At 32.7% G+C, this 72089-nt stretch overlaps 1 protein-coding gene across 1 annotated transcript; it reads left to right on the top strand.

The window, feature by feature from the left end:
• The first annotated feature begins 26999 nt into the window (after positions 1–26999).
• On the top strand, positions 27000–38804 carry LOC137923377 (odorant receptor 46a-like). The gene is made up of 9 exons (XM_068766618.1): positions 27000–27241; positions 31384–31595; positions 32751–32860; positions 33457–33532; positions 34216–34360; positions 35011–35110; positions 36183–36296; positions 37506–37661; positions 38751–38804. Exons 1-9 carry the CDS (start codon positions 27000–27002, stop codon positions 38802–38804), a joined length of 1209 nt encoding a protein of 402 aa, XP_068622719.1.
• Positions 38805–72089: the final 33285 nt, after the last annotated feature.

The raw sequence follows: 72089 nt of genomic DNA on the forward strand, positions 1-72089 counted from the left end.
TGTTAAATAATTACCTATTTTTATTAAAAAAAATAAAAAGTACCTACCAGACCAATAACTATACCTTTACTTCATTCTTTTCTTTCTTTGTTTTTTTTATTCTTTCTTGGACAAGTGCGATCCAAGTCTGTTTAGTAATTTTATTTACTATTATGGTATATTCTTTATACATATGCATATTTTGTCTATGTGGACACATTTGTAGTCCGTTATTTATTTCTCTTCTGTTTTTATACCATGGTTGCCTGGAAAAAATTGCCTAGACCGCCTATTGTACTTTTATCTTTACTAGTATACAACTATGTATGCATCTATTTGCCAGCGTGTACAATAAAGAATATTAAATTAAATTAATTTTGTGTGATTCTGGGGTGGTCAGCATTTTTTTAAAATCCGGAAACTAATTGGCCATTAGTATTAATTTAAAAAATACTAGATACCTTGCTACATGAAATATTCATCAAAAGCGTATAACTTTTGATAGATTTTTCATTAATTATGTCCATTGTAAAATACTTGGCCGAATTGGTGCGCCTTTGATCGTCATTTCTGGTTACTCGATGCATATCGTTGTGGTAAATACTCAATCCGGCCTCAAAATGTCGCATATTCATTTTATTTTAACATAAAAAAGCGAAACGAACATATGGAAAATACGTGAAAAGAACACGTAAATATGTTTAAAAATAAATAGCTAAAATAGCCTTTTCAAAATAACGTTTTTTATTTTGTAGCAACTGATAAACTTAGCCGGTTAAGATAAGTAAGATTTAATAGTTTATACCAGAAAAAAGGCTCTACTCACTTTAACTTAGTCCATTTATTATCTAAGTAATAAAGTGCAGTTAAATATTAAGATTAAACTTTTTAGAGAATCTAGTAATCTGAAAAACAGCTGTTTATCCACCTAAAATTTACTCACTTCCTTCGCCTAGTTCCTCAAATATCACAGTTCCGGGTTATTATCACATTTATCCACCTCAGTTTATGTTTATTTTACGCTTTTTTACATTTTTCAATTTAATATGCTTATTTATTATACACTGTCATGCTTTATTACAGTTACAATCTTTATTATATAGATAACATTATTATATCTTTCTTATTATTTCTCTCTAGTTAGTTTTTATTCAAGTTTTAATTCAGTTTTTATATCTCTTGTTTTTGATTACTTATTCGACGTGTACCAGTTCATTAATTTTTACAAACACAGTATGTCTGCTGAGTATATAATCAACAAATTATGATTTCAACTCACTCTCTTAAACGTCTTTTTTGGTTTCGGAGAGAAATCCTCAGGATATACCTGTGCTCTATAGCCGTCAACGTTTTGTGATGTTCTTACTTACACTGTAGTCGTCCTTTTTCTCCTATTTCTCCCATTCAGTATAGCTACCCACGACTGCCATGAATGTGGTGCTGTTTCTTATCGCAATGGATAAGGTAGTCTTTTTAGAAAGAAAATTTCGGAGGTGCTTTTTTCTAGATACGCACAAGGTATAATTGTATTTATATTTTAATGACCCTTGTTTTTGGTGACATCTTGTAACCCTGCCCTGTGTGGAGCAAGGACGTTACATGTTCACGTAAATATATTTGCAGTAAAAAACAAATATTTCTCAATCTCGTTTTATTCTAGAAAAATTCTATCGTTCCTTCCTTTCGTCCTTCACAATATATGTTTTTCCATGGCTTACATATCATCTGTCTTTCATCAGCTTCCTTCCCTTATCTTTACTCTTAGATCAAAACTTGAGGAGGCTTGGTAACATTACCACCCACTAAGACTCTTTGAGTTTTCGTTCTACTTACCTTTAAAAGGACGCATCTTCTTTAAACGCGCCGGTGTCTCACAGTATCACAAAGACACATCTCACCCACACCGCATCATACAACTTCTTAACCAATTTTTTTTTTTTTTGGTTTAGTGGGTGGGGAATTTTCTATACATTAAGCAACACAAGGTTATGAGTCATTTCTACTCTCGGTGTGTGGACAATTTTCGCCCTAAGCCTCACCGCCGAGTCCTGTGCGTCTATGCTAAGTCTATGTAAAAGCAGAGACATACACCCCCACCACCCCTTAATAAGCCATCAACTCGAATCTGCAGTAATCTCATTCAGCTCACTCCGAGCTAGGACATGGTGGGATCTAGTTCGAGATGTAAGGATTTATCCCATTACTATTCCAAGGACTCCAGACTGAAGGATTGCACAATTATTAAGCTAGACAACTTATAACCTTTTTTTTATTTGACTTACACTGTTCCCCATGTGGCATTTGTAGATTCCACGGGTGATAGGGCAAGGCACGGTAAGTTAGCCCAAAACCTTTTTTAAGGTAACGGGACTCGAGAGCTTCCTGAGAAACCTCGGCACAGGTCACTATTTAAATTTCATCGGGTTAGGAGACCACCGAGACCTCAGATTGCTTTGGCGGGTATTTCATGGATTGACTAGGGTCAAGGGCCCCCGCAAAGGAATTTCGTTTTTAGTATCCTCTTTATTATATCGACAGGGGGGGGGGGGTCGAGAGAGCGGACCTCGCTTTAAGTTGAAGGATGATATTATAAGGAAGCTCAAGCATCTTACTTCTATCAAGTAAAGATCCTCAGGAATTTTACTCATGACATACACTGTAAATGTTCCCATATTGAGAATAATATAAAATATCACATTCTAGTAAGTCAAATAATAAGCCACTTTATGACAAATGACTGTGATAATATATTCAATAGCACTCCGTACTTTCGTAAAATATTAATTTAAACCACCCCCAACATTTACACTTTAAGCAACTCGAAACTTTACACAATAAATCATTTACATAGGTTCTACTCGGCACTGGGGCAGAAAATTAGTTTTAGATTGAATATCTATATTCACAGAATATATACTACATATGCACATATACGTATATTCCTGTTAATGAAACAACGTATTTTTTATTTATACTTAAAACTTTATTGTAAGCCATAGATAATAATTAAAAACATACAAATATAAGTAGGACTGGAAAATAACATCGTTTCTGCGTATGTCGATATTTTATTATCATTTGGTAGTTCATTACATACTTGGAAGACTTTGTATACTAGATGGCAAAATGTTGTTAATAACGAAGGTGAAAGAAATAAAAACTTGTTAAAAATGTAGCCGTGTGAATTTGAAATTAAGAAAGCGACATTACTTTCCGGTTCCCATAATACATACAGTACTATACACACATGCATTATTATATATAAAATACTTAAATATACATATGTAAACATGTACTTATAAATATATATTAGCATGAAAAATGTTTCACATAAATAGGAATAAATAACTACATATAATACAATAAATAATGGTACACAATATCCTATTTAAGAGGCAAAGTGCTCTTTTACCATCTTTTTCAATGATGACAGCGATTTCTTTACTATTTTCATGGACTCTGGAAGCGCTTTTAAAAATAGAATGTTAATAATATCACTGCGATGTAAGTATTGAAAGTTCTTTAACTTTATCTAAAGTCGTTAGAATTAAATTAGTTTGAACTTGTTCTTAATATTTATAAAATTATTTTATGATATTTTAGTCGATTATTAAACTTTAGTTAACGGCACTTAAAGGCACTTTAACAACAAGAGAAATTTTAATTTCTAATTGTAATCTTCCGGAACTATTATTATAATTAATAGAACAATCTGTGAATACACAAACCTAGTACACAGTATTTCGGTAAAATTTTAAACAATTTTCCTACGCAATTCAAAGTTTTCTCTTTACACTGAAACGTTGGCAACACTGGAACAAGTTTAACCGTTGCATGGCAAATAAATAGTTTAGTACCAAAATGAAAACTAATGTAACGTATTTAAAAGTTTCTTCTTAACTGAAATGTTCATGTTGAATAATGTTACGAATTGTTATACAGAAATACTATTTTATGTTCCGTTTAATACTTGATGTTATTGACTTACTTTTATAAATGTTAGTTTCTGAAACTCATTGGCGAGCTCATGTGGTATGATAAGAGCAATGCTCAGAATATCAGGTTAAATCAGAAACAGGAATATCCGTCGATGAACAAAAGTGAACGACATCGGCAGATTGATCAGATGAAGTAACAGAGATCAAGCCGAATAGCGCAGCCGATGGAATGTACTTCTATTCAGCACGATCGTATGCAAACATATGGTATTTTGTAGCAACAGCATTCCTCCTACACATGGTGGGCACATCCAACAAGATGGGCAATTACGTCGTGCCAATTAAAAAAAAAAAACAACTAAGAAAATGAAAAATAGAATCAGGCGTTAAAGGCGAATAGGCGTTGCGGAAGTCCATCCTAAGTAAGAAAAGGACCAATATTAATATTTAAACACAGAATCTGTGTTTGACACTAATCGGTGTAACATAACTCCTGAAGATGCCCCGTGGAGGGGTGAAACACGTGTTGAGTGGTTTAATGGTGGCAGTTTTGTAATTCGCATTGTTTGCCGAATACGCATTTATTAGCGGGCTGGCGGACGGTGCACTTTGTTGCACGAATACCGCTGCATGTGCGGAAGTGGCTAAATATTGGTCCTTTTCTTACTGAAAATGAAAAAAAATTTATATATAGTACATAAGTAAACCAGCTTTGGGACCGAAAAGTTATCGTGGCGACCACAAGCCAATAGCCGCAGCGTGGGAAGACCCCCCACTAGGTGGAGCCACGACATAAAGGTTGTGGAGGTGATCTTCGGGGGAGGCTTTGCAGTCGGCGTCCTTTGGATGAAAGGCAGAAGAAAAAATCACGTGTTTTATTTAAATAAACATATATCATTGATATATCCCATCTAAACGTACACAACTCTCGAATTAAGACATGAAATTATGTTGGAACAAAGTTGCTGGCACTCTCGTAGTATAGCGAAAATGTTTTCGCAAGTATTATTTTTTATGTGACCAATCGTCGTAGATTTATTGACGTAAATTCAGCTCTTGAGGTACCTCCAGAAAAAAATCTAGCGGCGTGAATTCTGTTCTTTAGGGAGAACACGAAATGACCACTTGAGACGCTACCAGTTTTGCATTAAACATTTCGTTACTGCTAAAGACTCATTTAATGGATATCATCGCCTTCCAAATGAAGGACAAAGAGTTTGGGCACATCTTTTTGAGGTAGTACCGAATAATTATAAAGGAGGTGATAAGTAAAAATATTGATATTTACAAGGGAAAAAAAATATAATAAAAGTGGAAGAGGCCTGAAATTAAACAGAACTATATAAGAAATAAATAAAAATCTAAATTGAAACTGTACTGTGATATACTGAAAGTATATGGCGAAGGAAGAGAGGCGTGATGGGATTGGACTATAAATAAATGGTAATAGAATGAAAGAAAAATGTGAAGATTTGAAAAGGAGAGTGAAAATACAAACTGAAAAAAATATTTAAAATTAAGAGGTCCCTGTCTTCAATGTTATAGGGAGCAGATGCCCAAAAACAGGGCGATGATTAGGCTTGAAATTTATGCACATGTAGAAAAAATGTTACGTAACGTTGCTATATTGGATTTTGAAATAAAGAAACACACCTTTCTGGTCCAACGGTTATATTCGTTTAGTGAGAACGTGCAACGTCCAATTCGTCTTGTAATTTTTAGACGATAAAAAGTAAAAGCTCTGCATTATTTAACAGCTTAAATGCTTTTAAAATAAAAGCGATAAAAAATAAAGTTGTTTTAGTAATCCATTGGGTGTCGTGTTGTTTCCCCCGCGAGAATATTGCTTCCACGATAATAAGTGTGAAGTAAAAAGTTCAGAAAGTTATAAAAGGTAGAACTTTTTAATTGTTTAGGTAACTTAAAGTGCTTTCTAGAATTTTCGTTTCCGTTCGACTACAAGACAGTTTGGGTAAATAAGTTTATCTATTATCATTTAAATATTTTGCTAAGAGATGTTATGGGACTAAATTAAAATCCGTATTTAATAAAGGATTTATTTAAATTGAGAGTAAAATATATTTGAAACTGAACAACCACGTAAAATAAGGTGGAATTCCTTCTTATTTTCTCCATAATTATATTTTATTTGTAATAACTGTCCAACCTTCCTCTTTCAAATACAATAAGACGTTGTTAACCTTTTACAAGTATTCTTTATTTTATGTATTTTATTAAATTAAAGTTATAGTCGAAAGAGATTGCGATAGTTGATTAGAATATATCTATCATTATCATATGAGATGATAGAAGCCCACTCCAAGGTATAGGCCTCCAACAAAAGATTCATATGATGACCTGTCTTAGGCTGTGAACTATGATAATTGGTAAGTTAATTGTCATTTTCCCCTGTAATAAAACTTTTAGGTCTGTGTAAATATTTAAAGCCTCTATTTTCAAGACTTTAAGGTTAATTTTATATTCTACTTATTATATTATGTTTATATTAGTCCATTGATTTGATATCTGAAAAGTTTTTTTTTAATAATTTTTAATTTACATATCTCATGGGTCTTCGTTGACAGGTCTTCAAATTTTCGATAATTATTTGTATTTCAGGTTCCAGATGTCAAGTCGTAGAGAGCTCAAAGTTCAAATGCTTCAGGGGAATCCTCGGCTGGGGCTTTTATATCATATAAAAGCGAATTATTTGACATAGTTAAGCTATGACATGGTATACAATGCTACATGCTTTCCTAGAAGAAACCTATTCACTCTTTTCTTGAAGATCTTTTAGTTATAGTTGGCATGAAACAATGAGGCCAGTAGGTTGTTCTACAACTTGGCTGTTCGCACTATAAAATGATGTCGTGAATCCGTGCATCTTGTTGTCCGATGGAAGTAATGAGATGGGGGAATTATTTGGTACAGTTCCGACCCACTCTCTCTCTCTTTCAAATGTAGTCTGTAGTATTCTGATTGTGAGGCAATTTTTCATCGATGCTCCAAGATTTCAAGTTTAGCGCTCTCCTAAGTATTTTCCAATCTGCTTCTCAGTTCATCTTTGTATGGAGTCTGAAACTTCAAGCCGGCACTTCGCCGACTGGCTTCATTCCAGGCTGCTACTGTATTAGAGTCAAAGTAATTTTCGTGAATTCTGAAACACAGTATTGTCGATAAATATATGATGTTTGTTCTTTAAGGTAACTTAAAAAGAAAACATAACATTCAAGGGTTAACATAATAAGCTGAAAAACAAATGAAGATTAAACACAAATCAAATCAAAGATTTTATTTATATTTGTTTTAAAAACGCCGGCAGCTATGAGTTTTAAAAATGAATAATTATAACGCAATTCATATAACTCGGCTAGATCGCAATAGACATGAGAAATACATTAAGTTTTATTGAAAATAACTTTTAACAACGGAACGTTGAACTTTATAACATAACTAGTGCTAAGCAAGGGTAACTTTAATTTGAGAACTTCCTACAGTATTATCTACTGTAGAACTAGTTGCTTTTGAATTCAATACGCGTGAATAGCTGGCTTTAGATTACGAAAGACATTACTAGAGCTTTACTATGGAAAACAAGTTGACGATAACTGAATACAAATTTCTAAAATCCTTTTATTATTATGAAAATTGAGTTAATTTATTTGCTTGGTAGATATTTTCATGTCCAAATGTAGATTTTTATTTAATTATAGATCTTTTACTAATAGGCCATCTAAATACAGTAACTTGATGACCGTCGGATCTATTTTTCATTCATAAATAAGAACTCGGATTCTTTCGAACTCATCACTGTTTACGATAAGACAGCCGTTTGTACTTGTTTTGCCTATTTCATTTTATATGTTCTCTATTCCTGAATCGTCATATGCAATGAATAGTCAAATGAATAAACATTAAAAATTTAAATGTATAATAAGGGATATTTAATCAATAATAACAACGTGTATGTTATAAGTAATAATAATATATAATATATTAATAGTGTATGTCCGATAACTATACTTAAACATAAAAATTATAACATATAATGTAAGTTTGAAGATTGTGTTTATGCAAAAAACGTGGTTTCTTTTGTAAAAATTGCAATAACATTCCATTTTTCTCAAATTTGGAATTATAAAGTTATGTTGTTTTTAAAATAAGAAACATATCTTTGTGCACATGTAATAACTGCTAATTATAAATTTTAAGTGCAAATGAACGAATTTGAAATGCAAAAAGACTTATTTAATAGACTAATTTAATTTAAATAAAAAGACATATGCTTGACGTTGCAAAGTAGATACACATTGTTTGATATTTCAAATTTTTTAATGGCCCTGCTACAGGGGACCCCTGTTTTTGTGGGAACAGGGATTTAACATTTCTTTTATTATTTTTTTATCACCATACTCTTCTTCCATGCATCATTATCTATCTTTCCGTTCTTTCACTCTACAATTCTACTTTTCTCTTCTATTCTATCCCATTCATCCATCCTAATACCTGCAGTTTGGTCTTTTTTATTACAGTTTATCACAGATTTTTGTTTATTTATTTTCTTATAGATATATTTATCACAGTTGTTTTAATTACATTTTAATTTATTCCTAATACAATTATTATTTATTTTCATTTTTGTTTATATTATACAATGCTTACATTATTTGTTTGCCTGTTTACATTTCACATTACAGGTCGTCGATAGACGCAATATGCTGGCCACTTTCAACCTGTTCTTTTGGAAATCTGTGGGGGTGGGGTATTGTTCAGCTGTGGACGTTCTTAAGCTGAAACAATAAGGAATTCTCACAAACACTGCAAGTACACATCATATGCAAATGGCATGCAGTACCTGGTGATGAATAATTTATTTAAAATAATAATAATAATTCTAATTCTCAGTTACTTCCATTTCACTATCTGTGCTCTCAAAGAGGTCAGGTTTTATTATAATGTCTCATTTTAACAATTGGTATAATGGTGTTTATTATGTGTATTTATAACTTTTCCTAAATAATTAAATACGTAAATATAATATGAACATTTTTTTTTATTTTCTTTTACCCATACCTAAAGCCATCACTTATAGAAAAATTATTGTATTTTATACAAAGAAAAAAAAATAATCATCAAAAGAAGCAAATGATACTTGTTGTAACAGCTCCTAATAGTTACCGGACTGTTTATATTTCGTGCGACAGAGATAACGCTCTACAAATCCGAAATTAGCCAATTGTCTCTTACCAAAGGTCGATGGGCAACATTTGTCGCCGCGTATTGTAATTCTATAATTCAAAACAATTGTTATATCACAAGTTTTTATTTCTTATCAACAATATATTCACCTTTGTTATCAACAACCTTTTGTCATCTAGTTTACGAATTCTCAATTCCGGAGAGATAAAAATCGATCGGTTTTTCTGTGAAAGATGTCGACAGAAACGACATTAACTTTCCGGTGCTCCTTATATTTACTTATCAGCACTCCATGTCAATCCCAGCAGATTACTTCCGATGTCCCCTCTTTCATTATTCCAACTGTCCCATTACAAATCTAAAAAGAATTCTTTAATGTTAATTTTTTACAAAAAGTCCTTCGTGATTTCCTTCTAAAGTATAAGTGCATAAAGATGCCTGAACACTTTCACTGAATTCATAAAGACTACAACGGCTCCTGTACGTAAGGAGAGGATAAAACAAAGGAAACCTTTGAAGGCATGCACGTGTACTGGAGGAATGCGTGCTTGCAGCGTAGCATATCCTGCATTTTAATGCACCCGTGCACTTTTATGTTTGTTGCTCGTTATATTTTTTTTTAAGGAAATGAATTTCTTTATATTAACATGACCTGCTTTCATAGTTTTATAAAAGTTTTTTTATATCAAAACATATACGACTCGTCTATTTCGTTTAAATTTCTATTGAATGCAAAGATATTAATTTATTTAATGACATAAGTTTGTAAAAAAACAAGAAGATAATCTAGTCGTTTAAAAAACACATTTAATTATATTATTTTAGTTATTTCAGAAATTACCGGTAGTGTACATAATATTGCGACCATTTGTGTTAAATATACAATATATCAGTGTCAGTGTTTTTTTAGCAAAGCGTGTTCAATAGAATAAATATTTATTTCATAGTTTAAGCCTAAATAGAGATATAACAAGCTTATTTTTATTTATAATGTTAACCATATGTACATCATTGTTTCTTTAATTTATTAACATACTTCTGAATATAGACCAGATACCTTTGTTTTTCTGCCGATGAACAACCACTGCAAGGCACACGCCTCTCTGAAAGTTCGCCTGAAAGTCCACTGCCCACATCCAGCGACTTCCACAACCTTCACTATATCATCAGTCCACCTCATGTTTGATGGTTAATTTTGAGATCGTCATTGTTTTAGCCCATAGACGCCTGGTAATGAATAGGTGTATCCAAAAGATATCTATATAAGGGGATTTATCATAATCACCACGCTTGGCAAAAGTGCTGGCAATCGCAGTGTGGTGTTAAGATACACAGAGAATGCTGCTGCCTATCCTCTCCTTATCCTTACGTTTATGGAATTATGTAAGTAAGAAAAGGACCAATATTTAGCCACTTCCGCACATATTGGTCCTTTTCTTACTTAGGATGGACTTCCGCGAGGTAACGCCTGATTCCATTAAACATTAAAGAAATTATGTAATTCATTTGAAAATATAAACTTTTATATTTATACTAGCTAACCCCGCAAACGTTGTTTTGGAAAAAAATAAATATTCAATTAACAAATAAAAAATAAGGCATGATCGTAGAGGGGTGAAAATTAAGGGTTGTATATTTTTGTAAGCTGTATCATAAAAAAATAAAAAAATTGTCTAAAAAATAAAAAATATTTTAGTAGTGGGTCACCCTTAACATTTACGAGTAGAGGGATGAAAAATAGATGTCCGATTCTCCGCCTTGGTCGATATGCAGGCAAAGATTCACGAAAATCGGTCGAGCCGTTTCGGAGGAGTTCAATTACGCACACCGTGACACAAGAATTTTATATATTTGAAGATATACTGCTTTTTTATTTTAAATGATTAGTTTTTCTTCGTTATTTCAGCCCATAGACACTGTTTTATTTTTAATGGTCTCTGTCATTTGGGACTTCTCGTTCTCCTATTTTATTTTTGGAACAGGGATTTTTTTTTCCTTCACAATTTCCAACACCCACTATATGGTGTAAGCCTCCGTCAAAGATATTTATCGTACAATATACCAATAATCAACTTTGGCACGCGGGTTGGTACGCAGAGGATACTGCACTCCATCCTCTGGAAATTTGTTGATGAACAGTGGCAATCCTATATGCACAAAGTTTTAAGCATATAAGATTGTATCCCAGGATCGAACCTGATACCTACAATCGCAAGACTTGGTTCTCTATTGCTAGGCTACCCCTGCCCAGTGCTTTCATTCACACACACATTCACACAACCATGTGTTGTTCATCGCATCCATCACAATCGGCTCATATATCGAAATTTCTGATACAAAAGTGTTTTCCACAGTAATCCAACACTTAAATTTTGGCAAATATTTACCAGAATATCCAATTTCCGATTATCAACAATTAATATAACGCTGTATTAACTTGAAATGTATCGGTCAACATAATTGAGGAAGATATTTCGATATAAATTCCTTTTAGACTATCTGATTAGATTATCTAGTTCTACTATGCAATACTATCTTTGATGAATATATTTGGTTTGTGCTAATTTATTTCGTGTCTTTAAAATAATTATTATCTCTATATAGAAAAAAAACCCTTCATTTCTTTTAAAGATTCGCTCTTTCGCAACATTTCTCGCTCGCCTGTTTATTTTTATTGCTGTCTACTCCTTCACGTCTTTATGACATACGATACACACTCTCAATTTATTTCGTTTATTTTTTGACTTTATTAGGTGTTGTATCTTACTTATTCTAATTTTACAAAATTTTTAAATTGAAATATTGACTTTTTTAACATGAAAAAGATGAATAACCTCTATATGACTACTTATTAAGTTTGTTTATGACTTTATTATTAGAGTCAATGATTTTTTTTTTAAATCTAAAGGTTTAAAAACTTAACTTTCTAACATACATATGAGACAACTCCCTCTACGTTTATTTAATAACTAGTTTTAATTTCATATTATAACCACATATTTTTTTATTTGAAATTTCTAAATTTGTAAATAGAAGAAGTTTATCATGCACTCTTTTAACCATAAAAATAGGGACGTTCTCTTGTTGAAGGTGGCTGGAAAACACTTGAGACCGCTTACAATTGCCCCTAGGAGTAATCTATAGGTGAGGCCTTTGTCCAACAGTGAACACCCTGTGGCTGGAATGATGGTGGGTAAAGACTCCCTTTCCTGTTATTCGTGATTTGGTTGTTATTGCTTTATTAAAGTACGTAAAAATTTTTAATTGTAATTATAAAGTTGAAATTTCGAAACGCGTATAGTCTAATACAACTACACTATATAGGCTTTCTCTTCACAGTTTAAAATCTTAACTTAAAAGTTTATTATTGAATAAATCTTATTACAGCATTAAAAAAATTATGTTGACTGAAATGTATGGAAATTATTTCGTTAATTCATTACTAGTGTTGATATTATAATGTATACGTACATGATTAAATTTCATTTAAAAAAGCGTTGAGTTTCTGGTTGGTTCTTCTCAACATATCAACATTCTGAGCTTGTGGAAGCTTATTCAAGATCTGAAAACACTTTTCATGATGTTAAAAATAATGAATCAAATTTGAAAATGCCTATTCGAATAAAGGTATTTTTAATCTGTATTTCAATGTAGACACTGTTAATTACATCGATGTGTTTCACTTTTCATTTCGTATTAAAATAATATTTCAATAAGTTGTTTTCTGAATATAAGCAGCTTCACCTTTTTTTGGTTTACGTGATATTTTAATATATTAAAATAGTTATAAATAACGAAGTGTTCAACTGTTTTTAATCAGTAGCACAAAAGGAGCCTAATTTCGAAATTAGAATCAAATGAACTATTGGCATCTTTCATGCTAAAGCTACGGGGTTCCAAACGCGTTCTAATTTGGGAAGCGGTTACAAAAAAATCATGACAGATGTTTTTTGTTCAATTTTACAACATCCTTTATACAGTTGAAGAGCACTTCATTAACAAAATATGGTAAAACTTGAAGTTCCTTTACACTATAATAGTTTTAATACAAAGTTTTTATCAAATGAATTTAAATTTATAATACAGTTTAACGACACTATATTGAATTGTAACTTTTTGTTTGTATCGGAGTATCGTAATTTTGTTTGTAGTTTTTCAAATAAAGAACACTAGATTTTATCATAATTGAGTATACATAAAACCACTGTGTTCTATTTTTAAAAAGATGTTCAGTAGTCAGCTATTATATCATTTGATTCTCTGAATCTCTATTTTACTCATATGATATCAGTGTTAAAATTTGTTATTTTAGGAGGGTACTTTGCGTCAATTGAAGCAAGCCTTCTGGGAAATATTAAATTGAATTGCGACGTGTCGCTTGAAGGTTAACGAGATCGTATTTCATGCGTTTGCGGTGAGAAAGGCTTTTATCTCCTGATTATAATATCCATTTCATATTTTTGATACCATTTTTCATTCTCAACCGGCATTAACTTTGACTTTTAGTAAGTAGCAATAAATTATTTTTATACGAAGCCTGAATGTTAAGCAATTGAAGTATTATTTTGTTCCGAGCATATTTCAATTTCTTTTACATATTTTTCTAACTAATTAATTTACATTTATTTTTAATATCATACAATATTTTATGATATTACTTATGATAATAGACAAAAACACACTTTATTAGGTCCTTATTAAAAATACAGTTAGAGTAATATACATATATATCTCAGATATCTACAGAATGATTTTTGGATTATAAACGTTAAAACTTTAAATGGGTGAATGTATGTATCATTTCAAATTAATGTATTATATATCCTATAAAAAATCAATAGCTTCAGAAAATATAAGTAACATATGCTAATAAAATATAAATATAAAGCTCAACGAATCCGCTGGCTTGGTCACTTGGAGCGAATGGGATCGGATCGGAGCGTGAAGGTAGCGTACCTGGAAAAACCGAGGGGTCGAAGACCAGGGGGTAGACCCAGGTATCGCTGGATCGATCGCGTTGAGGCAGACTTGCGCGAATTGAATGGCAGCCAATGGCAGACGATAGCGCAAGATAGAGGAAAGTGGAAGTCTCTCGCTTCGGAGGCCAAGACCCACTTTGAGTCACTGAGCTAGCGGAGTAGTAGTAGTAGTAGTATATGCTAATATAATAACAACAAGCATCATAAAATTCATGTTAATATATATTGAAATTAATTAATTTTTCCTATCCGTTCTTGCAAACTGTGTATTGCCAAAAGCTATCAGTCGCATTATAATAGAAAAAGTTAAGTGCTAACATGTTTCAGAGTGATCAACTTATACTAGGTGCTAGCTTAACACTTATTAAAATATTTTTATGTTTACTGTATCTCTCTTTAGGCTTTATACAACAAAAAGTTATGTCTGTGAAAAAAAAATAATTATTGAAAAATATTTCAGTGTGATTACTTAGGATCTGAAATAGGTGTAAAATCCTTAAAGATTTTTGGTGGCAGATGAGCTATATATTCACTCATTTTAAACTTTGTCATCAAAAATCATCTTGTGTAAATAAAAAATAAAAAAAAATTACAGGAAAAAGGATTACGATGGTATGGCCACATTCAACGGAAACCAGATAACCACGTGGTAAAAACTGCCTTAAGCCTCCCAGAATTCCCAAGAGGGAGAGGGCGTCCAAAAGCTACGTGGTGGTCCAATATCAGAAAGGAACTGGAAACCCTTCAACTTGATGCAGGGACAACCCAGGATAGAGTGGCCTGGCGCAAATTGATAAGCAGACCCGACCCCAAATAAAGGGAAAAGGGAAGGAAGAAGAAGAAGAAAAGTACAAGAATTCGACATCACAATGCTGTGAAGAATATGTCTTTATAAGGCTATATTTTCAGTTCATAAGGACAAGCCGAGTGACGAATTTATCTCTGTCGCAGAAAGCTTTCTGAAACTTTCATAATAGCGAATGCGTCTCACGAGCGAAGCAATTTTAGCTGTCTTGTTTTCGTTGAAGCACTCAACGTACAAGTTAAAAGTTATTTTTTTTTTTCACGTCTTACCTTTTGGATGAAACTTTTATATATATACTAGCTGATCCCGCAAACGTTGTTTTGCAAACAAAAACTAAAGTTTTTAATTAACACATTAAAAATAAGGGTTGATCGTGGAGGGGTAAAAATTTATGGTTGTGTGTATTTTTGTATGGTGTATCATAAAAAAATAAAAACAAAAAATTTTGTCCAAAAATTTAAAAAAAAAGTTAGGGGTGGACCACCCTTGTCACTAAGGGGTATGGAAAATAGATAGTAGCCGATTCTCAGACCTACTGAATACGCATATGAAATTTGGTAAAAAGCGGTCAAGCCGTTTCGGAGTTCAAGTTGGAACACCGTGACACGAGAATTTTATATATTAGATATATATACATATATATATATTTATATATATATATATATGTACATATGTACTAGTTGTCCTTCGTCTGCTTCAATGACATAATGAACATACTATTAACCCTCCCTGCGGATGGAATTTCGAAAAATCTATTCTTAAATTATATCTATTTAGGGAAATGAATAATACTACCAAATTTAAAATCCCTAAACTTTATCTCAAGAGATATAGCGATGTGTCAATATATAAGTAAAAATTTCATGTAACATGAAAAAAATATTATTTATTATCTGTTGACATTGTACTGCCAGTATTTACTGGCTTGTCTTGTTCCTATAGACAAAGTAATTAATAATATATATTTTAGAGTGTTGTGAATTCAAATATCAGTGTTTTCTTGCGAATAAGATCGCTTAGAAAGTTTAAGGACAAAATATGTTTGAAATTAAAAAATAACTGTTCCAAATTTAAATCTATCTTAATATTACTTATTATCCTCTGGCACATATTTTTAGCGACAGCCTATGCCATGCGGTGAGCTTCTATTGTTTGATAATTTATGTTATTTATTTATTAAACTTACAACTAATACACGTTATACCTTAAGTGGTGGTCTAAATAATAAACATCAAAAAATATGTGGTACTCATTAGTCAGCTATCGCGAAAGAAAATGCGCCTCAGGTCAATAAAGGGAACTAATTCTTTGCGCTTTTATTTATGAACGTGTAGACAATTTTTTAATATGTGTACAGATAATAAACATAAATAAGTACATATAATATAGTAAAAACTACATTTAAAATATACTTTACTAAACCAATTTACATTGTCTTACATATAGTACAATATAGTATCGCATATTGTACAATATGGTTAAAATACAATTCAATACATGTCTTTAAACTGTCTTATAAATTTTAATTAATTTTACAAAAACTTTAAATTAAAACTATTATAGTGTGAAGGAACTTCAAGTTTTACCATATTTTGTCAATGAAGTGCTCTTCTACTGTATAAAGGATGTTGTAAAAGTGAACAAAAAACATCTCTCATGAATTTTTTGTAACCGCTTCCCAAATTAGAACGAGTTTGGAACCCCGTAGCTTTAACATGAAAGATGCCAATAGTTCATCTGATTCGAATTTTGAAATCAGGCTCCTTTTGTGTTCTTTCCATGACGTAAACAAGTAGTTTCTATAAATGATTTTATGTGAATAATTATCTTATAATAAATCTAATTAATATATTAGTATTAAATTCGCTGTTATACAAAAATGAATAAAAAAATCTTCGATAAATTAATATGAATGAATGAGACACTATTTTAAATATCGAATTTCTATAAAATCTTGAAAGGTATATCTATATATATATATATATATATAAAACAAACACGGGTTTGTTACAACACTTAGAACTCGAGATCTGCTGAACCAATTTTCACGGTTATTGATTCGTTGAATTTGTCTCCACCCCGAATAGCAGAATACATCTTAAAAGCAATGAAAACTCGATATGTGTAATGAATATTTAATAATTTCAATAAATGCTCATTTGTTCATTACATGTCAAACATTTGTTGTCCAATCCTGTCAAATACTGTAACAACTATTCATGTGTGCGTTCTGAAATTTATTTTGTGTAAAAAGTCTCGAAAGTTCAGGTACTGTTATATTTGTTTGTATTAGACATTATTTTGTGTAAATTATTTATTTATTTATTTTTAATTTCCGAAAATAATACCTAAGATTTATTCTACAGGTTAAAAAAAGTGTAAATGTCTTTTTATAGGTTGTCTATGATTTTTCTTAGTAAGCTATTGTCTATGTCTCGAAAGTTCAGACACTGTTATTATATTTGGTTGTTTTATGTTGTTTTGTGCGAGTGCATATTCAGTATTACTATTAATAACAATGCCGCGTCCTAGAAGATCTAATCTTTCCCAGCGGAGCCGTAATGTAATTAGGCAACGGAATATCGCGAGTCAATTATCTGACGAAGGACAAAAAATTGCACGTGAAGAGCGCCGCGTTAGTATGGAGCAAAGAAGGGCCTTAATTCGTGCTTTTCAAACAAAAGAGCAAAGGGAGGCAGCCCGTGAAACGGCTAGGTTAGAAACGAGAAATCGCCGTGACGCCGATCAAATCTATCGACTGTGTAACAAACGAAGAAGAAGCCACTAATTATCCAACTGAATTTTTAAACTCCTTGGATGTGCGTGGTTTACCACCGCACAATTCACAACTGAAGGTTGGCTCCGTAGTCATCATGCTTAGAAATTTAAACTAACCAAAACTGTGCAATGAAACACTTTGGTGATAAGAAAACTGACGAGCAATGCAATTCACGTGTCGATACTTAAAGGAAAATTTAAAGATGAGGAAGTTCTTATTCCAAGGAGTCCGATGATCCCAACAGATATGCCCTTTGAGTTTAAACGAATTTAATTCACGATTCGTCTTGCCTTCGCCATGACGATCAACAAATCACAGGGCCAATCCTTAACTATTTGTGGCTTCAATCTAGAAAATGCATGTTTTTCTCATGGTCAATTATACGTGGCTTGCTCACGTGTCAGCAAACCATCCGCTTTATTTTTTCTTGCGCCTGATGAAAAAACAAAAAATGTTGTTTACCACAAGGTGCTTGAGTGAAAATCCGATTAATGAATTAATCCGAATGTATCCCAATCAGCACAACATAGTTTTCGTTATTATAATTTTTTTAATTTTTATTCTCATTCTGTATGTATTCATCATCATTCATCACAATAAAATACTTTTATATTTCTATCTATATTAATATTATTTTGTATCATTGTATTACGTTCATCAAAGCCTAAATTAGTTCAGCTAAAAGGTAACATAACATTCATAGACTGTTAAGCGGTACGAAGTTCGCCGGGTCAGCTTGTATATATATATATATATATATATATATATAGACATATTCCTTATCGTTAAGCATGTATGTACGGCACCAAGCAAGCTCTCAGTGACCCGATAACGTATGATTGGACTGAATCAAAGAACGCCATACCTAATTGTATAAAACAACGCTTTGTTCCAGTCGATGCGTGAGGAGAAAGGAAATTCCAATTAGTGAATCAGACGTTTCCTTTCAAAGGGAATTCATTTTATAAATTCTTCTCTACGATATCTATTATTAGATGATTTATTCTTATGTAATTATTTAGATCAGAGTTCCCCAAACTTTTTTGTGTCTTAGACCCCTTGCCATGTTTTTCCGTGTTGGGTAGACCTCCTACTTACCTGATATTGATTTCCTGTAAATTTCTAACTGTAGTGAAGTTTAGTATTAAAAATTTAAAGTAAAAACACGTGTTAATTTATACATTTATTAATTGAATTTAAATTAAAATTACTCAAAATAAAATTTTGTATCTGTTATGTAAAATATAAGTAACATTAAATAAACATAAAATAATCTAGAAGACGTAGACGCAGACATAGACCCCTTGCCGGTTGTCGCAGACCCCTAGGGGTCGATATAGACCACTTTGGGAATCACTGATTTAGACCCTAAAAGTTCCCTTAGTTTCTTATAAATTTTAAATATATACAAGTTAATTGTTTATAGATGTAAAAGCATTAAAATAAATGTATAGCTCAATTGTCAGCAATAGCTTTAATGTTGATTCATATTTTTCACTCTGGAATAAATAACATCAATTTATTATTTCTATAGTTACGCAACGGAACAAGAAATTTTAATAGTGCAAAGTCTGTGTATCATTGTCTACATATCAGACTCAATAAGCCCACAAGGTGGACAAGGAACCTTGTGAAAGTGGGCAGAAGATGGTGAATACAGGCGTACCGGCTTCCAACCTGTCTTATTGGAAAAATATGAGAGTGACTTATTCCAGCAGTGGGTATCATCTGTAACGGTGATCATGACGAACAGTTTACTGTTTTACAATATACACAAACTAAACTGAGTTGCCTTGCAGTTAAAATTAGGTAACACTCGAGGTCCTTCCATAAAAAATAAAAAAAAATTATAAAAGAGACTTAAAAACTTATTTCTTTCATTTAAATTGAGACTATTCCATGACTTTTAAAATACGAATTATAAAGACTGCCAGTATGAAATCTTTGATCTTTTATTTAATATTAAAAAGATAAAAATAATCAAAGTATTTTTGAATAGACTATCTCGCCTATTAAAGAGCATTTTAACCAATAGAAAAATAATTAAAATTCATCAAAGTCGAGTCACTTCTGAAGTCTCTCTTTAACTTTAAGAGAGTTACTTTAATAAGCTAAACGGGACTGAATAAATTATATGAAAACCTTTTGAAATTATGTCTTTAGGGATGTTTTAGATTTAACGACAATAGTTGAAATGGCTAAAATAGATCATACTTTTACAAGTTATATATATATATATCCATTTATTTTTGCTTTTAACACATCGGAATATTTATAGTGACCGCTGTAATAGCATCCTTCACCTAAAAACATGAGTATAAATAACGTGATCTAATCTGAAAAAGTCCACAACAAACTCGGACCGGTTTTTAGTGTTCACTATTACAATATATCCAATAATATGGAAACAGAGTGATAAATAAAAGGCAGTTAACGTGTACATATAGACAAAACTTACATATGCTAACATACGTATTAAATAATGTATGATATATAATTAAAAACACATTCATAAATAAAACATCAAAACAACTTGAATCGCACTTGTCTCAGAAGCGAAAATAAAAGAAATTTTTTTATTACCTTCCTTTAGCCTTCATTTAGTTTACTAACTTCTTTTGAAGTCAAGTGTATGGTTTTCCAATACAAGCTCATACAAAGTTTATTAAGGATTTTTTAAGAAATAACGAAGCTTGGGGATTAATTGTTTTACTAATATGTTAATGATTTTGTTCATTGTCTCCAAAATCAATAATAAAACCACTAATATCTGTAGTGCACTCTTTTCAGATAAGCGTGCGTTTGGAATATTTGAATCTTCAAATTAAAGGAAAACAAAATTAAAAAATTATATTGCGAATAAAATATGAGCAACAACAAAATATGATTTTAACAAAATTAAATCGAGCAGTTCTAGCCTGGCGCAGATTCGAGTACCGAGATACAATCTTAAATAATATTTGCATTAATTATATAGGATTACTATACTCACAAACAAGTTTTCAGAGGGTAGGCAGCGGTGTTCTCTGCGTATCAGCCCGCCTGCCAAGGTTAAAGATTATGGCACGTCCTTCCATAGATATCTCAGACGGACGCTAAAACCTTACAGAGGATATCTGAAGTCCAAGAGCTGAAACGATGACAGCTACGTATCATTTTAAACAATAAAAGCTTACACGTGTAACGTATAAGTTTATATTTTGAAATTAATTACATAATTGCATTAAAAAAATTGTAACGTGTTTATTTGTTATAATTTTCATTAAACTTAAAGTTTAATTTGGAAAATACTCGCGTTGTAAGAGGTGAACATAGTTAATACAAGAGACATGAAATCATGCAATTTGAAAATGAGTTATTAAAAATATCGTGTTATAGGAGGGATTATTATAATAGAAAAGAATGAGAATTAAAATTAACATCTGAACGAAAGGAACATCCGCAAAAATTAGTCGAGTATTTTCTATTGTTGACAGCGCAAACTAATAAATCAACGAATAAATCCAACTATTTTCTTACATTACTAGCGATTCGCGTATATCTTCGTCGGAATTGATTTCCTTTTTGGTAACTTATGGAATTTTTGCGGTATAAAGAACGCTTCTGTGTTACTTTTTAAAATATTTTTATTTTATTCAATTCAACATCTGTTCATACCAACTTAGGTCTTAATTGTCCCAACTGGTCTCGACATTTTTGGTACATCACTGTACGGACTCCTAAAAAGAAACATTGTCACATTTGCTTGGAATTTACTTTATTTTATTCTCTACCAAAATTACAATAAAAATTGAAATTTAGAAGGATATGTACTAAAAAATATAGATAATATGCAAAAATTAAATAATTTATACAGAGCTGATACAACAGGCTGTCTTATCGCTTAGGGCGATCTCAACTCGACAACCTTTTTTGAGAGATATGGAAGGAAAGGGTAATGTAGGGCTTACATAATAAAAATAAATTATACACGTAGTACATATGTACTACTACTTACATATTTATACCCATAAACATAGATGCAAATACATATTTATTACATTATTCGTAATTATGAAATAAATAATGTTCTATTTAATACCCTATTTTAAAGGTCAAAGCAGTGCTAATTTGGAATGAGAACAAAGACGAAACTAATCGACATAGCACAACAAATAAGCAAGTTTTACTAACAATAGCCAGAACAAATATCACGCGGATCAGATAATCACTGAGCACTTAAGATTCTGGAACGAAGTTCACGGCAACCGTAGGTAAACAGACGATTTTCTTAAGGTAGATGAAAGCCGCTGAATAAAGGCAGATTCAAACCAGTCATATTTTAAACATCTAGGACTCACCTGATCACTGGCTGTCCTGAAATTGGGGCATTGGTTGAATGCTAGTTTTGATTGAAGAAGAAAAAGAAAGGTAAGAAAAGGACCAATATTTAGCCACTTCCGCACATGCATCCGCTTTATCAGCGGGCTGGCGGGCGGTGCACTTTGTTGCACGACTACCACTGCATGTGCGGAAGTGGTTAAATATTGATCCTTTTCTTGCTTAGGATGAACTTCCGCACAATAACGCCTGATTCCATTAAATATGAAAAAGAAAGGAACATCGCCTGATTGATATGTAAAGAAGCAGCCGCCAGAGCTTCTTGGATGACTGCCAGAAGGTAGTAAATAAAGTAATAAAAGATTGTAAAAGTCAGTGGTCATTGAAAACAAAAAAGGTAACAAAATGTGATAAAAATATAAAATGATAATACTGTAATATATATATACCTTTAATAAGTTCTCGCTGTTTTTTTTTTTTTCAAAAAAAAATTATTTAAAATACAATACTTACAATGACATTACTCAAAGTATTGTTCATCATTAGAGACCACTTTCTCTCATCTCTCTGGTAACAATTGAATCTCCCGTCGGAAAAATGACTCATCTTTCGAGGCAATCCATGAATCAAGCCATTTTTCGGCTTTTTCAAAAAAATGGAAGCGCTGCTCGCTTAAACCGTGCGCCATCGACCGAAACAAGTGGTAATCGGAGGGGGCTATGTCCGGTAAATACGGCGGGTGGGGTAGAACTTCCCATTGAAGTGTTTCCAGGTAAGTTTCGACTGGTTTTGCCACATATGGCCGAGCATTATCATGTAATAAAATCACTTTGTTGTGTCTCTGCTCGTATAGTGGCCGCTTTTCTTTCAGAGGGCGACTCAAACGCATCAACTGAAGTCTATAGCGAGCTCCCGTGATAGTTTCATTAGGTTTAAGCAGCTCATAATAAATTACGCTCCGCTGATCCCACCAAATGCAGAGAAGAAGCTTAGAACCATGGATATTTGGTTTAGGCGACGATATTGATGCGTGACCCGGCATACCCCACAATTTTTTTCGCGTAGTGAATCCACTTTTCATCCCCAGTGACGATACGGTGCAGAAAACCTTTTCTCTTTTGTCGTTGAAGTAACAATTCACACATGAGAAAACGTCGCTCTACGTCTCTCGGCTTCAACTCATACGGCACCCAATGTCCTTGCTTTTGGATCATTCCTAACGCTTTTAAACGTTTTGAAACTGTTGACGCATCTACTTGTAACGTTTTCCCAAGCTCTACTAACGTCTGACATGGATCTTCTTCAAGCAATGCCTCCAATTCTTTGTCTTCAAATTTTGTCGGTGCTCCAGAACGCTCTTTGTCTTCAAGGTCAAAATCATTTATTTTGAAGCGCCTAAACAATCTCTGCACGTTGTATTCGACAAAGCATTGTCACCATATGTCTCAACCAGAATTCTGTGTGCTTCTGCTGCAGATTTTTTCTGAATAAAGCAGTGCAATAAAATTCCCCGCAAAAACACTTTATTCGGCACAAAAGTACACATTTACACAAAAGGCAAATAAATATGTAGTTGACACTGTGGTAAACTCTATTATACTATAATTTGAGGTTACATATAGCACTACTTTGGTGATTTGTTACCGTACGAAATTCCAGGCACAGAGTGCCGCAACGCCATATTTCAAAAAACAGCGAGAACTTATTCAAGGTCCAATATATATATATAAATATATATATATATATATATATATATATATATAAAATTAAATTAATAAAAGTGAGAAATTAAAATATAACAGAAATTTGAGATAAAATAAATAAATGAATCGAAATTGTAAAGTAACTATTCAGGAGAAACGGTGAAGGATAAGACGCAAGGTATTAAAAGTAAATAAATGGATAGCAATGGACAAAAAGTGACGGTATTATCCGTCGCAGAATGAGTGGGAGATGTTAAGAAGAACGTAAGAAGAGTGTCAAAAAATAAAAAAAAAGAATGTGAATAAAGCGTTAAGAAAAACTGTCTTCGTGAATCCAACACAGGGAAGGATATTTAAGGATATTTCAGAAAAGAGGCTAAGGGAGTGAGGCAATCAATAAGCGGTAGTAGGTAAGAAAAGCAAAGATAGATATTGTAGAATGTAAGTAGAAGAAATATAGATCATGTGAAGCATGATAGAAAGGCGCAGAAATAAAAATAGAAAATAAAGTTAAAAAATAATTAAAAGATAAAAAACGTCCCTGTCTCATAAATAAGTTAGGGGAACGAGAGATACTTAATAGCGGAGGCTATAAAAAAAACTTTCAGACTGGTCTACGTCGGGCATTATACAGCTAATATAATGATGATGAAACGTTTTTCATCATCGTTACGAATAATGATGATGGTAGTCATATAAACGTTTTACGTATTTTTCTGTAACATGTATAATTTTCATACACGAAAAAGATCAAAATACTTTTTATATTCCAGTACATTTCATCGCAAACAATATCAACATCAAACATTTACGAAGTGCTTAAGTTGTAAATTATATAAACGTCTATGGGAGCGTATATCAAAGAAATATATTCAAATTTTTTTAAAAGAACAAAGACAATCTACTTACTTCAATCATTTTTATCTCATATAAGTCAATGATATGTAATATATGCCTCTACAATAGTAATTTAAAATACAGGATGTTTAGAAATGGGTAGTAAAAGTTGGTAACGAAAAAAAGTTGAATGAGCTACAAAGCTCGCATTGAAGCCCTATAAAGCTATATATTATATATATACATATTTATGTATATACTGTCCCTCTCTCTCTATATATATATATAAATATATATATATATATATATATATATATATATATACAAATAACTCAAAATTAGTAATTTTTTAATAGTAGTTTTCATAATTTTGTACTAAGGTTATACAGACCCCTCAGGTAAAAAGCCAAAGCTTTCCATTTTTCTCTATATTTACCAAATTGGAGCCACCCGTGATCTATCATTTACATAAGTTATATATCTATATATATATATAGTAAGTAACTTAAAAATCCTTACACTATAATATGATTTTAAAGGTTTTTTAATAAATCATTACCGCCGATAAAATCCCGTAACAGAATGTCTAACGCTGGAGAAATTTCAATTGTTCCAATTTTCCTTACCGCTGTTAATTAAAAACTTCCAATTAAATACGAAATAACGGCTGCGCTATTACAGGCTGTAGATTAATTGAAACGCTTTCCTTTGGGGCAATTCTTCCGGTGGCACGGAACTTGGATTTTTTGTGGTACCTCCTAAAGTCACTCGTCCAAATTTTGAGGCCAGAATTATTTCTCTTTTGTTTAATATTGAGTGTAAATTCAGGTTACTAACCTAACAGGTTTAAATGACGTCATTTTTAAAAACTGAACGTAACCGAAATAATATTTTGAATAAATATTTACACGACCGCATTACAAACAAACGCACACGCGCACGCACATATTAACTCTTATCATCATTTGATAATATACAATAAATATAAAAAAGCATAACATTAAACTAATCTATTTAATTTTTCTTTGATCTGAGTTTGGGCAGCGTTGTTTATTAACAAAAACCAATCAAAAACTAATTTAATATTAAAGCTCTCAATAATTTTATTATATCAGCTGATAAAAGCTCAATTCAAAAAATAGACAACTCCGAAAGATCGCCTGATCGCTGCTTTGATTTATATATATATATATATATATATATATATATATATATATATATATATATACATATATATATATATATATATATATATATATATATATATAATATTGTTCAAAGGACTCTGCTTTGTTAGCCATTCACTTATACCAACGTTGATTCAACCATTGAAAGCACTTGTGAAACGTTTCTTCCTGAAGGACCTGCAGCTGCTCTGTAGTATCTCTCTCAATGTCGGGAATGGTGTTGAAGTGGGATATATAACATATGTATGTACATGTATATTATAATATACGTAATACATATATGTATGATTCTCATCATCTTCAAACTTTCAACTATAAGACATTCGCTTTTGGACATAGGTCCGTTTGGAAGCGACCTGCATCTAGTGTCATCTGACGTAGTCGTCGTTTAGGCCCATAGACACACTGCAAGGCGTAAGCCTCCCCCAAATATATCAATCTATGGGGGATACCATAATCGCCACGCTGGTAGGCGGGTTGGCGATTGCTGTGTGGTATTTTGGTACGCAAGGGACGCTGCTACTCTCTAGAAACTTTCTTGTATGCATTAATGCACAAAGTGTGAGACACAAAATTACACACCGGGAATCGAACTCAAAAAGCCTTTGTTCTTATGATTTAATCTTATTTATTTTCATAAAGTTAATCTATAGTAGATATATAGAAAAACTTCATCGATAGTTTTATTCAATGAAATCAGTTGCAAATAAAATTATAAAAAAAAATTAAAAGAATCGAAATGTGATCACGTGGACATTTGTTCAATACTATATTTCACTTGACATTGCTTAATAACCCTTGTTTTTAGTACAGTAAAAAGATAATGGATTCTCTATGGTTGGTCTATTCTCTTCTATGCTTAATCTTGAAATTGTTTCATACTTTCTTGCCAATAAAACAAATAATATTTAATATATTGCTGCTATATACATCAGAAGAAATATTCCTCTTAATAAACCAATGTAAATAATTAAGGTAAGTAGCAATTGTGACGACTAAATATTTATAAGAACAACAATCATCCTCGCCAATAACGGCGATAATTAAATGTAATTGCTCGAATTATCTACCGACAATTATAATTAATGAGCTTAATGGAAAAAAATGCTATAATTTCTTGTCCGATCACTTGGTACAACGTATCTGTATCACAGAAATTAATTTTTAAAATTAAATAATAATAAATATTTTATTTAGGCCTTAAAATTAATTATTAACTATATTAATTAACTGATATACGAAAAACAATTATTTTTCTTTTTCGTAAGAAAAAATGAAAGTCGAGAAGAAATTAAATTTATTTGAATTCATATCATGGCAAATCGGAGCGTTAAGATATCTAGGGTTTTGGTTTTATAAATCCTACCCTACTATGTCCGTCAATTACGTACTTGCAATTTTAATCAGAATATGTACTGGACTTTTCGTCTTTATCATTCCACCTGGAGGCGAATTAATTTATTTATTCCGTCATATTGCATCCGGGAAAGCGGAAATACAGGAAATAGCTGGGATGTAAGTAATTATTGAATTTCATTATAGTTTTCTTCAGCAAATTTAAATAAAGAAAAGGTTTTACAGTACCCGGCGATAAATATTTGCACATCCACACATATACCTTTGAAAAGAGATAATCGGCTAATTTCGACTTCGTAGAGCATTATCTCTTTCCCAGACTAGCTATGAGACGTTTTGTCGGCTATGCGACAGAGATAACGCTCTACGAAGCCGAAATTAGCCGATTGTCTCTTTCCAAAGTTCGAGGTGCAATATTTATCGCCGGGTATTGTACTAAGCATTTGTACCTCAACATTTTAATGTATATATCGTTTGGTGTGCCACAAAGATTAATTGATGTTCCGCTTCTTTATTCATTTTATCGACGCTCGTAAATATTATTAAAATGCCTGTAACATTATTTAAAATATTTAAAATTTTATTTTGACTATAACATGATGTCAAGAATTTATCTTCGTTGCTAAAGGATGCTCTCTTCCCGGGAAGCCTTAGTGGACGAGTTTTCTGAATGTTTGAGCTATCTTGCGGCCCATCACCACCCGCTCAGTCAACATCTGGTTGGTGATCGACTTCAGGGTCTCTTTCTGTTCACTTTGCACACGACAACTATCTCATCGAGACACTCTGGTTACCTCCGAACTATGTAGCAGAAGTAGCCCAAAATCCTCTTATAGCAAATAGTGGAGCACCTAGACTTTATACGGAGCTGATCAAAAACAATTCTGTTAGTCGCATTACAATAGCATCTATTTTGACACTTTTTACATTCAGTCTTAAAATATTTCAAAAATTTTGATTATGAAAGAATGTAATTTTACAAATATTTACACAATTCATATACCTTATGTTGTTGGTATAATTTTACTTTACCGTAATATTTTGACTTACACTCTAAAGAGTTATAAGTACGTATAAAAAATTAAAAATTAACTAACGGTAAGTATTATTTATATTTTAAATATATTCATTTATACAGGTTGATTGGTTAGATGTAAAAGCTGTAGAGTGAGTGAAAGTAAAGCTGATATGTTATCAAAAATGTTTAAAACTGTTACATATATTTCCATTCACCTTGTATGTAGTAATCACTCTGAATTCCAAATTCTGCATGGACAAATTGCAAGCCTCAATTCATTTTAACACGTACTAATCAGATTTTTTTTAAATATTTATGGAACAATTGGTTATATGAATTTACAATAAATACTCTATACATTCAACTATATAAATCTTTTGCACCAAAACCAAACACCCTATGTAGATCTTTATAACGACGAAATAAATGTGTTCTCATTTTAAATCCATTTTTATTAAATGTAATGGCACTCATAAAAATATCATGTTTAAAAAACATATAATTCAAGTTAATATAAGCGGAGTTATTCCAAACATAAATGAAAACAAAAGATACGCCCTCTTAACATTCTTGATCCGTTTTCAAGCTTAAACATCGTCGTCGAAAGCCTTGCCGTGCGCTACATTTTACATCATATCTTTATTAATTACGTTTTTTTTTTCGTATACTTGAGTTTTTACAGTTAAAAATTAAAATCTCTTGATGGAATTAACATTTTTTTTATTTCGTTCGGATGTTTTGTAACTTTAAATGTATATTAAAACACTTTTCTTGAATTTATAATTAACTGTTCTCTAGATATTTCCTTAAAAAAATTGAAACATAATTTACTTTTTTTAAGTAATACATTGGTATTTACATACTATTTTTGTTAATTGTTGACCCAATGACCTTTACGTACATTTTACGTGATGTATACTCTACCATCTTTTGTCTATCTCTCAACATAAAGTCAACTACCCATTTTTAGTATTTCTACGTTTTCCATACTATGGTTGTCTTTCAGAGATTGGCTTGTGTGATAAGACCGCCTTTTGTACTTGTTTGTATATTATTGTGAAACTATTTAAATTTATTCTAACATGTACAATAAAGAATATAAAATAAATAAATAATATACAATTTATTCTCAAACATAACTGTATTCTCGTTTCAAATCAACGTAGCATTGTATTTTAAATTAGCAAAAGAAATGATACATAAAAAGTGTTTATGACATTAGTGGCCAGTGTGCAAATTATAAGATATTTTCACATCTAAACGCTATCTTTGCAATAGATTGGATTATAGACTAAAGTAAATACACATAAAATAATCCAGGTGCACTGGCAATTACATGATCGAGTTAGTAAATAAAAAAATGGTTTGGTACTCCCACTCGATGACTCAAAAAAGTAAAATTTAGTGAAACGATGTTTATATAATCGTGCGTATATAGATGCCATTTACGATACATGTATGTCGCAGCTACACTTGGTCCCTTGCCCACGGTGACTTTTGAAGTGATGTTTTCGCTAGTAACGCTCGATAGTCCTATTTGCAACGAGCTACGGAGGTTACTGTTTCGTGCTTCCATCACGACAGAAGCGCGACAGTATATCCTATAAACGAAGTCGCTACAGGAAGTCGCCGTGTTCGAGAGCCCTTAGGTAATGTTCGCGGTACTTGGGACCAAGTCAATCTCACAACCGAATGCAGATACGGGGCTAGCTTTCTTTATGACTCTACAGACACCCACATCTATTCCTTATACAAAAGAATCCCATAACAGTTGCATTCATAATACCATGCTTTGCAATTTTTTATTTAATGGAATCAGGCGTTACCTTGCGGAAGTCCTTCCTAAGTAAGAAAAGAACCAATATTTAGCCACTTCCGCACATGCAGTAGTAGTTGTGCAACAAAGTGCACCGCCTGCCAGACCGATGATAAATGCATATGCGGCAAACAATGCGAATCACACAACCGCCACCGCCTTTCACTGATCTCTGACTCACTAGACTCTGTGTTTGGCACTAATCGGTGTAACATAACTCTTGAAGATGCCCCGTTGAGGGGTGAAACACGTGTTGAGTTGTTTGGGGGTGGCGGTTGTGTAATTCGCATTGTTTGCCGCATACGCATTTATCACCGGGCTGGCGGGCGGTGCACTTTGTTGCACGACTACCACTGCATGTGCGGAGGTGGCTAAATATTCTTCTTTTTCTTGCTTGCAATATTTATTTATTTTGCTGTGGTATCGTCCTTTTGTAATTATAGGGGTACACACCATGGCGCACCATGTCCATCGCTTACCATAGTGGCAGCCTTACCTCCTTGATGATGGACGCGAGATACTGCCATACTTATTGCAATATGCAATAATTTCGACAAATGCTTTTAAAGACAAATCAAAGAATATTTATAAAAATGAAACAAAATGTAAAATAAGAAAGAAGATAGAATGCCGAATATTGTGGCGGACGGTGGAATAAAATAAAAAAAACTATACTGAAAAATTTAATGAAATCAAAGTCAATGTCCAAAAAAATTATTGGAAAATGGGACGTCATCAAAACAGGTGCCATAAAAAACTAAAGGGCTTAATTATAGGTATCAAATCTTTAAAGGGATAAATATATATGTTTTACTGATACATAATGTACAGTAGATCCTATCTAAAAATCGATTATAAAAAATTATCATTTACTATTTATCCCGGCAAACTTTTTACAGTCGGGATTTATGCGCCTTTCGTATTACTATAGAAAAAAATAGTTAACCATATTTCAAAGTGATCCATTATTATCAAATTATTGGAAATTGGTGCTAAATTCTTTAATATTTAATGGAATCAGGCGTTACCTCGCGGAAGTCCATGCTAAGTAAGAAAAGGACCCATATTTAGCCACTTCCGCACATACAGTGGTAGTCGAGCAATAAAGTGCACCGCCCATCGATTAGTGCCAAACACAGAGACACTGTGTTTGACACTAATCGGTGTAACATAACTCCTAAAGATGCCCCGTGGAGGGGTGAAACACGTGTTAAGTAATTTGGTGGTGGCGGTTGTGTGATTCGCATTGTTTGCCGCATACGCATTTACCAGCGGGCTGGCGGGCGGTGCACTTTATTGCACGACTACCACTGCAAGTGCGGAAGTGGCTAAATATTGGTCCTTTTTTTACTAAATTCTTTAAACTTTTTATTTCAAATGACGTATACATTTTACACTTAAAACCAATCAACTTGTATACGTTTGAGATGAAAGTTGTAAGACCTTATAAAAGTTTTCTTTTTACAGGATAAATTTAATATTGACAGAGCTGTTGGTTGTGATGATGCTTTTGAATTTATGTTCGCACGGTGCGCAACTTAAAAAATTGACTGATCAAATATTAAGCGTAGAGTTTTATAAGTTTTCCATGGTTCATATAAAAAGCGTGACGGCGGCGTTAAAACTTTCTAAGTGGTTGTACATCTACTTGTTGGTTAGTTGCGTCTCTGATATCGCTGGTGAGTCGGTTTTATTTGTCTCTGATTTCATTGTAATTACTTCAATCAGGTTAATTTTAACTCACATTCTACCAAGCATCATTATTATTGTTTCAACCATTAGATGTCCACAGCTGGACATAAGAATCCCACTTAACTTTTAAATGGGATAAGCGGCCTACGTCAAATACCTTCCGTAGTTATTAAAAACCTGCTGTGCACTTGTCGATAAGCCTTTACTTCATAATCTTAAGGCTCCAGTAGATGCTGAGCAAGTTCGTTTTTCCACCCTAACACGACGGATGGACGGATAAGTTTGTCAATACGCTTTCTCCTAAGTACAAATAAAGTTTCACACACAATTAAAAGCCTAAAATTAAAATTATTATAAGGTATACTAGAATAGGCTTAGAATAGAATATAATTGCAATAATAATTAATATTTTATTTACCTAATTGAAAATGAGCTATCGTTAAATATTGTCTGAAGCAAAATTTTCGTGTCAAGTACTGTAGGTTGTAATCAATTGATATATATTTTTTTTATTATTTATACTTATTGGATACTACAATATAAAAAATAAATACAAATATATGTGATATTTATAGGTATATATATACATGTGTGCGTGTGTGTGTGTGCGTGTGCGTGTGCGTGCGCGAGTGCGTGTGCGAGTGCGTGTGCGCATGCGCTTGCGTGTGCGCGTGCGTGTACGCATGCGTGTGCACATGTGTGTGCGCGTGAATGTGCGTATGTGTATCTTCTATAAACTTGTTTGTACATCGGCAATCCCATGTAATTAATGTGAAATAAGAATAAGATTGTATCCTGCGTATCGAACCCGCGACTTACGATCGCAATCTCAGCGCTCAACCGTTGGACTATTACTCAATAAACAAATGTGTTATAAATATTATATTTAAATATTATACATACATACTCTTTATTACTATAAAAATTCCTTCTTTTTATTTCTTTTCCTTTGTAGTATTTATTTATTTAACTTAATCGATGTATAAATGTTTAAGAATGCTTTATTAACAAATAAAAATGTTATTAGTCTACAGTTATTTTTATTTATTTAAATATACTTTTTTATGATATTCTATAACTGTAAGATACTTTGAAATAAATTATTTCTTCTCTCTAAACTTTCAAAATAACCTTTTTTTCAGTTCACGTGATCATTGTACCGGGTATAAATGGATTTCAAACATTACCGTTGAAAATGGATCTCATCTATATAGATATTGATAAATACTTTAGCATAACATTCGCCTATCAGGTACTGTATTATTTATGTCGTTTTGTTTTATATTTAATAGTTTCTACGAAATAAATTTAAACTTTACATGTATTCTAAAAGTGGCTTTACCTGGAAAGAGTCAACGAGATTTTTTATCACATGTTACAGTTGAGCTCAATTCAATTCTTTAAAAATGTACGCTTTTTAAATGGCAATTAAAATTCTGTTTATGCGATGTTAACACCGTGCAATCTGTTAAGGGAACTGGAAAGTAATGTCGTTACTCTCGACATTTTTTACAGAAAAACCGATTGCAAATGCCTAGATGGCAAACAAATTCGTTGTGGATAACGAAGGTGAATATATTGTTAATTAGAAATAAAAACTTGTTAAAAGTTACTTTTCAGTCCCCCTAATATTTTGTCGAATCAAAGTTAAGTCTAACCTCCAAAATGTTTTTTTTTTAAATATTTTAATAGCGTTGTAATGGTCACAAAGAAGTTGAAATATGTAAACCATTTTAAAATCCTGGATTAAAAATAAAGATTATAAAATTAACAATTTTTCAGTTACAGTTATTGATTCGTAGAAAGTGAATGTATATAAAATAATACAATCGATAAATATATTTTCAGGTTCTGTATAAGCCTTTCATAGTGTTAACATTCGTAACCCTTAAATCTTTTCCGTGGTCTTGTCTGATCTTTGCAAGTAAGTTACTAATATTTTGTTTTACTTCAACAAGTAGTTTTTACATTATTTAATTACCTATACATAACTCATCTCTCGCAGACAGTGAAAATTTCCTCTCAGAAGTCAATGATTACAACTTCTTTATTCGATAAGACTAGGAAGAAAAATATTTGAAACTTAAGCCAAAACAAACTATTTAGAACTTCATTCCTTTACTGCGCGGGTACCAGGTCCATCTCATAGAAAAGAGGAGACCAGGTTACGGTATTTGAACTTATCGACCTGCAGGTTTAAAAATGCATTAATGTTTACCTAGCTTAACACACCTTCACACATAACAAAAATTAAAGTAGGGTCATTGCCTACTATTGCTCCTTTAAAAATATGTTCCAGGAACTCTATTGTACACTCCAATAATGTTCGCTCTTGACAGGAGTGTCTTCCTTCTTTCTATACTTCACCATGTTACTGGAAGAATTCTAAGGCTTTTGAGGATTAATTGCTAGTTCTTTCATTGAGAAGGTTATAGTACATATCCACCTTCGTTGTGAAGTATATTTATTTCCCGAGGTACGAAAAGTAGGTTCTGATACAAAACGTTATAACGTTTAAATCGATCTAGAAGGCTTCACTGCCGTATCTTCAGATGTTTTACTGTACAGTAGCTACAAATTTTACAATATATTTAATAATTCTTTCAGCAAATCAACTCGATAACCTGTATAAAACGATTGAAAATCTAAAACATACTGTCAAAATATTTATGGATGAGAAAGATTGTGACGAAAATACAGCATTTGAGAAATTATTTAGAGAATGTGTTCAACACCATAACTACATATTGAGGTAAGTCATAAGACTTTATTTGTGGAATTATTTCCTTTGAATTCTGAATAAATTACAATGTAAAAGTTCTCAAATGTTTTTAAATATTTATCGGCCATTCTTTTTTCATTTTTTAAATTAATTACATTCTAGATTTTGGATCTATTCACTGTTGTCACAATATAATATAATAACATGAAGCGCTATAAAGTTCACACTTTTATTAAGAATAAGTTGCACAGCCATAAGCATAAAAAAAACATAAAAATACAATACAAAATAAAAATATTGTAAAAATTTAAAATATGATGATTTAATTATAACATAAAGGTTGATTAGTGCAGTGAAGGTATAGCTCATTTGTAAGCGAAAAGCTTTAAGGCTTTTGCATCGACTTATCAACCTATATAAAGTGATCACTCTCAGGGACGTGTACCAATATTAAATGACAACAAAAGCTTTATAGTATTTCCTGTAAGAACTCCTGAAAGCATCCAATCATTCTGTATATGGGGTAGGCCTGTGTCCGATAGTAGGCGTTATTAGGTACATTATTCATATACGTTTCTGCCTTTTTTAATTGCTAACATTAAAACTAAATGTAGCTTTTGAATCTACAGGTTGAGTGTGAAAATAATGTCTAATATGCATATTTTTTATTATTGTTTAAGTTTTGTAGATTCTGTACAGGCAGTATTTGGTGGACAATTCGCACTGACTCTTATTTTTAATGCTTGTATAATATGTACGACTTCCGTTCAATTCGTTTCGGTAAGTTTTTCTAATGTAATATATGTTTTATTCACATTAAAATATATATGTACAAATATACATTCGTGAATAAAATTTACATACATAAATAGATATACATAGCTTTGATGCTTGATATTCAATCTAAATTATCTGTATTAATCTAATCTAAATGATAAAAATAATAAAATAAATATAAAAAATTAAAACATTATGTTGGATATTGAAAAAAGAAATTTGAGTATAAATAACATTTAAATTAAAGTTCAAAATGGATGTACACAAACGTAAAGCCTTAAAAATGCGTAGTTATTTTGAATAATTATGGAGCACCCACAGGTTCATTGAACTATTTTAATTGAAATAAATAGTCTATTTGCGTAATAAAATAAAAGGGAATGTGAAGACGCTTTTTACTATTAGAGAGACTGGAAAGTAATGTCGTTTCTGTCGACATGTTTTACAGAAAAAACGATTGATTTTTACCGTTCCAGCATTGATTTGTATACTAGATGGCAAAAGGTTGTTGATACCGAATGCGATTATATTGTAGATTAGAAATAAAAACTTGTTAAAAATGCATTCGTGTGAATTTAACTTAAGAAAGCGACATTACTTTCCAGTGCCCCTGATAAAAGAGTTGTAATCGATTTTTATCTTTTATTATAATTGTAGGCTAACTTAATCGGCAAGTGAGAATTGAATTTACTCAAAGTACATAAAATATGTTTTTACATTATGACGTCACAGCTCATAGAGAAAGAATGGAAAGAAATCTGACATATACATTTGTCACAGTCTTAAGAATAAACATAAGTGTTGTGTGTTAAAATAAACACAGAAATGTATAAATATTTCTCTAATATTTAATGGAATCAGGCGTTACCTTGCGGAAGTCCATCCTAAGTAAGAAAAGGATCAATATTTAGCCACTTCCGCACATGCAGTGGTAGTCATGCAACAAAGTGCACCGCCCGCTAAACAATGCGAATTCGAGTTGTGTAATTGCGGAAGTGGCTAAATATTGGTCCTTTTCTTACTTATTTCTCTAATGTTACAATTGTATTGTTAGATCGCATGTTTAAATTCACAGATACAATCGCCATCTGAGAACATTTCCGAACTGACTTGGGTTTTTGCTTTTATGTTCATATTAGCGGTGATACTTTTCGTTGACTGTTATTATGGTGACTCAGTTACGACTAAGGTAATTGAAATCGTTCTACCGCACTTTTAGTACACAAAATATAGTAACTTTATGAGCTGCCAGTAATCTAGTATTATAAACTGATCATCCTATAGTTCGAAATTTGAAAAAGTTAAAAATATATATTGACATTATATATACCTAATATCATACATAAATATTGGTATATATATAAACTAATTCAAAATATAGTAAATAATCTATACTTAAATAAATTAATTTCTATTTTCCTTAGTCACGATGATTTTATGGTCAAAATTACAGAATATATGATGTCTTTTGATATTATTCGCATTTATCAGTAAACTGTCATTTTGACAGCTTTCGATTTGACGTTTGCCCTTTTGACAGTTCACGCGATGTTAATTTATATAGTCAATTAATAGCTGTATTCATTACTACATAAGTTATAAAATGTATCACTCTATTTCAAATTTATTCAATAAATGAAGTGATCACTCTGAAATATTTCAGATTAATGAAATAAATTAATTTTACATGTAAACATTATTTTTATTAACTTGCACAAAATCACTCAACGAATATATGTTTAATTAAAAATAATTATTATTTTACTGTACAATTTTTTTTATTTTTGTATTATGCCCACTGCTGGGACACCAGCTTTTTCTCGAAGAACGCTTACAGGCAGTGACCCACCATATTCACACACAATGTGAATAAAAAACATCGAAACCGCGACATTCGATAATTAGTTACAGTTTTTAAGCCCAAAGGTTTTAGCAATATACACTATAATGGTGATAATAATGAATTCAAAATTGTAAATGGGTAAGAGAGGTAGTCGTCGACATAAGCCCTTTCTTAAATATATCAATGGAGGATACACCATAATAGGAATCTTTGCTGGCGTATTGCGATCAGTATGGTATTACGGTACGCAGGGGACACTGCTGCCCATCACCTTGAAATTTGTTTATGAGCAGTAGAAATCTTATTTATTTTTTTACAAAGTGTGAATTAGAAATTGTATTATATTCCATCTCACTCTTTTACCACTGGACTACCACTGCAGAAAGATAAGAAAAAAATAATTAGCTTCCCGTATTAATATTTAAATTGGGGCCTTATTTAATGATACAGAGCGTTTCCTACCTATCGTATTGAAAATCTATGGTAGCCTTCGTGCAGTCGTGGACGTCCTATCGCCTAAATTATGAATATAATACATAAATGATTTCCTTTCAGAATTTTAAAATATCTGAAGCGGTATACTCTTATAAATGGATGGATTTGTCATTAAAACACAAACGGAATTTGCAAATATTTATCGGCAAGACTCAGATGCCTTTGGTACTTACAACACCGCTTCTTGTTCCTATTTCATTGGATACGTTCACAAAGGTTAAATATTTATTTATTTACTCATAAATAATTATAATCGCAAACTTAATGGCTTATAGACATTCTCTGAAGGCGAAGAGATAAATAAACAAGAGGCAGGTGTGTAAAGGTGATATAAAAACATTTAAGACATGTTATGAAACATATGATTCACGTGTATGTATACATTACATATATACTTTTTAACACATACCTAAAAATCGGGATTGGAATCAGATTGTGTTGTCCAATATATATTAATATATATATATATATATATATATTAATATGTATATATATATATATATATATATATATATATATATATATGTATATATATACATACATATAAATATATATGTATATATACATATCTCTTACAATGTAAATTTAATATCAACAAATGATATATACATTCAACCCTTTAAAGCTTTTAAATATATAATCAAGCACCATTAAATCTTCTAAAGACCCTTGTTTTTGGAGACCTCTCGTTATTTTTAAATATGTAATATGATTTCACTGTTTTTCAGTATAGTTTTCTGTATTTCTTTTTTCATCTTCAGTCAGTTTGGTGTTTTTATTTATTAACATATTTATAAAATGCATTATACCATTACATATATATTATATATATACATATATATATATATATATCAAGTGACTTTTTTATAAGTTATTTGGAAAACAATTTTTTTAGCTTTTTTGAAGCGTAGTTTGGACTAAGCGAAAGTATACTTTGTGTTAAAGTAGGGTGACCATCTGATTTGCGAATAAAGGACTCCTTTTAGAACCAGTGGTGTTTCATTTCGAGTCAGAACCCACAGTACGTAACAATATCTAAGGGGATATACCATAAGAGATCGCAGTGTGGTATTATGATACGCACAGGACACTTCTGCTCTTATTTTTGAAATATATTTGTGAGCATTGGCAAATTTTAAATTATTAATGCAAAAAATGTTAATTATTAATTATATGAGATTGCATCCCGGGTATTGAATCTGTGACTTACGATCGCGTCTCAATTCTCTACCACTGGGTTATTACTGCTCAACTAAATATATATTTAAATAAAACATGCAATGTATGAATATAATTTGATTTCAGGTCATGAATTGGACGTACAAAGGATTCGCAATCTTGAACCAAATGAAGGAATAATATTCCAGCAGAAGTCATATAGAATAATTATGTACCAGCTTATTCGGTCTCACACGTAGAATCATAATTATAAGTTAATTATAGCAATAAATAGCTTTCATAGCAGCTATTAACATTGTGTATTATTTCGCAGGCCTTGCGCCGTTAGCAGCTGGGAAAAATTTACATTAGTTCATACATAAAATATTTTTATATGTAACTTAGTAAATATTACTGTATTATCTACGTAATGTTTACTTACATCTCTTACCTTAGCCGGACTAACGATCTATCGAGTGCTGTAGTGTTTATTTATTGTAACAGAAATTTCTTCTTAACACAGTATACGTTTATTATTAAAAAAAAACTCTCTATTATCTGTTTTCAGTCGATAGATACCGACTGCAAGGCATAGGGTACCCCTAGAGATATCTACAGAGGTATATATTTTACCATAATCGCCACGCTTGGCAGGCGGGTTGGCGATCGCAGTGTGGTATTATGTACGCAGAGGATGATTCTACCCATCTTCTGGAAACTTGTTTGTATGCAGTAGCAATCCTATATAACTAATAAACAAAGTGTGAATTATATAAGATTGAAACCGCCACCGCCACCGAAAAGTACCAAACACAGAGTACTCTGTGTTTGGCACTAATCGGTGTAACATAACTCCTGAAGATGCCCCATGGAGGGGTGAAACACGTGTTGAGTGATTTGACGGTGGCGATTGTGTGACTCGCATTGTTTGCCGCATACGCATTTATCAGCGGGCTGGCGGGCGGTGCACTTTGTTACATGACTACCACTGCATGTGCGGAAGTGGCTAAATATTGGTCCTTTTCTTACTTAGGATGGACTACCATTGCTCTATATATTTTAAGGAATTTTTTTACTATCGTCTTGTTATTTAATTTCATATAACATATAGACTAGATAGTTATATAATATTATTTTCTAAAGAAAAAGCTCGATTTATAAGTAAAACTGTTATATTTATTTTCGGCTGTTTCCCGCCTCTGCGACTCGTACTGATTTTTGTGTCATTGTATTATTATATTATAAGAATTTTAAAAACATAATTATAACCTTAGTTACTCCTTATTTCATCAGCTAGCTACCAGTGTAAGTCCTGTCAAAATCGGTTCAACCGTTTCTGAGATTAGTCTGAATGAACAGACATAGAGACAGTTAAAAATAAAAAAAAATATGATTTTGATAATGTTCCGTGTATATATTCACATGCATATACTAAAAAGCGGTTATTTTAATTTAAAACACGCCTATTTTATATATTTACATAGATTAGAATATCACCGAGTAAAAAAGAAAAAAAATGTTTATTAAGAAACACTTTGAGTTATCTAAACAATTATAAAGTTATCTCTTTTACAACTTTCTGAACTTTTCACTTTGCAATTACTTTCCTGAAGGCACTTTTCTTATGAATGAAAACAATGTAATTCCAGGGCAAATTGTTTATTAGAAACCTAGATATTGCTTACATTTCCTCCTAGATTGTTAACACGTTTGGAAATGATAGATTTTGTTTTATAAATTGATTGTTTTGTATTAAAACTTCAACTGTATAGCATATTAAGCTCATTTTCTATCAATGAATGAATAGAACAACCTATATAATAATCAATGGTTTCAGAAATCTGTACAAATAAATAAAATTGAAGTGTTTGTTTGTAATATGAAAATAACCGCTTTTACTAAATACATATGAATACACACTGTACATATACCGAAATTATATATTATTAAATTTTTGTCTGCATGTGTGTCAATGTTTTTTTATTAAAAGCAAATACTTGAGCAAAATTTTTAAAATGAAATTTTTGGAGATTTAAGCTTAAAATAAAAACGTGTTCCAATTTATTCGGTACGCGTATTTTGATATTGTCTATACAAATAAATAAATTTGGAGTATTTGTATGTAATTATATATATATATATATATATATTATACCAAAATTAGTTTTAATTTAATTTTTTTTTCTGTTTTGATGTATATTTATTCTGGCTAATCTTTGAAATACCTGGACCAATATTAACGGGAATGATACTGGGGGGAATCTTATGTGTATATCTATATATATATATATATATATATATATATATATATATATATATGTGTGTGTGTGTGTGTACATTAATAGTAATAACAACATAATATTATCACCTCGTCGATGGAAATCTTACACCACGACTGCCAGTTATAGGGTGGACCTATATTTATGATGATGGTGATACCTTTGACAGAAGCTAGTAATGACATGACAACATTATTCATATTAAATAATTTGTAATGCCTACAGTAGAAGAAAGGAAAAAATAAAACAATTTAGTTACAAATTTTTATTGCCAAAAAAAATACAAATTAAACTTATATGGTATATAATCGTACTGGCAACTTTGAAGTATGAAGATATAGTGTGTTTATTAATATATTTCTTATAACAGTACTTCTAGTCAAGTATTACTGCTTACATAGTTAGTCTTGCGTTCCCGCGCCTTGAATATTTGGGATCGGATTGCATGGTTCGTTAATGTAACGCAAATAGATTTCCTATACGTTACGTATGTAACAAATATATAAATAAATAATGCAACAAATAAAATTATTTCTAAATTTTGTTTGCAGTTTTGCACATTTTGATTTTGTTATATAACTTGAGGTGTCAAGCGCACATTACTGACGGAATCTCAACATAAAGTTCCATTTCCGATAATAATGGCTGACTTTGCTTATGCTAGTCACCCACAACTTTGTGATCGATACAATATTTTTAGTTCATGTTCGAGATGCACAGGGTTAAACTTAACTTGTTATCCTTCGAAACATCTGTTGTATCTTTGAAAATATGTTAGAAAAATATTTATTTAAAATACATTTCAGTATATTTTTATTAAAGTAATAGGAGGTACATGCAAATAAATATTTACTTTGTGATGATTTTTTTAATTATCCTTATAGTTTCGTTATTTTTTTATTATGAACACCTTAAAATGCTTCTTTGGATGGAAATATAACTCCATCCAAAGGTTGTCTGGTAGAGATCGCCTCGAACGATAAGACCATTTCTTGGTATATAAATTGTTCATTTATGTTTTTTATTTATTATCTACATTATTTTGTTACGTTTTCTTTTTGAAGTATTATATAGGTTTGCCGTACATTAAAGTATAAATAAATAAATAAGTAATTATAGCCCTATCGATCGTACTGAAGAGAAGCCATACATCGCGCTATGATACCTCTAATTCGGTAAATTTTTAAACGTAAACATATGAACAGCATCTGTAATGATCATCACCATCACATCTTATCACCCGATAGACACCCACTGCATGGTAAAGACATCTCCTAAAGGTCACTATGATTATCGATTTTACGCCGCCATCATCGAACGACTTGTCGTGACCTTAATATGTCATCGGTCCTAGTGTTGCGATGTACCCCGCTTAACGCCCCTCCAGATGTCGGTTCTTCTATGGACCTCTTTATTTCTGATTCGGTCTTGCATTGAAGCTCCAAACATAGCTCCTTCCATTGCTCTCTGGGTAACCTAACCTTCTTATAAGGGCGACCGTGATGATAATGTTACGACAGAAAATGAAAAAAAAAGTTTTAATGGAATCAGGCGTTACCTTGCGGAAATCCATCCTAAGTAAGAAAAAGACCAATATTTAGCCACCTCCGCACATGCAGTGGTAGTCGTGCAACAAAGTGCACCGCCCGCCAGCCCGCTGATAAATGCGTATGCGGCAAACAATACGAATTACACAACTGCCACCGTCAAATCACTCAACACGTGTTTCACCCCTCTACGGGGCATCTTCAGGAGTTACGTTACACCGTTTACACACAGTCTCTGTGTCTGTGTTTGGCACTAATTGGCAATTATCAGCGGGCTGGCGGGCCGTGCATTTTGTTGCACGGCTACCACTGCATGTGCGGTGGTGACTAAATATTGGTCTTTTATATACATGGAAAAAAATGGGCTACTTCTATATAAAATATTAAATATATAAAACATATAAAAAGTATACGCAATTTCGAAAAAGGAACGTATTTTAAAAACCAATGCAATATTACCTGTAAATGTGACACACGCGCCCAGGGAATACATGCGTAACGTTATTTAAATAAAAATGTCTCCTCGTATTATTAAAAGCTATCGAACTAACTGAAATCGGTCAGCCGTGAACGAATGGGCAGATACAACAGACGTCGAGATAAAAAAATATTTAAATGTAAAGTTTGTGAAATATTTTAAGTAATTTTTTACAAAGTACATCGGTTCCTAAATTATTCAAATATAGAATATATAAGACGCAAATAATGCTGGTTGATTTAATTTAAAAATAGTTTAGTGTTCAATATTTTTTTTAAACGCAAATAGTAATTCCATGCTTACGTTTTGATACTTAAATAAACGTCAATGTTTAAATTTAGAACTATTGAGTAGCACTATATAATGATCCGATAAAGACCGCCTATTATATAATGCTTTTTTTATATTATTTACTATTATTATGAAAGATATACGGTTCTCTAGGACACTCTTTCAATTATAGGAGGTAATATCGAAGAATGACAGCTCAAGCCGAGGTTCCCTCACGGGGGCCCTTGTACTTAGTCTCTCTATGGAGTTACTGAAGTGATCTAAAAGCTCGGCGATCTTTCAATCCGGTAAAATAGTAATACGTAACAGCCCCTGGCACGGGTCTCCCAAAAGCCATCGGGCTTGTATGTGTGTGTGTAATGTGTTGGGCCAGATGCGTGCTCTACCATCTCAACCCTGTGGAAAAAAATGAAATATTTACTCGATAATGTAAAGTCCGTCCCACACAAAGTAGGGAGAACATAAATAAAAAACCTCGCTGAAGCTGCAAATGTCATTTGGGCAGGAGAGAGTGAGAGTGAGAGTCCGGAAAAAAAGAAAAAACCTTTTATACAATTTATACAATTCTTTTATACAATTCTTCCAGCTATGTCGGTGATCTTGGTTCTTTTGCGGATCTGCTTATTTCTGATCTCGCACAGAAACTAAGCTCTATATATCCTACAGTTGAAACGATAATGACGATCATGAAAGTACAAATCCTGGATTAATATAAAACACCCTCCCAAGTTTTAAGACAGAATAGTTGTGATGTAACTCATCATTATGAAATACAAAACCTAGTTTAACAGAACTAAAGCTTATTGAATCACTTTACGTGAGAACAAACATTGAAACGTTTATAGAGACATTACTACTTTTATAAAAGGCTGTATAATAACATGAGTTTGTTGAATATGTTAAAGAAAATAACATGCCTGTGCATATTGGACTAGAGCACGAGACTTCCGTGAAATTTAAATCGAGACCATGAACTGCTACTTATAAAAGATCTAATTTTGTATCTGAATACGTAGACTTTGGCGGAGGCCGAAGTGAATGGAACTCTGTTGACTTGTTTGTATATCATTATTTGCTGCATCACCCTAAGGCGACACTCGAACTTTACACTCTTCGTTCTTGAGGAAAGAGTCGTAGATACTTTGAGTTCGCTGCTAAAAGTAACAGTATAAGTTTTATACACATATTAAATGTGTACATGTATATATAGTGTGTAAATGTGTATATGTATTTGTGTTTTTTTATAGTAACTATTTCCCCCCTCCTTTATTAATTTACCTCTGCGCCGCTTAGCAGTTAACTGGCAGAGAATGCACACACATTAAGTTCGCCGCTATACTGAAAATGTAAACTGTAATTGGATAGTGATGATTTGCTAACAATTGTTTTATGGTACACCCTACACAAGAATATATATATATATATATATATATATATATATATATATATATATGCATAATAGCAGCCTGCATCCAGGGTTATATGTCGTCGTTGTCGTTTACGCTCGTACACTGCAAAGTATGGGCCTCCCTTAAAGATATCTATATGTGGGGGGATACATTATAATCACCGAAAGGCAGGCTGGTTGGCGATCGCAGTGTGGCATTATGGTACACAGAGGACGCTGCTGCCCATCTTTTTTAAACTATCTTGTATTAATTAATGCACAAAGTGTGAACTATTTTAGATACCGGGAATCGAACTTGTGATCGCAAGTCTCGGTCCTTACCACTGAGCTGTCGCTGTTTATCGACTACCTTAACAAAATCATCTGTCTGATTTGTAGGTAGATATTCTATGCTGTACTTGCCGGGCCATGGACTTCTCCCCAGAAAATTAACTCTCCTCCGTCCACGGGCGTTAATTCACGCCTAAGATTAACAACCTTTCGACCTACGGGCGTGAATTCACGCCTAAATGATTTATCTTTTATTTTTAATAAGATAAAAAAGGCTATATTTCTTTCAAGAACATGATTGCAATTACTTATAGTCAATATCTTCTAGAATCTATTTTTATCGATAGTTTAATTTTTATGTGTTATAAGAATAAATTTTTAATGTCAAGTACCGCACGATGACGTAATGGCTGCGGGTAATAAGCAATAACGGCCTTTTTTGCAGGAGAGCCTTCAAGCATCAAAGCCTTAGCGGCTGTCGATCTATTCTGCGCTATATGTGACCTGCTTACTACCAATACAACTTGTTAATTTTTTTTGCTATTTCTAATACTTTCGTTCGTGTATCTCCTCATTTTTAATTCGATCTATTATTATTAGAAAGTCATTTTCACAATGACCAGTGGGCAAGCGGACAAAAATGATTCATTTCATTACTTACTACGTCTTAAAATACATAAAAATATGATTTTCTTTGCTCAATTAATGTTTCAAGTAACATTATCTCGTAGAACATGCCACAAATGACAGGGATTAACAATTTATGAACACGTATGAGATACGAAATATGTCATTGTCATTATGTACATATATTGTAAAATTCTTCGCGGCGTTCTCGCTATGAAAGCATACCGACGTGATATATCATCATAGCTGTGTAATTTTACTACATACGAGTATATATGTTTGAGGAAAGACAATATGATCTTTTATGGCATACAGTTTTAAATTAAACCTTATGAGAACTCTGTTTTATACCCTCTATGGACGAAGCATTTGACTTATGTCTCGCCTGATGTTAATGACAAGTTCTAAGATGCTACATGCTTACTTAGAAGAAACCTATTTACTCTTTTCTATAAGATAAGTATGACGCCGGTAGCTTGTTCCACTCTTTTGCTGATCGAAATGTTAAAGTAATGAAAAACGCTTAATAAGGGTGAAAGAAATTTCAACCGTGTACGGATGTGTGTCTTATTGTCCAATGAAATAAAGAAGACGGGGGAATTATTTGATGTAATTCCGCTGCACATTCTCCAAAATATGCTTTGTTACTACGTAAAACAGGAAGGAAGAAAAAATATATTGTGATTTTGAATATATAATATAAACTTTATTACACTAGCCTTAAGTCACTCTATCTTATTCTCTCGTCAAATACCGAAATAATTGAGATACAAGGTAACTACAGATAAATTTAGGTGACCCAGAAATATCTATTTATACCAATATTGATTATGCCAACCATGAGATATTACGGTTACAAAGCAAAGTTACAGAACCCCCTAAACAATAAACACGGAACCTTAGGATCAAGAAGTGCTGTAAACACGCGTGACCTTGAAGTTATTTATAGATTTTTGTGTACGGTTCTCGGAAATTCTAAACGAGTACTACCTCGAACTTACTAGAACCTTATCCGTAGTATAAATAGGTATACTACCTATGTGGACAGTTCAGTGTTGTTTTTCGTGTTATAAGATTAAGATCTGCGATTAGTGATACAAAGTGACTATTTGGTAAGATATTTGGACAGTGATTTCTTGAACGATTTGGAAGCGAAGTTTGAACTAAGCGAAAGTATATTATGTGTTAAAATAGGGTGACCATCTGATTTGTGAATAAAGGACTTCTTGTAAACCAATGGTGTTTCATTCCGAGTCAGAACCCACAATACGTAACATTACTTTTATAAACAGTCACGAAGGTGTAACAATAGTACTGCTTCCCAGAAGTGTCGGTATTCGTTTTTAAGTACTAACACAAACTGTAATTGTAACAACATTTGCTTACAAATGACAAGTAATTAACTGCATCTAATTACAGAAAGATTTAGCCCAAACAATTGTACAAAACACAGCTACTCCAATTAAACTGATGCACGAACGCCCGCGGTCTTTCTGACCCTAATTAAGAGTAGTATAGATTTAGTTAGATTCACAGAATTTAATGTTTCATACTACGATATAACTGCTATATGTAATTCCTCCAGTATGATTACCTTACTATCTATTTTTAGGCATTTTATATTATTTTCATTCTTCTTCTACTACTTTTCAGCTGATGGACGCCCACTGCAAGGCCTAGATCTCCCCCAAAGGTCGCCATTACTGGTTTTGCACTGTATACATCCAGCTACTTCCTTCGACCTTATGTCATCCGTCCACCTTTTACGAGACCTACCCACAGTCTATTATATCCATTATATTTAATGGAATCAGGTGTTACCTCGCGGAAGTTTATCCTAAGTAAGAAAAGGACCAATATTTAGCCACTTCCGCACATGCAGTGGTAGTCGTGCAACAAATGCACCGCCCGCCAGCCCGCTGATAAATGCGTATGCGGCAAACAACGCGAATCACACAACCGCCACCATCAAATTACTCAACACGTGTTTCACCTCTCCACGGGGCATCCTCAGGAGTTATGTTACACTGATTATTGCCAAACACAGAGTCAATCCATTATGTTTAAAAAATTTGTATATTTAGAATGATTGATTATAAATGTAAAAGATTAAAAATGGTGAAAGCCTTTGTCATCAAAAATATACGAAGCGATCACTCTATTCTTTTTATAAATCCGATTGGGCACTAACTTCTAGCTGTACAAAGTCTACAGGGACATATAGCAAACAGAAACAAATTTTGATTCGTAGGAATTCAAATTTTGAAAATGTTATTTAAGATTTATTGAGATTCTTAAGGTTTTATTGATTTTTAAATAGATTTCCGTAGTCGTTTCAGCTCATAGATGCCCACTGTCGGGCATAGGCCTCCAAAGATATGTATAAGGGATATACCGTAATCAACATGCCTGGCGATTTATACATTCACCCCATTCCAACTTTTACTTTCATAATTTATTAATTTGTAAATTTTTGAGCATATAGTATTTTTATTTCTATTTTTTTTTACATTATAAAATTACAAGTGTAAATAATTTCAAGTGTAAATAATTTTTTTATCTGTGGATCCATGTTAAAGACAATATAAATTAAATTGTACAGACCAGGATTCGAACCCAGGAACCTCGCTTCGCAAGCGAGCATTCAGCCACTGAACCAATGAAGCTTTCTCACAGTTTAGGTAATGTCTGACCCTTCTTTATTACATAATTTTCTATCCCATTTTTTCTACCCTAACGAAACCCTGAGGATACGCCTCAGCTGCCGGGTCAACGAAAGCCACAAATGTCTCCTTCGGTACCTTTTGTTAAAAACTAAGGACACGCATTCTACCTTAGTTTTAACGACATGTTCAACCCTACCTAAACCAATCTAGTTTTGCTTATGTTTTTCCTAAATAGCACTCTAACACTCTGCGATTCTATGAATTTCTAAAATAAATTATATCTAGGTCTTCATAATTACTGGCCGTCCATATTTTTATAGTGGTATATATACGACACGAGTTTACATCTTAATTTTTTTTAATCAAAAGTCATATATTTAAACTTGTAAAAATATTTAAAACTTAACCAAAACCAAAGCTTCGAAATAGTAATAGTCTCAAAGTTGATTCGCTAAGATAATATAGATTTGAACTAAGGAGAACTAAAAAATATTCGAGAGTTTCAAATAGTAAGTGAACAAAATAGCAGGATCATTTCAAATTTCGAATGAAAGTTTCGTGAACGCATTGCAACGAGGCCTCCTAAAATATGCCACTCTGCAACCATGAGGACTGTACCCAGCACTTCTTCCTACAACATAATAGACTCGTCGCTCACATGGCGTGATCCGTGGAAAGCTAAGAAGTTAGCAAGAAAAGAAAAATAAAGAAAAATTGCATAAATTTTCATTTAAATGTTCTGTAAAAAAAGGATCAATATTTAGCCTCTTTCGCACATGCAGTCGTGCAACAAAGTGCACCGCCCGCCAGCCCGCTGATAAATGCGTACCGGCAAATAATGCGAATCACACACCTGCCACCGCCAAATTACTCAACACGTGTTTCACCCCTCCACGGGGCATCCTCAGGAGGTGTTTCACCGACAAGTGTCAAACACCGAGACCCTGTGTTTGGCACTAATCGGTGTAACATAACTCCTACTCCTGCACTTTGTTGCATGACTACTACTGCATGTGCAGAAGTGGCTAAATATTGGTCCTTTTCTTACTTAGGATGAACTTCCGCAAGGTAACGCCTGATTTCACTAAATATTTAAATGTTCGTATATTATTAAATTTTAAGCTTTTATTCACACAAAATTAGAACATCACGGGAATAAGCAAACGAAATAAATAAAGCTAACCGCTCTCCATAGAGACACGGTGCAAGTACTTGTGGGACCGAAGCCGCGTCGCCAATCGCAAGAGATAAATTCCAAATATATAACGCATACAAATACCCTAGAGAACTGTTGAGTCAGACAGTAACAAAAGAATTCGTTTATATATCCATATATACACATTTGTAAAGGACACCCAACTGTTTTTATACGATAATAATCAAAATCAAAAACTAAATATTCTTTAATATTTAATGGAATCAGGCGTTACCTTGCGGAAGTCCATTCTAAGTAAGAAAAGGACCAATATTTAGCCACTTCCGCACATGCAATGGTAGTCGTGCAACAGAGTGCACCGCCCGCCAGCCCGCTGACAAATGCGCATGCGGCAAACAATGCGAACTACACAACTGCCACCGTTAAATCACTCAACACGTGTTTCACCCCTCCACGGGGCATCTTCATAAGTTATGCACTAATCGGTGTAACATAACACGCATTTGTCAGCGGGCTGGCGGGCGGTGCACTTTGTTGCACTACTACCACAGCATATGCGGAAGTGGCTAAATATTGGTCCTTTTCTTACTTAAATATTCTTATATCTGAATAGGCTATTACAAGCAGTTCCAAATCCTCAATCCTTGTTAGTCTTACTGCTATTAATTCATTGTTATTTTTTTTACAGTGTTACTAATGTTTGGACACATTTCTCCTCGCCGCCGTGGAAAGACATGTCTCTTCGATTGTTAAATGCGTCTAGTATTGAATTTGTGATCTACAATCACTAAGTCAGTTGTTTTGTTACCTTTTGTAAATCATAACAAATGTGAATCCCCGTGGATTACATTTCTAATTATAACAAGCTCGAGGCTTCCGCAATTTTCCTTCAATTCAATCAAGTCACACACGCCTCGAGCAATTCCAGGAATGATCTTTCTCTTAACGAAATACGTAAACTGACGTAATTATTTGATTCCGTTGTAACTAAGCAAAATTTACCTTTCGTTTAATTGATTTAAAATACTCAAATTATTGTTTAGTAATTACTTTTTAATTCTTACCTTCAGCTCTAAGGCGAAAACAAATCTTTTTATTTACGTAAAGGGAAACCTGTGACATTTGCTCAACGAATCATAAAGTGTGCTTTTCTCGAAGGAATAAATAGATCCGTAGATAAACAAATGTAACCAACATAGACCAACAGATTAGAAAGTTTAAATGGTAGCAAGAAAGCCTTAAGGTTTTGATATGAAGAGCATGGACCGGCAAGCGCAGTGTAGGATATCCTGCAAGGTAGACACGACCTTGTAAGGATTATTTGAAGAAGCTGAATACAGGTCGATTTCAATCGAGACCTATGTCCAACAGGACTTCTTACAGCTGAAATGATAATGTTGATAGAAAAAGCCTTACACTTATATGCCTCTTTAGAAACCCAACTGGAAAAATAAATTTATAAAGTACAAAAGTTAACAATTTTTTTTTTTTAATGTTTCTGACGTTTCGAGAGTTTTTCCTACTCCTACAGCCAGGAGTAGAACTGAAGTATTTTACGTATATTTATCATGGTTACCTTTATAGTGGGTATGTAGACAGATGACGTTAAAGTCGTCAGAAAACGCTGGATCTATGAAAGAAGCCAGTGAACGTCGTACAGCTAAAATGATCACAATAATGACAACTACCTTCAAAGTTGTTAGTAATTGTTAGTGTTCCGAACTAAATTTATTGATCGAGCAATAATAGCCTAACGGTAAAGGAAAGGAAGGCGATGAAAGCAAGAAGGAATGAAATAACAAAAAAAAATTGTAAGATATTGTAAAGGATAAAAGGAAAGAATAAAATAAATTGAGAAGAATGAAAGTGAGTGTAGAATAAAGATAAACCCAGAAAAAATTATTTGTAAATTAAGTCCCTGACCCAAACAAAATAGGGGTTACGAGAGGCTCCCAATAGCGGGGGCCATAAAAAAACGGTAGAGGACAGAGACTTGAGTAGGTCGCGGTTTCGACTTCCAAGATACGATCTTATATAATTCACACTAAGTCCATTAATTATATAAGAATGCCACTGCTTACAAACAAGTTTCCAAAAGATGAGCATCATCGTCCTCTGCGTACCATAATTCCATACTGTAATTATTAACCCTGCCAAGCGCGGCGATTATGGTATTTAACCACAGGAAAAGGCTTGATATAGGTCAATTCCAACTAACAGTGAAAACCTGTGGAAGAGCCTAATATATGGCAGGGGACATCGCACAACTAAATTGATGACTATAGAAATAAAATCAATTTAAGAAATATTAATAATATATCAGACTGTGCTCTTCACAAAAATAAAACATTGATAGATTATTTATATAAAAAAAGGACTAAATACATTACAACACAAAATGATCCTTTAGTACGTTTAAATAAGGAAGCTTTAAATCATTTCCCTCACCTAACTAATCCGCATAACCAGTCAAATCGTTCGTAATTAGAAAAGTAACTTCACAGTGACCAGTTAAATGTATCCTTTGAACGCAACGGCTAATTAGGGACAGTGTTCACTGCATTATTAATTCTGTAATACTGTAAATAGAAGTACGAATTGAAAAGAGTATCAACATACGTACATGCATGAAGGCAGCAAGTGTTCTAAAATCTCTCCCAAAGGGATCAAGCCATTAGATGGAGGCATTTGAAATAGTCCATTTACGTTTTTAATATGCATGAGTCCGTATCGTACGAGTCCTTCGTTGCGTTAAAATGTTTATAATCCTACCCTTTTAGTGATAAAAATATAACATACATTATTTTTACACAAATCAACAGTAAACCAACTCTGGTAGGAAAAATTAAGTATTAATTATTGTATATTTGTTTTCCTTTCTGCTGAAATATTAAAATATTCCATCGTGTTATATAATATACTTTTTTTTATAATTAATTATAAGTTTAAAAATACTGCAGTTAATTAATACGAAAATCATATTAAGAGTACAACCCTGTTATCAAGTAAAGATTACATTAAAGACTAAATTATTGTCACACAAGTTTTTCATTTTTTCTTGTTTTAAATTTTTTCTTTTTATTTTAAAATATAAATCCAACATTTTCCTGGTGAACTTAATATAATATAACTGGAGTGGTCAAACTGCGGCACTCGAACCACATGCTGCTCTTTGAACGTTTTTTTTGTTTTTTTTGGTTTTTTATTTAAATTTATATAACCTATCTCAGCTCCTGGGAAATCGAAACAAATGATTCGTGTGAATAATTATTACTATTATTCCACTGTAAAATTGGCGAAATCCAAACACCGATCATAATTAACTAACCGGCATCTTAAGTATTGTTAGGAATGCTGTCATATACGTGTGCCATCATATCTAGCTTTATATTCAATTGCGGCTCCAAAAAAAATACAAATTTCGAAAAATGGCTCTCACTATCAAAGAGCTTGGTCATTCCTGTAATATAACTTGATGTTACTCTTTAAGCGGCTTTAAAATAAAACGTCTTACATTTTTCATTTACATTTTTCTGTAATCTAAGGTTATGATCTTTTCATTGACATGATTAAGACCAGAGATTAAGAGGCCATTTTTGTCCTAGTTAGTCTACAATCAGTGTTAGACTATAAATAGATTTGTTCCTTTTCCTTTGTCTCGTTTAAGACGCTTCTCAGCCGGAGACACATTATCCTTCACCATCGTTAAGAGTAGCTGGCGATAGCTGTCATTCGGGTGATCATCTTGCTATATTTACTCCCTGCTACTTTTAACTCTTCCTGCACTGTACTGTTTCGAAGATGTTTGTGCTGTTTGCCCTAAGGCTTTTACAGCTTCATCTGATATCAGTTCAAGGAGCGAAAGGGTTAGTAAACTATACTATAAACTACTGTATTCGTAATTAAAAACCTTCATTTGACACTTGGATGGAGATGGAAAACTCTTCCTTTTTTTATAACAGTTATAACAGTTTTTTATTATTAATAGGGGTTATTTGATAATTAGAAAAAATCTTGCATTAACCAGACAATCGCAATCGATGAAATCGAGGTTCAGCTCTCTCGAGCGCCTATGATTCAAGGTCATTGAACTAAGTTCTTTTTCCTTGCTCCTCTGATGAACTAGATTACAGAAACTAGCACAACTATTATATATAATGTCTAAAACCTTGACCCAAGTGACAAAGAACCTCCAGGTTCCAACGAAGTGTGTGAAGTTCTCTTGAGCCTTGCTGACCTAACACTCACTTCGAAAGTGCAACTGTGCTTTTAAGGTATATAATAAAACTACTTGCTTTACTGTATATCAGAAGGAAGAATGGACCGGACAATATATTGTAAACAATCCGCGGGATCTGTCCAATATTTTCTCGACCGACTCTTTTCAGTAGAACTGCCTTCCGAGCCGATGGCTGCTTCCTGTAGGGACAACAATGTTAACATTTTGTGTTGATTGACTATTCGAAAGTGTTTGTAATAGTCTGTTGGGATATTTTGATTTGATGGCACTAATCGGTGTAAAATAACTCCATAAGATGGCCCGTGGAGGGGTGAAACACGTGTTGAGTGAATTAACGGTGCCGGTTGTGTTATTCGCATTGCTTGCCGCATACGCATTTATCAGCGGGCTAGCGGGCGGTGCACTTTGTTGCATGACTACCACTGCATGCGCGGAAGTGGCTAAATATTGGTCCTTTTCTTACTTAGGATGGACTTCCGCAAGGTAACGCCTGATTCCAATAAATAAATGATGTTAAAACTCGGCATGAATCACCATTAAGCACGTACACCTAAATAAGGACCCAGCCACACAATTAATAAAAACCAACTGGTCCCCATTGTGTTCTCAGGAGTGAATTTAAATTAATTAAAGCAAGCTCATTACTGTGTTGATGAAAGAAGCAATGAATTGCCCTTCATCAAGGTGACCTTAATTAAACCCTGTCGCACGTACCCCGACGAATTTACTGCACCAATTAAGGTACAGAGCTCTGGAGTCTGAATATAACTTTGTGATACGATAAAAAGTTTTGCCGCTGCTTTGAAAGGATTTACAGTTGACTATAATTAATCTTATTTTAGAGATAAATAAAATGCGTATAGTGTACGGTGTACAATAAAAATGAATGAATATTGCCACGCAGTCCTATCGCGTGCTCTGCAAAATCGGGGTGGACGCGGTCTTGGCCCAGCTCTTCACGGGGCACGGGGGGTTCTCTAAGTACCTTCACAGGTTCAAGTTCACCGTGGCCCACCTTGTGGCCTATTGTCACGCACATGCAAGGATGCGCAGTGCACTGGAAACGGAGGGAAAGTTAAAGATACGAGTAGATTTAGAGAGCATCGCCTTAATGAAGGGCGACGACAACCTTCTCCCATTCCTATCGTTTGCTCGTAGGGTGGTGAGTAACACTGTTAATAGAAACAAAACAGTGTAGATAAGTAGGTACCTAATAAACTGCACATAAGATAACTAGTCAATTAATAATAGGAAAAATAGAATAAGAAAAGTGTAGTAATGTATTAAGAAATCACAACCCAAAGAAAACTGTCATTCTGTGATAGAATATGTAAATAATAAAATAAAGAATAAAAAAAAATGTACCTAGCCACCTAAGAGTAATAAGATGATGGAAGGAAGGCGATGAAAGCAAGAAGGAATGAGAGAACAAAATGAAAGATATTGTAAAGGAAAAAAAGGTAAGAATAAAAGAAATTGAGAAGTATGAAAGTGAGTGAAGAATAAAGATAAAAATTTTAAAAACTTATTTGTAAACAAAGACCCTGATCCCAACAAATTAGGGGTACGAGAGGAGTTGTGTTTCGCATTGTTTGACGCAAGCGCATTTATCAGCGAACTGGCGGGCGGTGTTTTTCATTGCACGACTACTGCTGCATAGCGGAAATAGCTATATATTAGTCCCTTTCTAACTGAAAAACTCATTTACCTGAAATGTAACGTTCCTGCCCTACACATGTTAGGAGTAACAGAGATGCCCGAAAACGGTGCCCGGTTAAAAATGTACTTTTTGTTACTACTAATTATAATTTATTAATTGACAGTAAATCAGCTGTGTATATATATGTATATATATATATACACATATAAATATAAATAATTATATGTGTATATATATATTTTACATCTCTAAACATTCAACCTGTAAGTTGAAGAATTAGCCTTAGAAGTTCATAAAAGGTTTGCGATGTTAGGTTCGTCGACATAATTAGCCTAAATTAATTAATTTTTAACAATTATAGAATACGGTCACGCCGAGTTGTAAAAAGCTAACTCAAAGGCTATTGTCTTTAAAAATTTAAATCTCTATTTCTAAAAATACTGAACTAACACTTCTGAATTACATCTGCTGCATATTTCGGAAGGATTTTTTTTTTCAAATTGAATTTCGAACAAAGTTTCTATTGTAGTTAAGGTTTTAACAAAACTTTTTTAACACACGAACATCGTGAAGCCTCGTGAAATTTTTAATTTAACACTCAATTCCGGGAAATATTTTTTGAAAGTTCTTGTATTAATAACGACAGAGAAATAGTATAACTAGTGTTTTGTTGAAGAGTACAAGAGTAACAAACTTGTGATATAAAATGGTTTCGAAGAATATTATTATATTTCTAAACACTTCAAAGGATCAAGCGACAACTTTATATGTGCTTATAGAGGGTTGTCTTATATACCGACAACCAGACCGACAACTACACTTAAAGTATTGATCCACCATCAATAATTATTATTAATAAGAATGTGGTTATACAATACGTCGTCATCATTATTATCTTTTTAACTTCGTTCACCATTGGTCATGGAGCTCTACCATATATTTCTAAAACATTAAGTTTTTTTATCATTTTTTAACGGGCTCCGACTATTGGAGACAGGGATTTTATTGGGGATATAAATTTTTCAGTTTTTTTTTTATTTACAAACTCTTTTATCATCTTTCATTTAACATTTGTACCTTTTCACTTTCATCCTATCATCAGTCACTATAGTCTAGTTCTATTTTATTATTAATTACACCAATATCTCGCCTTGCGTCGTTTCATTTTGCGTTTTTTTTTTTTGAAGTTGCATCGCTGATTAATTAGTACTATTTTTCACGGTTCGTCGTTAGATTTTCGAGTTTGCGCAGTTTTGGGTTGGAGGCTTTAATTTATTTTTTTGAAATTTTCTTTTTTTTTTCTAAAAGATCGCAACACTTGTTTGTAATTGCGCTAAATCATCGAAACTCTGGAATTCCCTTTCTAACTAAAAATCAACGCAATTTTAATTCAATTTTATATTCACTTTGTTATGCTGCTAATTTTAGAGTTCAGTTTCAATTACGTAGTGTGTTGTAAAGTAGTTTGTCGTGCTATTTTTAAAAGAGAACAATAAATTTATATAAATGTTAACATGTTGTTTCTGGTTACAAAAAAGGTAAATATTATTTTTACCTTGATTAGGTATCCGATTCGACACCGAATGCAGTCAGCATTCGGTGTCGAAATCGAAGCCTTCCGAATGCGGGGCTGTCGGCAACCAGGTGGATCACGGTCTGGTCCATACCTGGTTCACAGAAACACGACGGATGCTTCCTGAGCTTAAACCGGTAAAAGTTCTCGGAGAACTCCCCGTACCCCGTGAAGAGCTGGACTAAGACCGCGTCCACCTGATTCTGCAGAGCACGCGATAGACTGCGATAGCGTCCAAGAGGAATTACCGCGTTGTCGATGCCGTCGTACCTTCCATATACCGCCTATTCTACTAGTCAAGAGTTCCCAGCTCCTCATAGTCTGGTCTTCTCTTACTCTTCAGGGCCGCTTCCCTGGCCAGTTGACCCGCCCTCTCATTCCCCTCCGTCCCTGCGTGCACTTTCACCCAATATAAACTTAAATATAGACGACATATTTAAGTTCGCGATAAGTCGCTGAATGCGGACGGCGAAGCACTGGTCATCATAGCGATGTTTATGGGAAGGCCTAAACCTTGTAGTGGAAGTCCATCGGCTGAAAAAGACATGATGAATATTCCTGAAGTTTAATTTACAGCAAACATTTCTATACAAATTATCACGCACATACAGAACGATATATTGTCACCCTTTTCCTTATTTTTATGAACTTTGTATGACGTATTTTCTCATATCAAGTCTTTCATAGCAGTTTATAGAGTTTTTGAACTATGACGGATATTTTTTTTCATCTACGGGTATCCTCATTTAATAGGTTCTCGTAGAGAAATCTCGAGCATAGCCTTCTCCACAGTTCGTAGAACAGTGAGCTTGTCAACTGAGAGACTATTTTCATCGTCATAATAAGTAATAATGTCAATAACAAAACATAATACACGAACCGTATTCTTTATAAAATAATATTTGCTCTAACTCTGTTCAAAGTTTTGAGCGCTAAAACGTCTTTATTTTAAAATATGGATTTTCAGTTTAGATAATGTAAGCATCATTGTTCTAAGATAAAAGGCTTTTAAGAGTAATTTAAGTATAATCTTATCTGTGCCTACATTTAAAATTTAACTAGGAAAATTGTAACTTACATTAAGTAAAAGCTTACGAAATTTTTTAGTATAAATTTAAAATTTTAAAACATTATAACTATGCGTAATATTAAAACTAGTTTCGGTCTATAAATACCCACTGCAATGTGGGATATACCGTAATCGCCACAATTGACAGACAGGTTGGCGATCGCGATGTGGTATTGTATTACACAGAGAACACTGCTTCCAATCCTCTGGAAACTTGTTCATGACTTGCTTTTTCTCTGATGATGTTAATGCTGTTAGCCTTAAGGCTTTTACAGCTTCGGTACTGAGTTCACGGAGCGGAAGGGTCCGTGAACTAGATCTTGTTCATGAGCAGGGGTCTTAAATAAATAATGCACAAAATAGTAATTATTTAGGATTGTGGAGGAGAGAGAGAAGAGAGGAGAATCGAATCCGCGACGTACGATAACAAGTTTCAGTCTCCAACCGCTGAGCTACTAAAACTAATTAATACATATAAAATAGATAATAACTTTATAATTCAAATCAGGCACAAAAAATAGCTTTTCCTTTAAATCTATAAGTTATTTTATCTAAAGATGATAGAGTAATAAAAACCAAAAGAAACATTACCTAGACTAGGTTTCTTTTTGATATTTTAGTTGAACAATTTTTCTAAAAGAATAATAGCCTGAGTTACTCCTTGTTCCATCGGCTACTTGCCAATACACGCCCCGTCAAAACCGGTACAGCCATTTTAAAGATTAGCTGTAACAAACAGACAGACAGGCAAATATTTAAAAAAAAAATTTTTTTTGGTAAATATACTACATATTCATGTATATGTATGTAGTTAAAAGCGCTTATTTTAATATTACATGCAGACAATCTGATATTATTTATTTGTATAGATGATAGCAAAATATGAGCACAGATTAAATTTTAGCATGTTTTTATTTTATGCTCAATTATTTTCGTTTGCTATTAATTAAATTTTTATATGCGATGAATAATTCATCACCATCACTAATCATAATAAGTGTCAATTAGGTAATTCGATAGATGGTCAATTTTTACGACGACTGTTTTTTTGATTAATATGCTTGTATATTTATACAAAAATAAATTCACAGCATTTAAAAAATCCTATTACATGAGTTCGTTAATAAAAATTACAATTAGTTTAAATTCTTATATATTCCGGAAAAAATTAACTAATAAACAAACTAAAATCGGCTTAAATTTAAATTATATGTTGCAGTACTATTACTCAATTGTCAATTAATTACATATAATACAGTGTAACAGACAGAAGCAGATATATATGTCACTTGCTGTTAACATAACCTCGATTAGTTGGCGCATTATGTCTTGATCGTAATTGAACTAACATTTGACATTTAATTCAATTGTACCTAATTGAAATTAATACATACATAGATATTTATAATTTTAGTTTAGATTTAAATGTTTATTTTTATAGTTCTTGTAGCAATACAGTCTACGCTAGTGTTTCTCAAAGTAGGGCCCACGAGGCAATTTAATTATTAAGTTGGCTGTAATATAAAAGATATATGGTACAAAGGAGGGCAAAAGAACTTTAGAAAGGCTAGGGTTAGGCATGGTACAAAAGGTTTAAAAACCTGGTCCACACAGTTCGCAATAAAACCTTTTTTTTATAATTTAAATAGAAAAGAATATAAAAAAGTACACGAAAAAATAAAAAGCTATCGACACATGATTCTCGGCAGCCACTCGAAACACACTAGCTTTATATGTGTGTGTATATATATATATACATATATACATTTATGTATATATATATACTATATATATATATATATATATATATATATATATATATATATATATACTATGTATATATATATATATATATGTATATATATATGCGAAATCAAGCACTAATCGCTAAATAATTCCTTTAATATACATGTTTATATGTATTATTTTATTACAAGTACATAAATACAAATTCAAAAAAATTTTTCGTGCATCTAGCACTCCATCCCAAAATATGTCCAAAAAGCATCTTTTGCTATATATTTAAAAAACAACATTTACAAATTGTTAATACATTGTAAATAACATCATAGGATATTAAACCTTGGGAATGACGCGTCATCGCCAGGCCAGCTATTATTATTAAAAAAAATCCAGAAATGTTTCGAAGAATTTTCTCTTATTCGACTAACAGTATAACAATATAGTAGAGATAAAAACCATCCAGAGTTTTGATTGATAATGATCGTATTATTTTCGCCTGGGTTTATACTTTTACCTTACTACCGTTTACAAATTCCGTGAGGTTGAAGATCCTTAGCTTTCTCTTAGGTGGCAAAGCTCAAATAACTTACTCTCCACCTGGAGAGCATACCCGGGCTACTGCATATAATTGTTATAAAAGAACTGTGGAGGCTGTAAAGATCTTTGGTCTCCTTCTTTTTCTACTTACAGACGTCCACAGCAGGAAATAGGCCAAAACTAAAAACAGCTCTAGATTTTAGGTCGCAATGGTTTTTCTATGGAGTGACCAGGGCACATGGACTCCCAAGGACAACGGGACCACGACTAGGATTGTCAAAGATGTCTGTGCTACCGGTTCATTGTAATTAAAACTAAGGAGAAAACTTATTAAGATATATTTTTAGCAATTAGCTTATTGTACATAATTGCATCTATGCCTAATATATAATAAAGAATACTTGTGAAAAATTCGTAACAAATCTAAATAAATAAATAAAATTTGTACATATACCAAAATATAAATCTTTTTAATTCCACGCGGACGAAGTCGCGGGCATATCTAGCAAATATTAAAAATTGTATATTTACTCAATTTGTTTCCGAGAAGTATCAGTAAGTGAAATTCGTACAGCAAAATACATATAGTTAAATATCTAACAATCTAAAGGTATGACATGGTTCGATAATGGCGGTTGGCTTTGTGAAAGTTTTCCGATAGGAAAAATATTTTTGCGAAACGCAAATTACTCTTATTAAACGGTTTTATTTAGTACGACCCGTACGGAATTTATTTGGATCAAAATTAGAAATTGAAATTTAAGCATCTTCCCATTGTCAGATTGATCTGAAATTTGGCACACACGTTTAATTTAGATGATAATACAATATAATAAAATCAATAACATTATAAATCTAAGATGGCCGCCGATACAAAATGGCGGATTACATATTTTTCCTTAACCCCCTCAATATGGGTATCAAATGACAGGGCTACATTAGTAAAACACGATGATTATGTCAAAATTTAAAAATTCAAGATGGACGCCGTTCCAATATGGCGGACTAGGTACATATTTTTCCACAACCACAACAATATGGGTATCAAAAAACCGTTTAACTTAAAAATTTTTTAGACGTTTTTATTTTGTAATATGTTCGCGTGAAAATTTATTATAGTTTATTATAACAAAAATATAGCCAGTTTAATTTTATACTTTCGTCTAGTTCATTTGTAATAAACGGAAACAGATAAAATAATTCACATTATTCATAATTTAATAAAATATAACATTGAAACATAGTACTAATAGAACTTACTGTTCCATAGAAAAGTAATTTATCTAAATCCCAAACAACTATTGTAAACAAATACTACGATTTATTCAACGAAATAATTATTAATAGTGAGCTCTGGTAGTTTAGCGGTAGAAAACTAAAATTTACGATCGCAGGATCGCGAGTTCGATTCTCGGGATATATACTGCGATCACCAACCTGCCTGTCAAGCGTGTCGATTATGGTATATCACTGCCTTACCTGTATATATTTAAATACGCAACTATTCGCTGCTACAAGAGATGGCGGCTAAAAGTTTGTTTTCTTCCTAAATTTTATTTTTTACAATTTAAATTTTAATTTATATTTGCCATTTTAAAAAATTTAAATTTATAATTGCCTTTTTTAGCACCACACTAAAACAGACTAAATAATTAACGTAACACAAATAAATATTGTAATTCAATTTAAATTAAAACTGTATAAGATATATCAAAGTTACCAATAAAAAAAAACTTTCAGCGCACTCAAACACTAATGTACATTTAACATACAATGAGCTTTTACATAACACTAGCTTTTGACGACCCACTTAGCTGAAAGTCCGGCGGAGTACTCCGTAACGGTGGAAAGGCGCTCAGGTAAAAATGTATACGTATTTCAATGAATATGTAATATTAGTATGCATATTTAAAATCAACGTATTATAATCTATTTTACCATTTAATATATAATTTTTATATCAATTTATTTTTACAAATTGATTAATTTAAATTAAAAGATAAGATTGGTGGTGTAGTTTTAATAAATGGATTTACAAGCACATACTCATGGAGATTTTAAGAGCATATTAGATGCAGACAGAGCAAGACCGAGCATCTTGGTGATCTTCAGACGAAGCCTATAACTTGGTGTCTGTCGGTCCACGTGGTGATGATGATTGGAGAACCCTTGAAGCGGTAGTATTAGTCTTCTTAGTATTTAATGGATCAGTGCCAAACAGAGAGTCATTAATCGGTGTAACATAACTCCTGAAGATGCCCCGTGGAGGGGAGAAACACATGTTGAGTGATTTGACGGTGGCAGTTGTGTAGTTCGCATTGTTTGCCGCATACTCATTTATCAGCGGGCTGGCGGGCGGTGCACTTTGTTGCACGACTACCACTGCATGTGCGGAAGTGGCTAAATATTGGTCTTTTTCTTACTTAGTCTTCTTAGTCACTTCCACGTGACGGAAGATCGTAACTAAAAATATCAGTATCAGCTACCACTTTTTTTACTTCTTATATGGTACCGAGACATTAAAGCGAATGATGAAGATATCTCATGGTGATTTACTTGTTTCACCTACCTTTATCATTTATCTCTGCACTAATAGAAAATGCTTTCGGCATTAAATACGCCGTTACACATAAAATGTATAAAGTGTTTAAATAAATAAAGTGGTAAATTATCGCACATGCTCCAAACTTTGAAGTTTAGTGCTTACCAAAACCTCGTTATCAATCAGCCTTTGGTCTCGTCTCAGTTTGGAGTACCAAGCTTTGAACTGGTACTTCGATTCATTCTACAGAAGACTACAGTATTCTACACATGGCCGGACTTATGCGACATACAGACTTAAGAGTAATATTAATTGTTTTATGTATTCCAATGCGACTTGCAATTAACTGGTTATATTAAGGAGACCGTAAAGTAATGTAGTTTCTATCAACATAATTTACAGTAAAACAGATTGATTTGTTACCGCTCTGACGTTGAAAATCTGATGCTGAAAAAATATAAACTTGTTAAAAATGTAGTCTTGTGTATTTAACTTAAGAAAGCGACATTACTTCCCGTTCCCCATAATACAAAGTCTGTAGGAATGTTTAGTAAATATTTGGTAAATATGTCTTTATTGAAGTTCATATTTAGCGCAGCATTGTGTGAAATGATTATATTGAAAAATGGTTCTATATATATATGTGTGTGTGTGTGTGTTTGTATATATATATGTATATATATATATATTGGAATTTTCTACGTAATGTGTGTTCTTTTGTTAAGGTTGTCCGTGGATACTTGATGCAGCCCGTTCACAACGGGTCCTATGAAAGTGACAAAATAAATTGTTAGCAAAAGAAACTGGTCGAGCTGCTTCTATTAAAATATAAATTAAAATATTAATGAAAATATTAAAATGTAATTATATAATAATTATATTATATATATATATATATATATATATATATATATATATATATATATATATATATATATATATACATACAGTGCATTTATTTTTACATTGACGTTTAATATTTCCGCAATATTTTTTTGCATGTCACAACGTTTACTAATTCTCTTAATCTATTTCAACGACGCCTTAACAATGTGCAGTTTTGAAAACTACAATATGTGCGACTATTTCCTCATTCCTACTTCATATTGCCCTCCTCAGGTTGCGCTAGTATATGTGCGGTGAATCTTGCCATCACATCTTGAGCCTCGTTCGTGTAATACACGGACAAGTTCTTGTGACGAAATATTGCTACCACTGCATGATGGGCAATGTTATACAGCTCGAGGGTGTCTGTTGTTAAACGGACATCGACTACCTTCACGCTCCTGAGCCTTATAGATGATGAGCGTCATTGAACATGTCTCTGTACCGTAGCCTTGGCTAATGAGAACTTATTTATCTTGGGTGTGATATCTCACACTATCTCATATTACCTATCACACATTACCTATCGTCATCGTATAACATCTCTCACATTACCTATCGGTACAGGGTGTTTTTTGTTTCAGGAAATTCTCCGCAAAGTTAAGACGCGTACTTAGGCAACGCACTACCTCCACGTACGTCCATCGGGTTCCTATGGGCGCAAAGGCTCCACCTTTAGGTTAAATAAATAATCTGGGCGGTCATACTTCAGTGACAAGTTACGGTCAATGAAGGGCAGCTGATTCGTGTAAAATGAGATAAACTTGAGAACAATTAAACCATAAAATTATTTAATGGAATCAGGCGTTACCTTGCGGAAGTCCATCCTAAGTAAGAAAAGTTTGCATTTATCAGCGGGCTGGCGGGCGGTGCATTTCATTGCAGGACTACCACTGCATGTGCGGAAGTGGCTAAATATTATCCCTTTTATTACATAAAATTATTACAGAGAATAAAATATTATAATTCTTTGACACAAAACACATATGACATTAAATATTTTAAGTGAAACAAGGGATATTAAGATATTCATGTGATAAGTGATCGTTACCATTAGAATTTAATTAAGACGTATATTTTCAATTTTCAAATATTCTCGTAAGTATTGTGTCATCGGTTTACAATGGACTATCATTTTCGCGTTCAAAACTTCCGACATTAAAGGACGCGGGCTCATTCAACGCCCACAAAGGACCTCGGCGTGTCACTCTGCTGAGGTAAAGCAAGATTTATGATGCTGGAGCCATTGTGAAGCGAACTATTGGTTGATTGCGAGAGCCTTGTGTACCGTTACCTGGCATAGAAGCGAGCGAATGTAACATTTTCGTTCACACATAAAATATTTATATATATTTACTAGCTGATCCCGCAAACGTTGTTTTGCAAAAAAAATTGATATTTTAATTTACAAATAAAAAATAAGGGTTGATCGTAGAGGGGTGAAAATTTAGGGTTGTATGTATTTTTATATGTTGTATCATAAAAAAATAAAAACCAAAAATTTCGTTAAAAAAATAAAAAAAAATTTTTAAGTGTGAACAACCTTTATCACTTAGGGGTATAGAAAATAGATAGTAGCCGATTCTCAGACCTACTGAATACGCATATTAAATTTGGTAAAAATCAGTCAAGCCGTTTCAGAGGAGTTCAAGTTCGAACACCGTGACACGAGAATTTTATATATTAGATATATATAATATTTAATACAATAATACAAGTTTTTACAGTAAAATCTTTGTTTTTATTATTACTATTTATAGATATATACTATAAAAATTACTGTAACTTTATTTTGAGCCATTGTGCCCTTCAAGGGCTGCTGTTGGTAAAATGTTGAGCTCTAACTTATTTACGCTACTTAATATTAATGTCTTTATAATTGTATATATTTTGTATTTTTTGTTCAACGCTTACCCTTTTGGGGTGTTAGGTGATATAAAGGTTGTGGAGTGATTTTAAAAGTTGCTCCGAGAGTGAAAAGAACCAAGACGTGAATTTATAACGTAAATTAGAATTGGCCCCGGCGCGTGAGACGTCACGTAGCTGGTGAACGCAACCGACACAAAGAGAGTGCGTCGGTGAGTGAGACGTCACCTAGCTAGTGAATGCGACCGAGGCCAGGGTCCTTCTCCCGGGCAATGGATGTAAACTTTTTGCTGTAGCTGGTGCGCGGGCGCATTGGAATAGTTACTATAAAAATAAAGGTCTGCAGAACCAATACCACGCTTTCACGATTCCACGCCACTTGAAATGTACCATTCCCCGCCAAGGGTTAAACAATTTTTGGTGTATTGCGATTTATGAGATGTTTATTTTTAATTAAAATTTTAACTAAGAATTATGGGACTTCAACTTGAAACGTTACACCTTGCGAAAACAAACCAATCTCGACGAAAAAGAGGTCGGATCCTATACCACACGAGACGTCAACCCTCAATCATACTAGATAGAAAGTTTGCTGGAATTACTTCCGCCACTTCTCCCAGCAGTAACCATTACCGAAGTAGTAGCAGTGGTATTAACTAGGCAATTGCAACCAGCCAAGCCGAGGTTCGGTCCTAACTGATGCCCTTGCGTCGGAATTCTAAGCGAGTATTATCGACGAGTGACAGGCCTTGGACTTTGACACTATAGAATATTCATCGGATCTAAGAGCTAGGCGGCCTATCAATCGGGTAAAATAGTAATATGTAACCATCGTGAGCCTTCGAACTTCGTTACTTTAAAGGAGGTTTTAGGCGCACTATGTGCTCTATCACCTCATACCCCCGGAATCTGCAAATATATATATATATATATATATATATATTTAATGGAATCAGGCGTTACCTTGCGGAAGTCCATCCTAAGTAAGAAAAGGACCAATACTCCGCACATGCAGTGGTAGTCGTGCAACAAAGTGCACCGCCCGCCAGCCCGCTGATAAATGCGTATGCGGCAAACAATGCGAATTACACAACCGCTACCGTTAAGTCACTCAACACGCGTTTCACACCTCCACGGGGCATTTTCAGGAGTTATGTTACACCGATTAGTGCCAAGCACAGAGAGTATATATATTTGATAATATACTACTATACTTACTTGATAATGAACGAATAGCACACACTCGTCTGTTTAAAAATGGTGATAGGAATTTATAATGTTAAATCTTACTTTACACTTCGGAATATATATACATATATATGACCTGCAAGCCATAAGCTCCGAAGCGAGGATATATCAAAATCTACACGCTTGGCAGACGGGTTTGCGATTGCCGTAAGATATTTTGATATGCAGAAGACACTGGTGCCCATCATCTTGAAACTTGTTTGTACACAGTGGCAATTCCATGTAATTATTTTTTTTTTTCAATTTGCTAAGTTAAAAAATTCTTATTTTGTTAAGTAAACATGCAAATTTATGAAAAGAAACACGCCTAGGCTATTCATCATTTTCTTAGCCATCTGTTTATTATTAAAAAGCGCGGGGAAGTAATTGAAGAAACAAATTCATAATCTACCAACAACTCTGTTTATTTTTATTGTCTCTTATAACAAATCTATCAATTACTTATATTTTATTTACTTATTATTAAATACACATCTTCTTATATATTCTATTATATTTGTAATTCGTATTAACACTATATATCATATTAATTTGTTACTATATATATATACTTTTTTACTTTCAACTTACCATATAACATAACAAATATTTCAACATATAGGTTAATTGTAGATAGAATTATAATTACAATTTGTGGCTATTAATAAGTTTAAGCAAAGTTTGTGCAAATCCATCGTAAAATTAAAAATTGATGTGCCTTATTTATTTTATTTAACAGTTTATTGTACACAATAAAAACACTAAAGTAACAATACAAATATAACTGACACAACAGGCACTACTTATTTCTAACCAGAAATTTCTTCCAGTAGGCCTACGGAAGGAGATTCATAAAAAGTAAGGCAGACACAACGTGCACAATAATTAAATTGAAATATTTACAATAGATATGACTTTTTACCATAATTACATACTTAACATGAACATAAATGTATACTTACATATTATATACTTACATAAATTACAATAAAGATTTAATATTCTTTATTGTACACGCTAGAATACATTTAAATCGTTTCATAATGATAAACAAAAAGTACAATGGACGGTCTTATCGCACTAGGCAATTTCTTAAAGACAACCGTAGATTGGAAACAGTAGAAGTATAAAAAATTGGTTTTTAATGTGTACAAAACATACATATATATATATACATACAATAATGACATATAACATATATACTTACAATAAATAAGGTATAATACATATTATAAATGTAATATAATAATAAATAAAAACGTTAAACTGGTTTGTATCACACTTGCCTCAGAATGAATAAAGAAACATAGGAAGAAAAAATGAATTAACGAATAAAGAATCATATTTCTAGCAAATAGTTCTTAACCATTTTCTTATAAATATATAAACATAAATTAATTAAACAAAATTAATTCTTGAATCTAAATATGTAAATATAAATGAAACTCTGTTTTCCTTGGTCACGATATAACTTGAAAACTATTTTACAAATTTCACACATATTCCTTAACCTTAAGTTACGTTTAAGTTTAGGAAACCTAAGTAAGAGATTCCCGCAAAAAGAAATTTCTCAAAAATAAATTATGAAAAACTTGAAAACACTTTTAGTGAATTTCGCGCATTTGCAAGTAACACAAATTTATATTGTCATTTAACAACCTTATTTATCGATATAAAAATGTACTTGTTTATTTAACATTTAATCAATAAATAATGTTATTACTCTGAAATATGTTACGCTGCGAGATCGAATTAGAAATGAAGAGATGCTGATAAACTAAGGTTACCGACGTAGGTTTCATAATTGCTTGTCTGGAGTAGCAGTGCAAGGGACATATCGCTCGTGTAACTGTTGACCATTGGTGTCGAAAGGTTGTCGCAACATTACAACAGCTTCATTAAATATTAAATTTTAAACATTTATTACTTTTAAGACAAACTGGTAATGAATTTATTGATAACGAATCTGTATCGCATATAACGCATTACACTTTATTCCTTATGTCTGAGTTTTGAGAAAAAGGATCGAAATCAAACGTGGACATCTATAGCTCACCGGTCAAGCTGTCGGTGTCAGCCGGTAGACCTGGTGTGGATATGCACGCCACTAGGTAGACCGACGACATATTTAAGTGCACGAGAAGACGCTGTATGCTGGCAGCGCAAAACCAGTCATCCTGGAGATCTTTTGGGAAAACCTATGCAGTTTTTCCTATTTTAATGTAATAGGCCAATAACTTTTCACAATACAGTCTGTCGAGACAGCTAATATATGATAAAAAGTAGTTATTCAACTGCATATATTTAATTAATTTATTTATTTTCGCTTGTATGTATATTATTTAATAAATCAAGATTGTGGTATTAAATCAGCATGTTTTATATGGAACGCTATAAGATGTTGCAACGCAATAGAGTATTAACAAAAAACCAGTACAAAACGTAACTTGTGATGATTCAAAATCAAAACATTCTTTATTCGTAAGAAAAGGACTAATATAAAGCTACTTCCGCTATGTAGCAGTAGTCGTGCAAGGAAGTGTACCGCCCGCCAGCCCGCTAATAAATGCGCATGCGGCAAACAATGCGAATTACACAACTACCATCGTTAATTCACTCAACACGTGTTTCAGCATACCATACCAACTCGGGTGGCACTAATCGGTGTACCATTACTCCTGAGGATGCCTCGTGGAGGGGTGAAACACGTGAACAGTGAATTAACGGCGGTAGTTGTGTTTCGCATTGTTTGCCGCACGTGCATTTATCATATGGCTGGCCGCACCGGGCGGTGCTCTTCATTTCACGACTACTGCTACATAGTGGAAGTAACTATATATTAGTCCTTTTCTTTCTTAGGATGAACTTTCGCAAAGTAACGCCTGAATCTATTAGAATTCTTTATTCGAATAGGCACTTTTGAATCGTCAATCAGCACAAATAGTCGGCACGGCTATCCCTACAGGAAGCTACCGCCGTTTATTAAATATATTAATAAATAAAACACGTAGCGTTGCACTTTACTATGGTACATAGTCGTAATTCTCGTTAGAAACACACGTAAAGAGGCAAGAAAGTCGAATTATATATCTTTACGATCCATTTGCTAATGCAACGCGTCGTTACATCCACCTAGTACCTCTTAGCGAGTACTTAGAAATATAATAGTCTCATATTTCCTCTTCATCTATATTTTTAAAGAAGAAAATATGTATTAAATTGTACTACAATATGTTACAGATATCGCACTGCATTAGTAGTGATGCACAGCTTCACAAATTCCTGTTTTCATCATTTTTACTGTCTATCAGAATTTTCGACCTTTTAACTTTGTAAGTTATAGGTGTATTGTGTCTTATCGTTTTGTATGTCAAAAGAAAGAGGAGAAGAATGACCTATTTTCTTAATATATTAAATCGTTTTTTGATATCAAGTTTTTTTAAAAAAAAGACGGTTGATTTTATAAAACTTATAAAGACTTTTTTTTTGTGTTTTTTTTTTTTGGTTGGAACACAATTGAATAAGACATTAGAGAGAAGAAAAGTGGTATTTGCGTATTTTTTTCATCTATTTGATCTTGCTATTATAAACCCTTGGATTGTTTATAAAAAAATTGCTCAAGAAAGTGATGAACCTAAAAAGAGTCTGCTTGCAATGGGCCAATTCAGAAATGAATTGTCCTTTGTGTTATGCAACACACCAAAGCAGCTAAAAGAGGGCGTCCTGGTACCAGTGTACAAGAAGAAGAATTACAATCAAAAAAAGAAAAGGTTCTCCAGCTCCACCACCTCCAAAAGACATAAGAAAAGATGGTGCTGAACATTGACCAAAAGTAGGTGGGTCACCCCGGTGCAAATTTCCCAAATGTAAAGGCTATTCTACAATTTCGTGTAATAAATGTGGCGTCAATTGGTGCTTAAATAAAATAATTATTGTTTTTTGAATTATCACTAAGAATAAAGAAGACTAAGCAAACAACTTTTTTTATTTATTTAGTACCGGGCTAAATATGTGAAAATGCATAATGATGTAAATTTCCATCATATAGTTTTTTACATAATACATATTTTTATTCACACTAGGATTTTTTTAAATATTTTTCCTTTAATCTAGAGCATTAATTACACCACCCTGATTTATTTTAAAAAAATAGTAAAAATCATGCAAAGAAGGGTTAATAACTTAGATTCTATTACAATAGAGGTTATATGCTTATTAAAAAAATTGTAATCTTATGTTATATCTTTTATCTAACAAATAACTCAAAAAAGAGTAATTTAACAGGAAACCAGTTTTTTCACTATAAGTAACAAACTAAAACATATCAGACCGTGATGCGAGTACTAAAAATATTTGAATAGACTAACTCTATCCACCTGCAAAATATTTACACTCGTCTACATAACACCTTGTCCTTGTAAAGTTTTATTTTTATTTATTTTTTTATTTAATATTCTTTATTATACACGTTAAGATACATTTAATAAGTTTTACAATAATATACAAAAACGTACAATGGGCGGTCTTATTACACAAGGCAATCTCTTACAGACAACCATAGTATGGAAAAGGTAAATGTACTAATAAAGGGTAGTTTACGTGTACAAAAATACATATAAATATATAAACTTTAAAAAAAATAATATGCTACAACTGTTACATGTTTGTCAAACAGATAGACGTACGGGGGTTCCCCTATCTGATTTGCATTTTTTAAACACTTTCACAATATTCAAAATAAAATTTTAGAGCATTTCTCTCACAAGTTTTATTATCGTTAAAAAATAATACATAGCATTTTATAATAATTCAGAAGTATTAGATAAGAGCACAAAGGAGTAAATAATTTTAGAAACTCGACATGAGCGTATTATAAAAACAAAGAAATTTAAATATTCATGTATTTACACGTATATACTATTTATCTGTCAGTGTACTTGTTAACTTTAACGAGTCTAAACAAATACGAGAACAAAAGATAAGACGTTCAAAGAAGAAATAAATTATAAAAGTACGCGGCCACGATTTAGAAGAATGGAAAGATCGTAGGAACTTCTGTCGCGCGTTATTCGTATCGCCTGTCGACCTCACTCTTTTATCTCATTCAAAACTCGTAGACGATTTGTGATAAAAATTAAATCACGTATTCCTTCTAGAACTTTCGTAGAATACTAAATAAAGTTCTAAAAATTATATTACTTCAATGTAAAAATATTCAATTTTTTTTTACATTGTGCATTCGTTAAGGCATATTACATCTATTAATATAATTAAGTAATGTTATTTAACTTCTTTCGTATAGGACTTTACGCATAGCTAACACATAAAAGAACTCTTTTAATTGGTTTATGCTTTTACAACTGTACGTTGTGATGTACGTAGTGATTTCAAAAATAAACATAATAATATCCGCTAAGAGAAC

This window comes from Battus philenor, unplaced genomic scaffold, assembly GCF_028537555.1.
Source record: "Battus philenor isolate CCGP_79_NKW_IND1 unplaced genomic scaffold, ilBatPhil1.0.hap1 SCAF_21, whole genome shotgun sequence".
Lineage (NCBI taxonomy): Eukaryota > Metazoa > Arthropoda > Insecta > Lepidoptera > Papilionidae > Battus > Battus philenor.

Coding starts and splice junctions, on each gene's coding strand:
- LOC137923377 (XM_068766618.1), top strand. CDS start 27,000: ATGAAAGTCGAGAAGAAATTAAATTTATTTGAATTCATATCATGGCAA. Junction 27,242..31,383: donor ATACAGGAAATAGCTGGGAT/GTAAGTAATTAT, acceptor TTCTTTTTACAG/GATAAATTTAATATTGACAG. Junction 31,596..32,750: donor TTGCGTCTCTGATATCGCTG/GTGAGTCGGTTT, acceptor CCTTTTTTTCAG/TTCACGTGATCATTGTACCG.